A 72,089-nucleotide genomic window follows, 5' to 3' on the forward strand; every position below is an offset into this window, starting at 1 on the left:
CCCTAAAACATGAAGATACTGATTCGAAACGCTTTTAATCGATTTGGGCCAAAGAAATCCCTCATGTTATCTACCTAGTTCCATTGCATTCTCCTACTGCATTCGATTGCATAGCAGTCATTCCACACCGTGTGGTTAGTACAGCTAGTTTCATAACTGAACCATTTTTCTCTGAAGAGCAGTCGACAGCTGGACCACTGTGATTGCAGCTCGCTTAGAGTCAATGTAGAGTCGCTTAGAGTCTTCGTAACGTTGTAAAGACGTCGTAAAAGTTATCACGATTACTTTGCAGGCTCTCGGACTAGTTTGCATCGTCGTTACAACGTTGCCGTGCTACTTGGGTTAATCCACGACATGCCATGATCAGAATACAAAACCACACGCACGAGATAGAGGAATGGTGTCGCAAATAAAGAACTTCCATTAATGCCACAAAATCCAAATTATTACTGATAGGACGGTATAGGAAGAACAACATTGATGCAGATCTGACCCTCTTTAATGAAACAGTACCCAAAGTCAGAGAGGCTACATACTTGGGAGTTCGTTTCAACGGCTCGCTTACATGGGGTCCTCACATTTCCATGAACATCGGGAAAGCCATAGGAGTCTCTAGGAAGCTCCGAATCTTTCTTGACGCCTCCTCACCACCGGATCTTACTTGCAAGAAGCACATTGACACATCAATAGTAAGACCCATCCTTACCATATGCCTCCCCTGCATAGTGCTGTTTTCCCACCTCCGTATTAAATAAATTGCAGGTTTTCCAAAACAGCTTCTTACGAAAAATCACAGGAGCCCCCTGGTTCGTTCGCTATGAACAGCTACACAGAGACCTTAAATTCCAAAGTCTGGCGTTATTCATCAATAAATTAAATAATAATTTTTTCAACAAAGCCGTCACCAACGCGGAGGTAAATTATTCAGACAATTTTAAGTACGAGCTCCTAGAAATTGACATCAATTTAGGGCCCTATGCAACCCACATTTATCGGAATCCCCCATAAATATTCCTTCCAGCTAATTTCGAAGTTTCAAAGTATGACATTTCCTTTTACACTGGCCTGGGCCACATCTATACAATCTTCCTGCAGTTCCTTGTCGGGATATAATTCCTGCTGAAACAGGCATATCAAAAGTATCAAAGTAAAGTTTATTCAAAACGTGTTTTCGCTAGCCAGCGCACGTTACGTTGTTGTTTCGCTGTTACGCTAGTAAGCCTTTTGGTCATATCGGAATTATCATCACGCCTGTTAGGTTTTTGTGAGTCCACTTGTTAGGCGTAACTTAAGAGCTATCTAGCACTACTTATTTTAGTTTTGACTTGAATTATATTCCACGTTCTTTAGTTTCACCACAAGTTTGACGGTGCCTTTGTTACGCAGGAAGACCGTGCCCTTCTGTTAACTATTTTGAATTAATAAAGGGTTATTTTCACCCTTCTTCTGCGTTGGGAGTTATTCACGCCTGTACCAGAATTCGTCAGGTTCATTATAGGATCTCATTTATTTTATGTGGAACAAAAGAGAAAGACTCTACAAACTAACAGTCTTTATTGTCATAAAAACTCTCATTACCCAAATACCTGGTACGCACTTCGAAGATCAGTCGCATTCTTTTCCTTCAAAATTTTACATAATATTAAATAGAGGCTGCCGATGTGCAAGCTGATACAAAATAATATGACTGTTCTTACAATTTTAGACCAGAAATTTCTTCTTCCATTCCTTTGACTTATCTACCGTAAATTATGTTTTTATATGCTCATCTATACAGCATTTTCTGAGCTTACCCTGTACTTTTAAACACATTTATGTTAAAACCATAAAAATGCGCTCACATATCCATTAAATGCAATTTTTTTACTGCGAAACACAAGATTTGTAAACAATAAAATGCTTACACTGAGATCATATGGGCTATTTTTCTAACGTTATTAAAATTAAGGTGAAAATATAGCAAAAGCATTTATGGAAATTCTTAAGGCATTTAAGAAGTCTGCTAATTGAACTAAAAACTAAAACTAAACTCGTTAGGATAACAAACAGCCCTTAGAGCCATTGCCAGCAATGCCCTGATATCCACTTTCTAAACCATGGGCTCCGGGATGCTTGTGCATCTTAGCCTGGACAAGTGGTCAGCTTATCGCAGGATCCCCGGTGTTTAGTCCCCAAGCGAACTTGGTACTCATTTATCGACCCAATCCTGGGGTGAAAGCCTGAGTCAACCTTGCCCAGCCCGGGGATCGAACCCCTGACCTAGTCTGATAATTATGTTAAATAAATCAGGAAATTTTTCATGTATAACAAATAAATAAAAGTAGTTTAGCTTTTATCAAAACAGAACTTATTAACACAGTTACAAAGACATTTAAATGTCATAAAGTTTAGTAGTTTAGCACATTTCAATGCTTTAGTGTAATACTGATGTACTTTGATAATTATGAAGTTATTTGTATTTCTTCATAGATAAACTTTCATTTATTAATTTTGGTACTCAGATAGACAGTGTCCATTCCAAGATTTCGCGTAAATTTCTAATCATAAAAATTTAAGAAAAACTCCATAAACAAAAACAAAAAATCAGCTGTTATACATCCTTCATTCCCTCAAAGGCACGCCGTAATTGTGAAAGTGAGGTATGCCGAATTTTATTTGCCAGGTTAAACTAGTCGATATTTCCGTGATGTCAAGAGTTCCGAAAATTGGGTAGGGTTTGGAAATACGCGTTGGGGACATTTTATGCCATTTCAACGTTTTTCAAAAAGGTGCAGGCGGCTTTATAAGAAGATGGCATTTTTCGTAGTTGACGCCTAAACCAGCGTATTTAATGCGGTCCGAAGCGACCACACTGATTGCACCGTCTCTGTCGTCGGCTGCGATGGCAAAATAAACGTTAGTAGATGGAAATCATAGAATTAATATTGCTACCCATTAAGTTATATTTACATTCAGAATTGCCCTTGGTCGTTTAACATTGTTCACGTCATTTATATCGTAATCATTCAGTTTATGCATTCGTGACAAATACGCCGGATTTCTCGTGAAATTGTCTAGCTAGTTTGTAGAACAGATTCCTGAGTTCTGTTCTTCGTGTAGTTTATCATAAATCAAGTAGCAAGGTGCATTACAAATTTTTCGTAGCACAGTCCATCAAGCAGTGTTTGAGTGTTTTCGGTTGGTATGGCATGCTCAAGCAGGGCAGGCGTAATATAACATGGTTTGCAAGATGATTTTAAAAATTAGTAATTTGTTATCTGTAGGTATAACGCCGTTCCGACTAGTTAGAGGACATAATGCGTGGGCCGCATGTCAGAGTGTTAACGAATATCACTCCGAGATCTTACTCATCCTAGGAAAGGGAATTTCTGTATAACTTTTAGATTCCACTTAATCTTCATTATCCCAGTAAAAAGAATTGTAACTGATTTGTCGACATTTATTTGTATTCTCCATTTTATTAACCAAACCTTAGGTACACGTATGTGATGTACAAAGATCGCTGTGACATCAGCATACATTGCTAGCGTGGTACTTGACGCTTATAGAGAGGCGTTCACATGAATGTTAAACTGTGTGCGTCTAATCTAGTAGGTAAGAACAGGCCTAGATTAACCATAAGCAACATAAGTATGTGTTTAGATCAGCAAGGAAGGGGCCATCATAAAATTATCCTAAGGTATTCAGGAAAAAAGATACCAAAAAATTTCCCATTGCTATTATTACCATGGAATGCATGTTTCAAGTAACCCAAAAGAGAGTGAGAGAAGGAATGAAGAAAACCCTGGTCTAAACATATGCGGCGGCACCAAAATATTTAAGCATTTAGGGCCTCCAAAGGTTTTAATCGAGCCCTGGGTTTAGAATACCGGCTGTAATTGGTCGGCATGTGGAATATGTGTAAAAATTTAGGAAAATGTTTAGGCTTATAGAGCGGCCGAATTCAGCCATAAAATTGCAGATATTATCGTCTTCATTGCACTACATCCACATTAATGGTCATGAATAGATGTGATCTTGCTTTTAAATTACCAGTCTCCAAGATTCGCCCACTGTACGCATGAACCAATCCTCATAGAAGAAATAATGTGCAGGTTAACTACTACGTCAATAAATTACTATCCTCTAGCTTTAAATTTTAACAGCACATTGCAAACATCAACAAATCCTCACAGAAAGAAATAATGTGCAGGTTAACTAGCCTACCAATGAAATGCATCCTTCTAGCTTTAAATTTATTACAGCAAGATCATATAGCAGTTTTCAAGGAAGAAATATTCTGCCGTGATTACAGCAGAAAGCTGATCGTCGAAAGCTACTGAAAACTTTCTAATTCAGACAAGTAGAAATATGGCTTACTGAACAGTCAAAGATCGGACTACGCAGTCCCGGAAGCCAATCGCAACAATACTCGAAACGTCGCAGAAAGATAGACACAGTAGACAGATATCAAGGAGGTTAGAATAGAAGGAGAGAGGGTTCGCAGTTTCCTCTATCGGGGAATGAAACCCTACCTAACAAGCGGCTTACCTGTTTGTTCTTTCAATACATTGCATTACGGCAGTGAAACGTACGTGTTTCTAAGCTGTTCCGTGCATGTATTTTCCAGTAAAAATATGTTAAATTTATAATGAAATGCTTCGCTATTGTAAAATTTTTGTTTTAAAGCAAGATGATATCCATAATTTACTATGTACGGAAAATTATTAAGAAATAGTTCGAAATTTAAATGCATGTGTATAACATTAAAGCCTTTAAAAAAAATGATGTTTCTGCATATTTCAAGGATTTGTATAGGTTTTATTAGCAACCTGTACTTTTCAAATTTTTTCCTTTAAGAAGTGCAATTTCTGATTTATTCACCATGTTATCATAATTTACTAAAGAATCATTTCATATACATAATTTAAGGTATAGAAAAGAATGTTACTTTATTTTAGTATGCTTAAATACTTTAGATTTAAGTTGCAATACACTAAAACAGAAATTCGCACATTTAGCAATAATTATCTAAAAAATAGTAACAGGTTGCATCTTTTTAAATTAAAGTTTTCAATATATCCTTTTCATAACCAACGATCTTATAACAAAAAGGAAATTAATTTTAATAAAATAAAACGGACTTTTGGAAATTTGATGAAATCCATTTATCCGTGTTTCATATTTATGAATCTCAAAGAAATTGCCTTCAATTAAGCTGAATTACAGAAATATTACTACATAAATTTTTGTATACGTCTTTTCATATGTTCATTTATGTTAATATTTTACTTACTTTTATCGCTATACTGCCCATAAATTTTTAAGCCCAATATGCAAACAGTTTTTAACAACAAAACAGTTTATCTTGATCAAATGCACAAATTATATTCATAACAGTTCACGAAACTTAAAAATGAATAATTAATACATAAAGAAAAGTGTTACTTTATTTAACACCTTTACAATTCATAAAAATAGTAATAATTGATTTCTTACTTTTCATGAAAGTTATAAAACGAATTACCTAAAATTTTCAAATTATACAGTTTAAATCCTAGCATATATCACTGTATGTTAAGGAAGGAAGATAACAGCTATAAACAGAAACATCAAAATATATTTAATATATTTTGATTGAGTCCTTTTTTTCACATCAGGGAAGAAAATACCATTACATTGTAATATTTTTCAACATATTTATCAAATTACATAAAAGAAAATAATACTTACGCGTGAAAAATAATCCCAGGAATCTTTTTTGAAAATCGATTTTTGCATCCTTGTGCAACACAAGATAAAATTATTTAGAAAGGAACAAAAAATGTTACAATGACAGATTACTAAGAACATACTAAGATCATATAGTGAATTTGAGTTTCAGAAAGCAGCACCTCCTTTTACTCTGTATCACGTGAAGAACATCAGTAAAACAAAATGACGAAAGTAAAAGTCAGGTGGCCGCCATCAGTCGACGAAAAAGGTGAGTGTCTGGTTGAAGGTCCAAATCAGTGAACTGAAGAATCTAGTAGAAGTAAAAAATGTTAAGGGTGGAGAATGTCAGATGGATATCTGTGCTTTTCTCTGGGAAATGGAGAACATCTATGAGAGTTGATGCAGTTGTTAGGATGAGTGAGAACTGAATAGAAGAAATTTCTAGCAAGTTTTTGTATATAATCTTTAATTGTATCTACTTTGAGATCATGGGGGATATAAGAATTTGGAATGAACCATGGCGCGTTGATGATCTCTCTGAGTGCTTTGTTTTGAAGAACTTGGATGTGTTGAAGGTGAGTTTTGGCACCGTGGCCTCAGACAGAACTAGCATAGAGTAATGCTGGTCGAAGTATAGATTTATATAAGAGGAGTTTATTAGAAACGGACATATGACTTCTTCTGCCAAGAAGTGGGCGCATAGTTGCAAGCGTGATATTGATTTTTTTTCACAGTTTCCCTGAGATGTTTCTGAAACGTCAATTTTTTTATCAAGAATGACTCCTAGATATTTAACTTCGTCAAACCAGTCAATTTCTTCATCATTAAACAGAAGAGGTCTAGGCGGAATGAAATTTGCTTGACCTTTGCGAAAAATTATTGCTTTTGATTTTTCGGTATTAACTGCAATCCTCCAAAGAGTGAGCCAAATTTTTAGATGATTGAGGTAATGTTGAAGAAGGAGCTGGACATCAGAGCAGTAGAAGCTTGGGTCATAATTGCAGTATCATCAGCGAAAAGAGCAATGGTAATTTGTGGGTCCTTAGGAATATCATAAATGTAAATGTTATATAAATATGGAGAAAGTACAGATCCTTGAGGCACTCCAGCGAAATTTTTTCTCGTTTAAGAAATAGAACTGCCAATTTTCACTGCAAAGATTCTGTCTTGGAGCTAGGAAGCAATAAGTCTAATACAATGATCGGGAAGTTTAACTTGATAAGTTTGTATATAAATCCCCGGTACCATACCCTATAGAGCCAGTTTCCTTTAGAAAGTCCTCCACGAAGGCATCCCTCCCTTTAGGCAGATAGCCCTTGTGTGCTTTGCCATAATTGAATAATACCAATACCAATACCATACCCTATCAAAAGCTTTCGCAATATCAAGAAAATTGGCTCCGGTAGGGAACTTACAATTGAAACCGTCAGTAATATAGTTGAGGACACGAAGCAGCTGGTGATTAGTACTGTGAAGATGACGGAAGCCAAACTGTTCGTCTGGAATGTAGGAGCTCTGTGGAATAATTTGATTAAGATGATAAAGAATAACTTTTTCAACTATTTTAGAAAGTTGACTGAGAAGGCTGATTGGGCGATAGTTCTGGGGACACGTTGAATTTTGATGCGGTTTTGGAAAGACGACGATGATGGCATATTTCCATATATTAGGAAAGTAAGAGAATTTGATGATAGACAAGTGATGGCATTGATAGGAAGATGTTTCAACGCTTTGGTAGAAATACCATCAACACTAGGAGCTTTTCTGGGTTTTAAGGAGCTAATATAATCGGCAACCAGCTTAGGCGTGGCAAGGAATGTAAACTTCAAAGGACCTGGGATTTTTAGAAAGGTATTAACAGTATCATTAACTTTGGAGATATGATTGTTGTCGTAGGGGATAGTATTGGGAGTAAACGTTTCTTCTAGTATATCTGCAAAGGTGTTAGCTTTATCTTCGTCTGAATAAATCATTCCGTTGGTACCATGAAGTGGCGGAATTGGCTTGAAGGGTTTCTTAAATTTCTTTGCAGTGTCAAAAAGAGAATTATCTTCAGTTGCGAGAGAGTTGAGGAAGTTTCGCCAGCGTTGCGTCTTGAAGTTAGTAATGTCCTTTGTGATGTCACGTTGAAGAGCGTTCAGTTGCATTTTTAGCCTTGGGTCTCTTGTATTTTGTGAGTTTTTCCTAATACGATTTTTGCATTTGATTTTTTGTCTTATGCTGGCAGGAAGAGGAAGAAAAAGATGGGAACTGATGAATTTATTGTTTGAAAAATTGATAGCATGTTGAATAAAGTTGGTAAATTTCTTGATTTCAGTCTCAATATCGTCTTCATTGGTAATTTTGGGATTTTCAGGAATGGTATCTGAAATGATTTTTGAGAATTTTTTCAAGTCAGTAACGCCAATACTCTTGACCAGTGAAGGTAAATAAGTATTAATGGTGATTTCAAGAAGAATAGGATTATGGTCAGATGAGAGAGCTGGAATAACAGAAATTTGGCAATTATAGTCGAGGTTGTTAGATAGAAAAAAGTCAATAATAGAAGAACTATTATAGCCGTAATGCGTAGGTTCATCAGAGGCATGAATGGTATAATTTATATTTTGAAGCATGCCAAAAATTTCTCGTCCTTTTCTATTGCTAGCTCCTTGATTCCAGCATTGATGCTTAGCGTTAAAATCTCCTCCAATTGAAGCAGGAGAGTTAAAATCCAGTAGCTGTTCAATTTCAGAAATGATTGGACTATTATTAGAAGGTATATAGATATTAGAGATAATGAATTTTTTGTGCTCAATTTGAATTTCAATAGTATTACTTTCAAAAGAGGTTGCATAAGTCACAGCGACATTAGTAACATGGCCACCAGGATTCACGGTTTGAATTGAACCTTCCCTCCTTCTATTCTAACCTCCTTGACAGAAGTTTAAATTCCGCAGAGTTAAATATCAAGCGAACTATGAAATAAAGGCAAATAGAAAGAGGGCAATTTTGTTTGAGAGAAAAATAATTTCTCAGCATTTGATACGAAATCTTTTAAAGCCAGGTAATAGAATGGTTTAAAAGAAAGAAAAAATAAGGCCCCCCCACTATATATAAAAAAACGTATTTATGAGCCTAAAGGAAGCTAGAGAAGATGAAAATGAAGCGTGACGTAACCTAACCCTGAATGTGCCCTAATGTGTAATAAACAATGTGCCGAATAATGGAGAAGTCCGTGTAGCCTATCACCTTATAATGAAGGCCCTAATGTGCTGTTGTAAATGTATTGTATGTTGTTTGAGCTGTAAATACTAACCTAATTCTAAATTAAATGGGATTAAAAATGGGATGCTTCGTTCGAGTAATTCAGCACTTCTGAACATTTTTTTCTTATCAGAGGGGAAAACGAAGCTAAAATGCCTATGATCAGGAGTGTAGACTGTAGAGCTTTGCAATCTTTTTAAGTGGGATTAAGCTAGCTGAGACGGCCGGCAAAGGCAAAGAAAAAAGAAAAAAATCGGGGCTATTCGTAGCAATTTAAAATCTAATTAAGAAGCTAACTTCAGTGCAAACATCGAATACAAGCCAATAATTCCACATTGAAGCACAATAACAAGAAAGGAACACAACATCAGGCAAAAGAAGATTTTCATACATTTTTCAGAACACAGCAAAACACATCCGTTTATAGTATATAAGATTTTTTTGTAACAAAAATAAATAAATAAATAAAAGAAACATCACTCCACGTTCATATACATTCCTAATTATCAAGGAAGAGAAAATTCTCCCTTTACCCGTTGCGTGAACGAAGTTCAGGTTATTTTGGGCGCCTGGGTAAGAAACCCTTATCCCAGTCTAGCAATTGGATCTGTTTCCGATTGTTGTCGATCTTGAAGCTGAAGATTAATTGACGTGATAAGCTTAAGGTAGAATAATTGAAGAATGGCATAAGTTTCTTTCTTTTCTTTTCTTTTTTTTTCTTTTCTTTTCTTTTTCTTTTTTCTTTTTCTTTTTTTTTTTTTTTTAAGAGAGAGAGTCCTGAGATGCAAGTCGATTCTGGATAGTAAGAATAAGCAATATTGGCAATGGGAGCGGTAATGTAGGATGAATACTTCCGGAGAGTGACGAACGGAGAAGCATGCAGACAGCAGTGGCGGCAGGTGGAGGCTGAATGAATTGAAGTCAGGAAAGCATCGAATTTGACCAAGAGAAGAGCGTTGATTGAAGTGCGATAGTCCTGTGTGCTGGGGGGGGGAGGGCTAAGGCTCTTTTCAGTCCATGCAAATTTTGAGGGAAGGCCGAATAGTAGTGAGGGGGAGGGTTAGGAATTGGAGTAAACTTGCTGGACTTCGAAAAATAATTTGAATTTTTAGGCTATCAGCTAAATTTCATTTTAAAGGAAAAAAATGCTTTAACATTAATTTTAGGTGCACAGGGATGGCAAGGTTTAAACGAATATGCATACATAATTCCGTTAAATAAATACAGTAAAATTATTTGTACTTTTTTTTATTATTTATTTATTTATTATTATTATTATTCATGATCAGGTTCGTTGAGCTCTTATATGATAAGAAATAAAATGTACATTTTATCCATTTGAGTTTCTGAAGATCTGAGATTATTGAGGTTTTTCTTAAGCAAATTCGTTAAGTTTGTAAGTTACCCTTTACCCCTGCACCTATAATACTCACTCGGAACGTCACTCTGCTACAAGTCTCTTTGACCCCACTCCACTCTCATCCTTACTTTTTACGAGAGATTGGCAACAAATACAGTATTTTCGCTTTCAGGGTAGTGTTTACTTTCAGTTTAGTGTTTAAGATGATATCATATTTGTAGCTGATAAGAAGTTTGCACCTTTTTGTTTTGTTTCTCTCTTCGCTTATCTCAAACGCGGGAATTTCGTAAGTATTGTTTAATGTACGAATGAAATCCGATTTTTATTTTCTGGCCGGTGACATTCATTATTGAGCCCATGTGACAGCCGCATATGAAAATCAAATTTAAAAATGTATCTTTGTATACTGTTTAACTTTATAATAGCAGATGTCTGCATTGTATTTTAATGAGTATTTCTTACAGAGCTGCATGGAAGGCCAACAGATGTAGTTCAGGAGTGGTATAATTTAATTTCATAACTTGATACAACTTAAAAATATATCTCGTACTCAAAAGCTAAAATTTCTTAAACAAATCTCCGTCGGATTACTATTCTAATAGCAATATGCTTATATTATTTATGACTGAACAAGTAATTCTTTCTACATCAGCAGTTCAATGAATAAGTGAAATGCAGGAAATAAGTTATTAAAAAAATCTATTAATCTTCAGAGAAATGTAAATGCATATCACAAATATAGTATTGGTTTTACGAGGTTTTACATAGTAGAAGAGAAAAATTAAATGAAAAAAAAATTGCTGTATTTTTTTTTTTTTTTAAACTGAATGAAGAACTTTCAAACTAGCTGTGATTACCTATAGACTAAGACTGAGAATAATCAATTCCTTTTCAGCTCTGTTTTAGAAAAGAAAAGAAAGATATCATACTGAAAAAAATTTCTTAAAAATTGAAGTAAATTAATGTTTATTTGAGCATTTGTCAACTGAAATTAACTAGAGAGGTTTTGACAAATTGCAGTTTTTGGCAATCATGCAATTTGACAATCATGCAGTCCATTTGCATAATTCTGTTCATATCATGTTTAAGCTGATCTAAAGATTTTGCATAAGCAATAGATCTTGAGCTTTGACAGTAATTTTGATCATATAAGCAGTCAGTTCATAGATGTTGACATTGTAAATGATGAATATATGCTGTACATCATGTTTACATAAAATAATGTTTCTTTTTAACATTAAAGTATGTTCAAATAGGATTTTAGATAGTCCTTTTAATAATGATTTTCATTGTTTAAACTGATTAATTTGGTATAGAAGCTTAGCTATCAGTGTTGCTTGGTGCATTTGCTAAAAAAAAAAAAAAAAAAAAAAAAAAAAAAAAACCCTCCAGTTCTGTAACTGTACATTTCTCACATGGAAAAAGAGCACTCTAATATCAAGTGTGCAGTTATAAAATTAATCTTATGTGGGATCCTGTTCCCAAAATTACCGTATGAATAACCATGAGTGGAATTGAAAGCTTTTTGTTAAGCCTAAAATCTTGGTGACACAGTGACTATACTCAGCTCCATTTCAGTTTGGATTGAGAATCCAAAGGAGTCTTATAGCCCTCCTCTACAAATTCATAAGAGACTTTCAGCATGGAAGATTTTTTAGTACAATAATGCTTCAAAAACACAGTTTATTTTCATACATCCCTGCCTTCCCACTGATATTGTAGCTTACTTTGCTAACTGCCATACTAATTCAGAAGTCAAACAACAAAAATCAGTGTTATATTTACAAAACGCTGATGAATGTAAATTTTGTAAATATAACGCTCATTTTTGTTGTTTGAATTCTGAATTAGTATTTATTCGGTGTTTTATTGTGTCTTAAGCTTATTTGCCTATTTGGGTTGGCAGTTGCAAATATAAAATTAGATAATACTGCTCAAAAAAGAAAGACCCCCCATGCCTGTCTATCTCAAAATCAACAGCTTTGGTCCAAAGCCAATATTAATCTAAGGTTTATTTTTCCCTAATTTAGCATGTAATATAAAATTGACTAATTCCAGTTAATTATGCTAGTGTTATGTCTAAATTTGAATCTTCAATGATATGTATGTATTAATATTGAGGTCTTCCATTGTTATTCTATTTGTAGGTACTATATTAAATGAATTTATGTAATTTTCATATAACAATTTCATATTACTATAATTTGATTAGGTAAAACGTTTTGGTTGATCTTTAGATTATGGTAACTTGGCAATTTTTTTGCGAAAATTTGGCGACCAACTCTCCTACAGCAACCCTCTATTTTTTTTTTTTCCGCTGCCATTTTGTCTTCACGAAGTAAAGACATGTTTCTTTTCTTTTTATCTACTGAACACTTCTTCCAACAATCTACTAGCCGAATTACACTTATGCTAGAAATTTTATCTATCAAAATTGCTTAATCATGACAAATATTCACTGCAAAATTGGGAAAAAGTGCACAATACCGTACTCCTTATGCGTTTTTCAAAATAACACATACACATAAACCATGTACACATCGACTTATTTTTACTTAAAAAAACGTCCCAGAATTACACAAAAATGGCATTGCGCACACTCTTCACTATATCCATGTACACTGCTTTTTTCTCATAAATTAGAAAAATTTCACGAAAATACATGACAATTTTCTGAATCTTTAAACCCGATAAAAAGAACATATATGAAATTACCTGATCATGAAAAAGTATATACCCTTTCCAAATATGAACATTTCCACATATAAAATAAATAAAATATCCAAAAACTTTTACCTCTAAATCATCTATTATATTATAAACATCACCAACGAATTCATACCGCAAGCATTACAAATACTTAGTGTCAAATATTTAAATTATTTCCATGCATGTTTACTTCAACTAAAACGTATACCAAATTCCTACAAACATAAAATTCACAAAATAACTATCATTTAATTAAAATATCACTAAACCATGTACACGTCGACTTATTTTTACTTAAAAAAAAAATCCCAGAATTGCACAAAAATGGCATTGTGCACACTCTTCACCATATTCATGTATATTGCTTTTTTCTCATAAATTAGAAAAATTTCACGAAAATGCATGACAATTTTCTGAATCTTTAAACCCGTTAAAAAGAACATATATGAAATTACCTAATAACGAAAAAGTATATACCCTTTCCAAATATGAACATTTCCACATATAAAATAAATAAAATATCCAAAAACTTTTACCTCTAAATTATCTATTATATTATAAACGTCACCAACGAATTCATACCGCAAACATTACAAATACTTAGTGTCAAATATTTAAATTATTTCCATGCATGTTTACTTCAACTAAAACGTATACCAAATTCCTACAAACATAAAATTCACAAAATAACTATCATTTAATTAAAATATAATTAAATTCAAAAACACTACTTAAAATATAAATAAGCACATACATTAAATTAATAAAAATTAACTTACAATCCTAATTACTTTAAACTAAATCATTGCTAATAACAATTTTCCCAATAATACCAAATTACTTTACTTCCACCTTGCATTTAGAACAATGCATAAAAATAATATCCTCAAATAATTAAAAATACTAACTTACCTAATCTTCTTCAGAATCTTGCTTACATGGTGGATACACTTTTATTATGTATTCAATAAAATTATTGAACGATTTTTTCTGCGAATTTTTCCTCCACACTTCCTCCGCTAAATAAAAAGCAAAATTCTCTTATTATTAAGATTAAATTATCACAATGCCTCGGAATGGCGCTTTTTATAGCACTCCACGTGCCCTCTATTGTATTGGTATGTGCACCTGTTTCCAGATCTTTAAAATAATATTTATGGTTCACAGCAAGATGTTTAAAACCTTCATCTTCCAAATATTCATATGATTTTTCACTTTAGACAGCGCCATACAATCCCAAAATTATTCAACCCTACTTCACACAACACACAATGAAGCTTAATAAAAAATAATATACAGCCACAGATATTTTTCCAAATTCCCCCCTTTTCCGATTAAAGAACCGTAATTCGTCCATTAATATCACATGACATATCCCATGATCTCTCATTTCCCTCACACAAAATAATGCGTAATCAGAACTGAGTACTGCTCACATTATTACCAAAGTCCCAGGTAGTAACCTTTATCGCCTCCAAAATGTTGCCAAACTACCAGTTACCATATTCTAAAGATCAGCCAACATTTTTTATATATTTTTTCAGTTTTTATAATGAAAAGCTTCATGTCTTAATTATTGATCTCATTTCATTCTATACAGTAGCCAGTTACTATTGAAAAGTGTTTTTGCACCAAAAATTACAGCTACACAAATCCAAAATAACATGTCAAAGAGGTGCACAAACTCGGTATCCTTACACATCGACCTATTTTCATTGACCTAAATTCCTTAACAGCATCCAAAACCTTGTTAAAATTATCTGAACTAGAATCTGTGTATTGGCGCTGCCACATAAAATCACAAAATAAGAGTAAAAAATATCCTCTGTAGTGCGGGTATCCTCCGACGTTCGATCATGCACATTTCCTTCTTGCAAGCAGGACACTTATAATGGCTACTAAGTAAACCTTCAGTTACACACTAGTCAATTAATGCTTTTTCCCTTGCATTCCAAATCATACAGAAGCTTCAAATTAATCTTGCCAGATTCAGCCATTTTACCGTGTAAACCACAAAATAACGTGCTTCTTATCCAAAATCCGACACACAACACAAACTTTTCCCATCATTCAAATTCACCGCAATCACGCAACCAATTACATCATAATAGGGTTTCCATAGCATTCAACTACTCTGGTTACCATAAATGAAACAACAACTTGGCAATAATCCAAGGGGCGCCCTTAAATCTACTCTAACCAATAAGATGTATCTGTACAGTGTGAGACATTTAGTTTTAGAAGAATTACATGCCTCATTATAAAAATGTGCATGTCATATTAGTGCTTCTGTCGTGTAGTAGCCTTGGTTAGAAATAGGAATTGGCATGAAACAGACAGTTACCAATACATATAAGCAATTTATTCATTGTCTACACATTGTAAAAAAGTACACAGGTTATTTAATACACATGTACAGAAGAAATTTAATGTATTTTGTGTTCATTATTTTACGATACAATTTTTAGGCAGTTTATTTAAATAAATATCTTACGGAAATGCAGTCCCGTGTTTATTTTAAACAGGCACCTTCTGGTAGCTGCAGTTCAGCAATTACTGCTAATAATGCGTCAAACACATTATTGCCGATATGATGCCTGAATTCTGATGTGTAGGATTCCGGGTGATGGTGAGCTACAGCCCTGTGTGTTTTTATGCATGAGTTTACAGATCTTGTTCAGATGGCAAATTGAAAGTAGACAGCATATTAAATATTGAGCCATGAAAAACCAAGAAAAATTTTAGTAGCCGAAGCTATATAAACTAAGTATACATGTGAAATGAAAGTTAGGTGAATTGTACAGATTAGTAACTGTAGACATTGAGTGAATTGCCTCTGTATATCAATAACCATCAGTTTTTCACTAGTGTTGAAAGATGCCAATTCTCGTGTCTTGCCATGACTTTTACAGCTTAAAAGTTTCTGTGCATCTCTCCACAACATGGTAATATAACGGGAGGAGAGAGGACTGTGAGCAAAGGGGTATGTACATACTGCCTGAGTAGGTGCTGATGACATCAAACTCGCAGGTAAGAGTGCTTCGTAGGTCACATATAGTGAAGTTTGTGTGAAATAGAAGAGGTATTTGAGCTATGGGAGGCACTATGTGCTCAATTTAAAATTCTGATAGCTGCTTTTTTTACTTATATCTTTAAATAGCAGTAGCTCATTTCAGATCTAATGTTATGCTTCTAGAATCTGCTATACATATTCTAGTAAATTCATGCAAATTCATATTCCGCTGTATCATTTGTCTCAAGAGCTGTGATGATTTCCGGTACTTTGTTCGCAGTTGTCTAGTATTTTGGGACAATAGCTGGTGAAGATTTTTATTGCTTCAGTATAAACATTTCCCGTAAAAGGTATTTGTCAGTATACTTTGGAACCATACCATCTATTGGGTACTTCTGCATCTACAGTGTTAGTATTTGTATCACAATATGAGAATTGCAAGCTAATCAGGCAGTTATTATATTGCAACATTTCTCGTTAGTGGTCAAACATGCGTGTGCTCTTTTTTGGAGTATCAAAACAGTAGTCACTGGTATACAATGTGATGACACTATCAGGAATACCCATTATCATACAGCGGCATTATAGCTTACTGATATATTATATTTGCCAGCCTGTGGCTGCAAGTACCGATGATTTGTGTGCTGCTTTATGTATGATGTTTCTGTTGCTGCAGGTAATTTATAATAATTTTAGTACTAATTTTTTTTATTTTAGTAATTAAAAAATGTATTCACAAATATTTTAATTTGCTTATATGAGCTAAAAGGACATATTTAATATGAATTACCCTCAGAGATTGTCAGTTAGTATATTAAAAAGTATGTAAATATGATAAAAATGGTAATAATGTTGCAACATTTAAAAAATTAACAGGAATTTAACAAGATACATCCCTCACCCAGAGCCCTAATCTCTTTTTGGCTCTGGGAGATTGGAAGAAGGTTTATTTGCAGTTTAGGAAGACTTCCTTTTGATTGATGATGTCATTATTATTATGGGAAGAAGATAGTGAATGTTTTGTGATAAAACTGAGTAAAGCGACTCTCTAAGTCTATAGGAAATGCAATGATCACTTCAGAATTAAATAAAAATTAAAATTTAATTAAAGGTGGAATGAAGGTCCTAAAAATATTGATGTGTGTGAATAGTGAGTAGCAACAACTAGAAAAGAAATAAAATATATTCATCTAGTATGAGCTGTTACCAAGGGTAAAAGTAGGTGTTTGTCAGTTCAGATTTCATGCAAAATTTCTTTCATTGTAACAAGATCACCTGCTTGTAGTATGGTAATGTAAATTGCATATATTTATAAGTACTAATAATCTTTTCATCATGCAAAGGTTTTGATTTTAATTCTCTTCACATTTAAGTTTTTATTAGTACAAACTAATATGTTCTTTATGTCCTGAACAAAACTGATTAGATGGTATGGCTCTATTTATTTTATAATGTGTCCAAACAGAAGTTCACCTGGGCTTCCCTCATTGGTGTAGAAATAAATTTATTATGTAATTTTGGAATGTTGCTCTTTCTGTATAAACAGAAAGAGGTCTGTATATTAGTCATCTTTATGTTTCCTTTATAAATATCAGTTCATATGGAAGTACTAGTATTTTAGGTACTATTCCATTTTGAGGACCGTAAAAAAATTGCAGCGAAAATGTATGCGCAAAAGCGGCAAATCTAGCAAACGCACCTATTTAACAGCGCGCCAAATCTAGTGTATGCGCTGATTTCAGATTGCATAAGTTTATATAGTTCTATATTTCTTAAGATACCATTGAAATACTAGTTTAATTTTTAAATCCTTTTTAATTTTAAACTCTTTTTTGATATCCTGTGGATTTAACAATTTGGGAATTGCCCATGATGAAAAGTCTGCAATAGATTTTTGGGTAAAGTGCAGAATCACCCACTGCTTGACGTGGTTTTAAAAATTGCACATACTCAGTATCCCATGTACACATCGACCTATTTTCACTTAAAAAAAAATCCCAGAATTGCACAAAAATGGCACTGCGCACATCCTTGACTTTATCTACGTACACATCAACCTATTTTCACTTAAAAAGTAAAAGAAAATTGACAAAAATCCAATTGTTTTTGCCCTTGTAAAAAGCGGTAAACAAATATTTTTGCCCTTGTAAAAAGCAGTAAACAAATATGTGGGTGATTCTGCACTTTATCGAGAATTTTTTCGAAGAAAAGGTGTCATTCATTATCGAAAATTATGTTTGAACAATTAACGAGATGAAATTATGCTTTAGCGATAACTCGGTAGCGAAATGGTGATGCATGTATCCATTCGGTTATGTTTAGCAATTTTTATATAAATTATAGTAATGATCTGAAATATTTATTTACTCTTATGCTTCCATTCAGTCATGTTTTGCATTTTTTATATAAATTATAACAAAAAAGTATGATTATGAAATTAACTTTTCATCTAAATTAAAACATCAATCTTAAATTGTTATTTACTATTATACTTCCTTTCTTGCATTAGGGTTGCCGCAATTTTTTTTGGCAGTACTATCATCAACAATAGTTTGGCAATTTTTTACGGCCCTCAAAACCAAATAGTACCGTATTTTATTTATATGTATATATCATAGTAGAATATTTATATAAATTTATCATAATAGAATATTTATATAAATTTATCATAATAGAATATGTATATAAATAATACTTAACATTTCCTAACATAATAATAGATGCTTAACATTTCCTTTCATTTTGCCACATTTTGTGTAAAACACATTTACATTGCAATGCTTTTATGCTGTCGTGCTGTGAATGGAATGTAACCAGTTTTTATTGTTATCTTAATATGAATATGTTTACAGTTTACAAAGTTAAATATTTGTTTACTAAAAATTTTAATTTTTTATAGCTTTTGTCAAGTCGCAGAATTCTACAATGATTTTAAACTTTTTATAGGATAATTGCTTATCATGGTGAACGTATCGGAGCAGTATTTGCGTGTTATCAAGACTGGAATACTTTATTTATCCTTTTTATCATTGGTAATATAATCTTTTTATCTTTTTCCCAAATGTTGTTTTTCTAAAATTGGTTTGTGGGCTTAATGTATCCATAGTTAAAAAAACTGGGAAATATTTACCATTTTTTCTTTTATATTCCCTCCTAACTCTTCTTGTTTCCAACTGTTCTCCTGCCAACCCGATTTACAACATATTTCTCCCACCTTTCTCTTATTCTCAAACTTTCTCATGACTTTTATATAGTTTGGCTTAATATGTCATTATTTAACCCAAAAAAGTGATTTTTGCCATCTAAAAGGTGCTTATTTTTCATCAGATTACATATGATAGAAAACCAAAGTTGTTTCATTAGGGAGACATTATGGCATGTTTCTGCTTTGTATGCAAGACCATATGCCCGAAAACATCATGTTCGAGTTTTCCAATGATTGTCAAGCATCATTAAGGTTCATCTGGCATGTATTAGCCAGTAAGCATAAAGCAAGATTGAGGTTGTTATTTCGTTCATCTTGCCATTGAGTGCTTTGAATTTCATATGCTTTTGAGGAGTAGTTTAAGAAATTACAGTCTTTTGTCATAGTTATATCTGTGAAAAAGGTAATATACTTGTGTACATTTCAAAAATTGTACACAGGTAATTTCTGTTCTACTGTTTCATCAAGGAAGTGTAATGCATTTGTGATGTATACCATTCACCATTGAAATTTTTCAATTTGAATAGATGAAAGGGCCAATTTGCTTAAACATGCACATGCAAAAAACACAAGGACAACATGAGTTGTATTGAAACAAATCAAAAACTAAATTCTTCTGTGGAAACAAAGAACAAAAAAGTTATTAATGCAGAATGCATATACTATGCCTTTTTATTTGAGCATGACCTGCCACTGAATGCATTGGATCATGCTACAGCTTTATTTAGGAAAAATGTTTCCTGATAGCAAAATCACTAAGAAATACTCAAGTACAGGGACCAAAATGGCTGCAGTTGTTACAGAAATGGGTATGAAAAATATATCTTCAGTTATTGATTGCATTAAAACAACTTTGTTCTGCCTGTCTACAGATGAAAGAAATAATACCAATGCAAAACTATTTTGTTGTTGTTTCTTTTTTTTAATTCATAGTCTTTAGAAATTAAATATTGTTTACTTTCTACTTTAGAAGAAGATTCAATACTTTAGATTTCCCTACTTTAGAAGAAAATTCAATAGCTTTAATTATAGCACAGCTAATTATTAAAATTTAAAAAAAATACAATACCTCTGGATTGCATTTAGTGCCGACAATGCACCAGTAATGGTAGGCTTGAAGACTGGTTTTGCAGGCATCTTGAAAAAAAAGAAAAAAAAAAAAAAAAAGAAAAAAAAAAGAATATTCAAATTTGCAAATTATGATGTGCACCTGAGGGGCATCTTCTTTACCAATAAGTGTTGGGTAATGGCCTTCTGCGACGGGCTCGCCCATGCGACTGGCAGGTAGCAATTGACGACCAGTGCTGCCTGGAGACGTTTCCAGGTGGTGTGCTGCTCCTCTGGAGGGGTAATAGTGGAGGTTGAACCTCCACAAAGTGCCCAAAGGGGGAGTGGACTCGTAATGTGATTGAGTTCACGAGGCGGGGCAGCCAAAATTATCTTACCAATAAGTGTGGATGAATGCATTGTTGATATTTATTATTATCTTGAAAAGAGTTCTGAAAGGAAGAAAAAATTAAACAATTCCAACAGCTGCATAATACTGATATAAGAAAAATTTTGAAAAATGTATGTACATCTTGATTATCTTTAGAGATGTTTATCTAGAATCCTTGGCCAATGGAACCCACTTCTTACATTTTTTAAGGAAGAAGTAAATGCTTTTAGAATTAAGATAAAAAGGCTCTACTGAAAGTTTTAAAATACTTAAAGTAAATTAAAATGTAGTTGTTATTTCTTATGTTAAAATTAATGGTAGAAAAATAAATTTCTACACCTGGGATTAGCAGTTCTCAAAATAATACTACAAAATATAAATGCAAAGCTGATACAAAATTCTTTGAAAATAAAAAAATTGCTTGACAAGTGAAACATTTCCCAATTACTGTTTGTTCTTGTGAAGAACAAATATATGTGTTTTGGTTTTCAGACCTAAACAAAGCTTTTTCTTTTTCTTTTTTTTTCTTTTTTCTTTTTTTTTTTTTTCTCTCATGCTCCATTTCATCACCATTTGATATTCTTAACAGAATTCTATAAAATTCATGAATTCCATTAATTCATGTTTTACAATCAATGATTAGTGGTCTATTGAAAGACATTATAGCGAAGTTTTTAAAATCAACCTTTGTTTTGTCATCTAATTTTATATGCCATATGATATATGGTAAAATAGAAAATCAGAAGAAAGATATAGATTTGCTGCAACTAACAAAGTAAGCCAAAGAGAGGGAGCCAGGAAGCCAAATGTAAGTTTTAATTCCTTGTTAGAAGCTACGTAGCGTATTCGGAAACTAAGTACCGTTTCATTTTAGTGCCGTCGCAGCGCTGTGGTAGGCGTCCCGCGCATGCGCACTAGTCTTTCTTGTTCACTGACTTTCAATTGCCGCCATTTTAGTTGCTCTATGTTGTGTTTTCAGTTTGCTGTGCACATTCAAAATGTTTAAGACAATTAGTTCTCCCGCTGACTGTGAGATTCGTGCCGTGATTAAATTTTTGAATGCGAGGAATGTTAAACCGGTCGAAATTTATCGTCAAGTGACAGAAGTTTGCGGTGAGTACGCGATAAGTGATGGAATGGTGAGAAAGTGAGTAAGAATGTTTAATGCAGGTCGAACAAATGTGCACGCCGAGGCTCGGAGTGGTCGGCCTTCTGTTGTCACCGATGATTTGGTAAGGAAAGTTGATGAAGCAATTCATCATAGAACAGACGCTTCACAATGACAACTCTTTCAGAGGCATTTCCACAAATTTCACGTACTGTTTTGTTCGAAATTGTGTCTGACCGCTTGAATTATCGCAAACTGTGTTCCCGATGGGTTCCAAAAATGCTCACTGATGTTCACAAAACAAAGCGACTTGGTAGTGCCCTGACATTTCTCACGCGGTACAGTGATGAGGGAGAAAACTTTTAAAACCAAATTGTGACAAGTGATGAAACTTGGGTATCACTTGTTCCTGCACATGAAACGCGAGCTTGGTGGCAAGCGCTTTGGATCTGACGATGACACGAAAAATGCTGTGGAGTCGTGGTTATCGAAACTGGCGGGAAGTTTCTTTGACGATGGTATACAAAAACTGGTAACCCGCTATGACAAGTGTTTGATCATTGGCGGAAACTATGTTGAAAAATAGTTTAAGACATGTATTTTCATGTAGAAATAAAATTGAATTCGAAAAAATTTTTTACTATTTTTTTTTATCAAAACGGTACTTAGTTTCCGAATAAGCCTCGTACTTCTGCTGAGTATATCTGCCAAGTATATGATTACCCAATACATAAATTTCTGACTAAAAATGAAGTGATTTTCTCAGCTAAAGTTGCAGATATTTCTGTTGTAGAAAACATATCTTTTTCTGATACAGTCAAAAGTCGTTAATTCGGACACCCATAATTCGGAATGATCTATAATCCGGACCTCAAAACTAAAAACTTTCTGCGCATGCGCCGCGTTGACACATGCGCATAGGCGTTTACGCGTGCGCGCAAGACCTTTTACGACTGCGCATATGAGTGTGCGCAAGTGCAGAATACGTTTTCGCGTGCGCGTTTTATGTATAATGGACGTATAAGCTAAAATTATCTAATTATCTATTACAGTTAATGTTGATGATTGCGTGGTTCCTTAATTTTCGAATTGGATCCGGCTTATTATTTTTTGCAGACTGTAAGAGCAATTTTATAAAAGTAAGCTTAAACTTTCGATTATATCAAATAGAATTTCCGATATATATTTGTTAATATGTAAAGGATCTAAAGCGAAAGTATGTTTTGAAATCCGAAATCTGTTTATCAATTTCACGCTGCGCGGTGGGGGGATCGCCGCGGCGGGCGCGTAATGAATTGGAAGTTGATCTGTCAACACTATCCTTATCTTCAGCGCAGATGTTTTTATTTTATTTGGCTTATGATTCCTTACCAAATGTAGTATTTCATCCCGGTCTTTGATATGATTTAAAACAAGTTCCTCGTCATTAAAAGTCGCTTTCGATAGCGAAGAAAGTGACAGAGGTTATTGAAAACGAAAAAATTTCGATTGACAAATTAATCGGTGTTCTAGACACAGCAATTATAGGACTTGAACAGCGGAACTTTGTAACTGAACAAGAAATTATGTCTGTTTAATAGAATTAAAGAGAAAGTATTATCATATGAAACGAAGCAAAACTTAAACAACTTACATTGAAAGAAATGTTTAATAAAGTAAACAAATAAATATTAAGCTTTTTCTTTTTGAAAATTTTGATACCCTTTAGATCATAATTGTTCATTTCATAAATTACGGTTTCATATTTTTAATTTTAGGATTTCTGCATGCCATCTTACGAGATTTAAACTGATGATCTATAATCCGGAATCGCCGAAGTCCCGACGAGTCCGGATTAACGACTTTTGACTGTATAAGTTATTTTTTGAAGAGATTTCCAGTTTTACTTATGGCATGTTTCTGCTTTGTTTAGTTCTGAAAGGCGATAATATTTCTATTAAAACGGTAAATTGCAGTTGCAGTTTTGCAATTTACAATTAGAAAACATGGATAAAATTGTAGTCATTAGGTTATATTGTTGATGGAAACTTAAGAAATCTGCAGTGCCCTTATCTAGATTCGAACTCCAGACCTTCTGAATACATGATGAGCATGCTTCCAGTTACACCACGAAGCCATGTGAAAAGGAGGGAGAAAATACATTATAAAGGTATAAAACCAGCAAGGATTGACACCTAATAGAGTTTAATTAGAAAACTGAAAGGTGTTTATGGAATTTTAAAGTACAGGGAACAGTTTAGAATAATGTTGGCCATTCTGATAATTCTCCATAGTAATGCAGAGTGTGAGAAGATTTCAGTATTGCCACTAAAACTAGGACTAAGTTTAGATCCTGTATTAGTAGTGACACATAAGTAAAAATTTTGTTAGAAAAAGCAGGCCTATGTTGCAATTGCTATGAACAAAATTGAGAAGTATCTTTCTTAATGAAAACAAAACATGCCATTTTTCTTTGCATTTGTAAAAATACTTATCAGAGTATTATTTTTCTAGCAAAAGGTATAAATAATAAAAATATTTTTACATGTAAATATTTTTGTACTATTTGCATTTAAGAATTAGTAATTAAACTTTCAGATATTAATTATTTAAAAATACTTTTTCTATATATTTTTATCAGTTAAAAAATCATTGCCATTGAGAAAATTCTCCCGATTTCTTAAAAAAAAGATATCTGATTTTTTAAGTGTTGTAGCTTGGTAAGTATGCTGTCTGATATTGGCTCCATCAGATATTGTTATGTTAATATTATTATGTATTCTTGTTGGAATGTAGGTTTCTTTTAAAGAAATAATATTGTAATATTAACCAGTTTCATAAAGATAAATATATAATATCCATGATTCTATTCTATATAATTATGTAAGATATTGAATTAAATACATGAAAGTTATAAATGCATCATTTATTTTGGACATAAAATTAAATTATTGCAAATATATATATATATATATATATATATATATTTAAGTCAAACATTTTCCTGGTCTTTCATTTTGGTTCAGCAATTAAAATATTCCTGAATTTCATTTTTCGTGGCTGTAAACTGGCAATCATATCAATAACTTTGCCAATTGATATTTCTTTGGTATAATGAATATGCATCCAAAGAACTGCACTCTTCCATCATAGTAGCTCTATTTTAATTTCCTAACAAAGCACTTGCGGAACGTTCACATTCGTGAGATGTTAACGGCAGTGTAGCTGCTATGTGCAAAAGCACATCAATATTTGGGAAAAAGATTTTATTCGAAGCTTTTAAAGCCAAAACTGGTGTGTCTGGGAGCTTTGTCTTGGGAATAGACATAAAATGCCATCGCAAACGTTTCACCTCTTCATTTAGAAGTTCCAGAGATGGTAAATCGTCTTTGTATGTCACCTTCAACTCATTTACATGATCAGTCCAAACTGATGGTAGTATGCAAAACAGAGATGATTATTAAAAATTATTTAAACCTCTTTAATTGTAGTTGATCATTTGGATTTCTTTCTATAACTCTCTAAAAATTTTGAATAAAAAAATATATAAATTCTATAAAGATTTTGAATGCTAGTAAATAGTACAAATTTCAGTTCTCATGATCTTTCAGTTTTTGCATTTAATAATTTTGTAATTTTTGGGGGGTGGGGTGGGGTTAAATGGTGTAAAATATTACTTTCAGTATTTTCTTACTCTGGAGTTTTCTACCAAGAATTTCTCATTTTGCATGTAAAGAAGATAGGTAATTTGACTCTTACAAAAACTGAAGTCTGTTTTATGTTCAAATTTCATCCAATTTAAAATGATTTCTGTCAAATATTGTATTATTCTAAAATACCGTATTTAATCGAAAATAAGACCATCCCCTTTTTTTGCTATATTTTTGTTCTAAAATTTGACAGTCTGATTAATGAGTATTTTGATAATCAAATTTCCAGAATGAGAGAAGAGAGTTTAATTATATGATAATTGTGTAGAATAATTGCACTGTTTAACTATTCAATGTACTGTACAGTTATTTAAATGTATAAACTGTGTAGCTGCCACATCTAGCTGAGTGATTTCAATTTAGACCTGTATCCGCTACACTGGTTTGTAAATGAGTTCTGTCTTACATAAAGGAAATTCATTTTTGAATAATTATGGTACTTGTAATGTGCGAGGAATATTACCAAATTTTGGAAGCGTTAAATGTTTGTGTTTTTTATTATAGGGTTTATGTATAGCTGCTCCTGGACCTACTCTTTTAGATCTACAGCATATTGTCCACACCAAGACAAGTTACATAACCTATATTTATTTAGGGCGATCAGCTGGATATCTTTTTGGTTCATTAATTGGTAAGTAATCTGGTTGTGCTATCTTAAAATTAATCCCAGTTATATTAAGTGTCAGTATATAGAGAATATCTAAAAATTACTAATGCAGTTTCAACATTTAGTTAAAATTTATGGTCAGACACATGCAGTTGTTAAGTAGTATTATGTAGAATTTATTTTCTGTAATTTCTTTTATTAAATTAACAATATGTGAAATATGTTCATGATGAATGATTTGCATAGTATGTAGTTGAGATTCCAAACGTTGGCAGGTATATTGCTGCATAGCCATATCCATTTGTTGAGCAGCAGCTGGGATTTTAGCTTTTAAGTTATCAATGGTTGCAATCCACATATTTTACATGCAAGAGCTTTCTTGGATATCTGCAGAAAGAAATCATATAACCACATAATGTAAAGTCATAAGATTGAGCATGGTAGTGAGTTGCGTCTTCACTCCTCAAATCATTTCCAGACAATCTCATAGCTTTGTCTTCATATCTGACACTAAATGTCTCTAGAAAATTACCACATTCTATTGCTACACTCAGAAAATATTTCATATAGAAATAAATATGTGCAAACTTAAATGATAAAAACCCAACATAAAGTAGTGAATAAAATGTCATTAAAAAATTTTCATGTTGCATCATAACACAAAAACATAAAAGATTTTTAAGGGTTCTAAAGCTTAAAGTGCAATGTTTACTTAGAAGAGTTTTATGTACATTAACCTCTTAGCTGTCACACAATTTTGACAAAATTTATTCAAAACTCATTAAATTTTTTATAGATGTCCAAATCCAGTCCAAATTTTAAATGTGATTTTTTTCCACCTTCCTTTTTATAAATTTGAAAAGCATTGAAAACAGCTTGATCTAAAGGTTAAAGAATATTTTTTTATAATGTTTTTTCCTCACTGTTCTTGGCTACTTGGTAACTAGAAAGCTATTGATGATGATAACTTTTTTACTTCTTTATTGTCCTTCTATTTCAGGTTGAAGATTTTCCCACATCTAAATGATATAACTTTCTCGGATTTCAATTTTCTGTTTTTCAATGCCAAAGGGAAATCGTTTTTGTTTTGTCTAACAGTTTCAACCACATCTGTTTGATAAGTCAAAAAGATACCACATAATTCTGGTGAAGTATAGTAATTTTCTAAGGTGATTCAGAAGCCTTATTTGAATAATGGCATCATCAAAGGCATAACCACTTGTGAAGGTACTGATAGAGATCAAAATTTAGTATAAAATAAAGAACCTTTCCAGGTATATATAATGAATGATCATATATAACCAGTACTAGATTTGCTTAGTATATATCTTTCGATATCAAAGTTTGCTTTTTTCAAGGGTATATATTGGTGCCAGGATAAATGTCATTTGAAGAACATTAAAGTTTCATCTATGTATTATCTCTTTCAGGGGTAATTGTTGTTTGATATACTTCATTCAAATGCTCACATATAGGTCAATTTTTGTGGAGTTTTGTTAGGATGATTTTCTGGGTCGTGAGAATCATTGTTCACAAAGTACAAGTAATTTTTTATTTCATGGTATCATTTATATAACATAGTCTTACAGAGAAAAGGAGTTTCCACTGGTGTTTTCTTAGTCCAGTACATGCTTTCTTCAGGTTTTTTTTTTTTTATTATATCCTGTAAAGTCAAAAGTGCAAGAAGCAAACATGTTTCATTTGACATAACAGGTTTTCATTCTCTGCCCTACAGTTTTCTTTTACCAACAGCATTACTTGATTACTGAGCATAACGATCAGTCTCTTTTACAATTATATAAACTATTTCATCATTTATAAAATGCTCATAATATTGTAAAACGTCGGAACTTCCTTGAAATGAAATATTAACTTTAGGCAATGATTTGATCTGAAAATGAGGAGGACAAATATGTGGGACATCTGGCAAAATTTTGTTCCATTGGCACCCTGGTAAAAGCTGTGTAGGATAGGCACTATTATCAATGTCTTCAAATTCCAATACTTCAGAGGCCCACCAGCGGCCGAGCGGTAAAGTCGCTGAACACTGGTAGTTCGGTCCGAGGTTCGAATCCCGCGAACAGGCTGGCTGCATGGGCGTTTTCGTGGTTTTCCCCATGTGTAACGTGTATACGAGACAGTTTCCCTTAGAAAGTCCTCCACGAAAGGCATCCCTCCTCTTAGGCAGATAGCCCTAGTGTGCTTTGCCATAATTAAATACACCACCACACCACCAATACTTCAGAAACAAAAGCATCTGGAAAAAAGCTGCTTTCTCAATCAATTCCCAATTCTTCAAGATTTAAATCCTCTTGTTCACTTGAAGTACTCTTTTTACAAATATTAAACATGGAAAAACTATGAAACTGAATCCTCTCAAACCATGTTCTAACTGAAAAGTTTCTCTAAATCTGCAAATTCCTGTTGTATAATCAAATTACAAGTACTATACTGCCATATGTGAATCTAATTTGTAAATAAAATTGATACATGCACAATAAAATTTGGAATTCACATGACTTTCTATTGCAAATGTTTTGCCTGTGTGAGATACGGACGCGAAAAAATTTATTAGAACTGGCTGCCCATATGAAAGACGGGCACAATAACTAAAGAGTTAAAGTGCCAGAAAATTTCATACACTATTTATATTTGGTAGATTACCATTTGCATGTGAGTGAAGGACTACAGAGACATGGATAGTACGAGCTACTGGAATATGCTATAGGCACTGCAGATCATTCTTCTTGCAGAGCATTTCAGAATTTGGTAGAATTCCAAGGATGGCAAATTTCCATATTCGGATGAATGCTCTTGTAACTCTAATGTGGTATCCTGGCACTTGCATGGAGGTCATTGTACATTTAGAACATGGTCAGTCCATAAGCATAAATGCTGGTCATGAACAGATATATCTTATTAGAAAGGATGTGCACATACTATTGGCCAGCTACAGATGTTTGTAGCTGTACCAGGCATCTCAGTGAATTCCAGGTAAACCAAACAGCCAGTAAATGTGCTGTTGACAGATGAGATCGATGGCTTCATGGGGTTTGCACCTCACATGAATCCTTTTATCTCTCTGATACAGTTAGTAATGTGACTTAGAAATACAGTAAGAAATGTGAATACAGTTAGAAATGTGTCTTATTTTCAGTCATCAATTGTTGCTATGCCCAAGCTACCTATGTAGCTCTGTGTGGTATAGTCATCAAGGAGATTTAAGTTAACCATTGACTCTTAAAATCTATATCCTACAATATATGTTGTGCAAGCAGTCCAGACACTGATACTTGTTGAGGCTCCACACTGAGTTCTGATATTATTTGCCAGAGTTTTGCATGCATATCATCTGAAACGATTCTTCGCAGCTGTCACAGTCATGTTCAGTCTTTTTATGGCCACATTGGTGTTGTAAATTGGAGGTTTTGCTAAAATTCTTGGACTAATGGTATGCAATAGTCATTTGAAAACTGGAGCTTCATTTCTCCAAAATGTTATGGCACTTCTCATGAGTACCAGCTATGACATTGCATTGAATAGCACTAAAATCATTATTACTTTTCATTTTCATGCCTTAAACATTTTGGATTACTGGCAGGAATGACTATAACTTTTTATACATGTTGACAAATGCAACAGAACATGTGCGTAAGTGACATTGCTATGCATTTTACATAAGCTTTTGTGTACCAGTTTTCTGACACTTCAGCATATGTACTAAAAATAGTAGTTATGAATTAAAAATGTAGAAATAAGTATTTTGCAGTTTTTAGATAAATATAGTAATGAAATGAATAATTGTTGATCAAAATAAACAGTAATATCTTCAATTCTTATGATCATAAGATGGGGATACATTGCTCTGATATATTAAGAATGTCTTGCAGAAGTTTCTAATATGTATATTTGTTAACATGTTTCAGACCATCATTTGTATTTTGAATGCTATTCAAAGTTTTTGCTGTGAAGAAATTTCTTCCCTTTGATTTGGATTAATTTAATCTAACAAATACAGATTCAATATTAGCATTTGCATGTAGCGAACATAGAGTTTTAAATTTCCAATATTCTGGTTTTTTTCAATAAAATGATCAGGTTAAATTTTACAAAATTGCTGAAATATGCAAAACAAAATGTGTTTTAACATAAAAGCAACAATATGAGAAAAGCTCTCCAAAATTGATTTAAACATGTATTTTAGGCTGGTATCGCACATCAATATGTTTTGGAAGAACAGCTGCTTTGAACAGTTTTTCTGCTTTGTCACATGATATACTACAGCCAGTCACCACAGATCACTTTGGGATTAACATGTAAAGGGCAAAAAGGTTCTCCATGGAAATGCACATACTACAATAAATAGCTATTTTCAGCATAGTTGGTGACATATTTAGAAAATAGACAGAGCAAAACATTTAACCATCAGTAACCATTCTCAGAGTGAGGTAAACACAGCCATCAAAAGCAATGTCCATTTCGAAAGAACATTTCATTTTAGGAGCTTCTATTTTTGCAGCTGCTTTCCTCATCAAGAAAAGCAGAAAGTCCAAAAGAAAAACATGGGCAAGACAGTGGCTGTTGAGATATAAAGCACTGGGCTGTTATGAAAATTTAATACATGAATTAGTATTAGAGGTAAGAGCCTTAATTTTTAAAAAAAAATTTTGAAGTCTAAAGATAAACGTATGTATATTCATTTTGTATGCATCCAGTGTTTTACAAAAAAATGTAGACACTTGATAATTCATAGAACTTACTTACTACTTTCCATAATGGTTATAAGAGACTTAATTTTTAGCACAGAATTCATTACAAATGACTGCAGATAGACATTTCAAGAGATTTTTAATTGATGTTAATTTTAATATTTTTAGTCCAAAGGGGCTTTGTCCCTGAAGGACTATTGCTTTCATTTTGTGATTTTGCGACGGAACCCAATAAACAGTGTAGCACTTTTCAAATTGTTGCCACCAAATACTATCGCCCTGTATTATATTTGAAGAAATTAAATAATGAAGAATCTGCATAAATGTATGTATGTTTCTCACATTGTGTTAAAACAGTGGTACCGAGAGCCATCCAATTTTGAATGACATAATCCTACTGTGAATATGGGCATCTGAAAGCCCAAATTTGAAATTTGGAATTTGTTTTATTATCGATTTCATATTTTGTAAAACTTTAACGAATTTTTTATTAAGAAACTTGACGATTTAAAAGCGAGCAATGGCATCACTCTTTGGAGGGGGGAACCTTTTTATCTCCAGTACGTGGAACTGTGGATTGGAAATTCTAAAGATAAGCTTCTTTTAAAATTATAAAATCTGAAATTTTTCAGTTTTTTTGTTTTGTTTTGTGTTTTGTTGTTATTTTGTTTGTTTAAGCTTTAAGAGCATCCTTAGTACTACTCTGAGGTGTAAAATCATTTTGATCTGCAAAAAGTCTCCTTGGCACAGGTAGAAAATTCTGTTAACAAAATGTTTCCAAGCATTTATCTAGAGCAAGAAGTAAGCTTATACATCTAAGGTTATCTAAATAAAGAACACTACCCTCATTTCCTTTGGAAATAAGTATCACCTGGACATGTTTCCAAACACATGAAAAAATATCAGCATCTAGACAAACATTAAAAAGTTTGTGGAAAAGAGAAGGGAACATCAAGTAAAACTATTTAATAATCTCATTATGATACAGAATCAGGATCAGTTGCTGTATTTGATTCCAGCATAGAAGTAATTGTATTAACTTCATCACAGGCAAAAGTAGAATCAAGAAGAGAAAATAAGCAGTACATGCAGCCCAACGATACTCCTTATGCAAAAGATTATTATTTTCCTGTGGATCAGAAGGGAAGGAATTGTAAAGCACAAATTTATTGTATCATCTGGACAGTTTGCTGTGTCTCCTGTAGATAGATGAATACCAGTTATTTCAATTTTTTTCATGAATTGTCTTTTAACACTGTATAAGTAAATTGTTTTCCCACACATTGGGAACATTAGTAGTCGAAAGAAATGTTTTGCAAGTGTTAGATTCAGCATCAGTAAGCGTTTGATTACATGCCTTTGTACAAGGGTGTATCAGTACAGCAGTGACAAATTTCAGGAGAGATAGAGTACAACTAGATGATGGGAAATCACATAGGAATACATGGTTGGAAACACTTTCCTGTCATGGTAGTGACAATACAAAAGTCAAGAAAGAAAGGACACGTATAGGGTGAGAAAATGTGTTTATTATTCAGAACACAACAAAAAGAAAGAACAACATAAAGAGACAACAATCATCATCAAAGAAGGTGTTCGGAATACGACCAGGACAATGGTGCAGGAATTGTGCATCATGCATCTTCTATTTTGTGATGCAGATTTTCCATGCGCCAAAGAAGTGAGGGTTCATCATGGTCCGGGATCGTAATTTAAAACATCTTCTTTAATGATGATTGTTGTTTGTTTTTGTTCTTATTTGTAGGTTTCTCCTGTAATAAACATAATAAAATATGTTTTGTCTCACTGTTTGTGTCCTTTTTGCGTTTTGTGTTGTCACTACCATGCCAGGAAAGCATTGTGCTGGTACACCCTGTATATTCAACATATTTACATTTATACAATTGTCTGAAACAATGTTATGTGAAACAAATGGATGTGTGATATGGGCTTTTTTAAAATCCCATATATTTTGCTTAGTGAGCTTTAACACCATTGTTATATGAAAATAACTCATGAATAAGTTAGTGCTTCCAGCTAAAGGAATTAACCCGTAACTTGGGAGGTGCGATCTCAGATACCGCTACAGGTGTTGTTTCTATCACCCCTATTATATATTTATTCTGATTGAGTGGATTCTCCTGCTAGCTTCTCCTTTTGTGACCTTTATAATTTTTGCCTATTGGCTAACATTTTTGCACCCGCTTCATTGTGAAATTCTAATCCTTTTTCTGAGAGTGGTATGTCAGACCGCACCTCCCTCTCAGTGTTACGATTTCTGTTCCAGGTGGAAACATGGCTCTGAGACTCGATCCGAGAAATATCATATATCCTTCTTATTCATGTTTTACAGAATAGCTGCAAAGAATTCTTGATGAAGTAGGAAGTGAATTTAGCAATGAAGATGAATGCCACGAAGATTTTGCAAATGAAAGTTCACATTCCACGGCATCAGAATTTTCTGAATCTGACAATGAATGCACTGAACCAGAGACTGAAGCCATTTCATCTACAAATATTATTAAGGGAGAAATCAGTTCAAGTGGTCATGTATTGAACCTCAACGAGATGTGAGAACTTCAATCGCATAATACAGTTTATCTTCCAGGATTAAGAGCATATGGAAAATTGGGTGAAAATATGGATCCTAAAAGCATTTGGGAACTCCTTTTCACAAACGAAATATTAGAGAAAAAGAAAGAACTGAAAACTAAAACTTTGTATTTATGCCTAAATTGTAAAATGCCAGTTTGTATATTGCTCACAAGAATTATGTCACGAATGTACACAAGAATATGCTGAGTAAGTTGATATTTTTACAAGAACACACACAATTAACAAGATAGTTAAGGTACTGTCATTTTTTTATGTTTCGTACAATATTTATATTTTTCATCTGAATGTATCTATCATATGTTAAATTAGTGGAAAATAATTATTATTCATAAAAATAATAGTTAATTTGGTTTGTTTGGCATAATTTACATTTGCAAGTGGTTTTTCATAAAAAAGTTCATGTTGCAGAAAAGATGTTTTTTTATGCTGATTGATTTCTTTGTAAAATAAAAAAAAAAAAAAATTCTGGTTGAAGAAAAGTGTTCATAGAATGTATGGGTAAAATAAAATTTTAATATTTTGATTAGTACTTTTTATTTAAATTATAACGAGACGCTGTCTTTGTGAATGCTCGTCCCCGGTTATGTCCCAATATTTGACCTCCCTCTGTTACGGGTTAACGATTAGAGAATGTAAAGAACTGTATAGATGTTATTCACAAATGTAAGGTAATAAATGTAATATGGGCTAAATTTATCTCTTTTCTTTTCATTAAAAAATGCGATGTCTGAAAAATCCCCTTTTGTAAATTAATTGAGGTAAGTTAAGGTTAGTAATTAAGTCGAATAATTGAGGTAAATAAAAATGAGGTAAGTTGCATAATGAGCTGTACAGTGTGTTCTATTCAATTCCATTCCAGAGTGATTGTCTTATGCTGTGTGTGGTTACTGGAAACCATCATACATCAAATGGCTGTTAGTGATGCATTTAATGCTATGATGGCCACCAGAATGATTGCTTAATCTTCACATCTGTAGATATCTACTGCCTACCTGTTATGCAGTCTTCCATACGGGTTCATGTCTGCTAGTATTGTCCTATAGCTGTATCAATCTGACCCATATGCATCATGATATTTCGGTACAACCATTAAGCCTCATAATCTCTGGCAGTGCATTTTGTGTAATCCAATGCTTAGCTTTGTCCTTATTGGCTCCAAGTGCATATTATACATGCAAGTGTCCTGGTATTATGTGAATGTATGGTCTTATATGATATTGATTTTAAGTCTGAAAAATCTATCACTTGAGTCATATTTCCGGCCAAAAGTTATATTAAAAAAATATGGCTACATTTTCTCAGATTTCTTGGTAAGTGGCAGTGTTTGCCAATGAAATTAAAACTCTCATTTTTCTGTAAGCCTTTCTCTGGTACAAGTACGAATACGTAACACAAAGTTTTGATTGTAAAATTTGCCAACTTTTATTGCAGATACAGTAAAAAGTCGTTAATTCGGACACCCATAATCCGGACCTCAAAGCTACAAACTTTCTGCGCATGCGTAGCGTTCACGCATGCGTGTAAGACCTTTACGGCTGCGAATATGCGTGTGCGCATGCACAAAATATGTTTACACATGCACGTTTAATGTATAACGGATGGTATAAGCTAAGCTAAAATTTATCTAATTCAGTTAATGTTGCAGATTGCGTTGTTCCTTAATCTTCGAATTGGATCCGGCTTATTATTTTTTGCAGACTGTTAGAGCAATTTTATAAAAGTAAGCTTGAACTTTCGATTGTGTCAAATAGAATTTTCGATATATATTTATTAATATGTAAAGGATCTACCAAAGCGAAAGTATGTTTTGAAGTCCATTAAACAAAAGTGGAATTGCTGCAAAAAATGACCTAACCATTCCGAAATCTGTTTATCAATTTCACGCTGCTCTGTGGCGGGGGATGGGGGGAACGGCGCGCAATGAATTGGAAGTTGATCTGTCAGCACTATCCGTATCTTCAGGGCAGATATTTTCAACGCCACGGCACGCAATAAATTGGAAGTTGATCTGTCAGCACTATCCTTATCTTCAGGGCAAATGTTATCATTTTATTTGTCTTAATTCCTTACTAAATGTAGTATTTCATCTCTATGTATTCCATCTTTGATATGATTTAAATCAAATTCCTCGTCATTATAATTTGCTTCTGATAGTGAAGAAAGTAACAGAGAGGTTATTGAAAACGAAAAATTTCGATTGACAAGTTAGGCGGTATTCTCGACGCAGCAATTACAGGACTTGAACAGTGGAAGTTTGTAACTGAACAAGAAATTATGTCTGTTTATAGAATTAAAGAGAAAGTATTATCACATAAAACGAAGCAAACAACTTACATTGAAAGAAATGTTTAATAAAGTAAACAAATAAATATTAAGCTTTTTTTTTTTTTTTTTTTTTTGTAAATTTTGATACCCTTTAGATCATAATTGTTCTTTATTTCATAAATTACGGTTTCATATTTTAAATTTTATAATTTCTGCATGCCATCTTACCAGATTTAAACTGATGATCTATAATCCGGAATTGCTCAAGTCCCGCCGAGTCCGGATTAACGACTTTTGACTGTATTATGTTTTTAAAAGTCCCATAATTCTGTTCACATTCTTATAGTTTAGTTTTGTTTTTTGTATTTTATGAATATCTTTTATACATCAGCTTCATTTCCCATTATTCTCTTTAATTCATTAATCGTTTCCCATTATTCTCTTTGAATAACTCTGTAAAGTTTAAATTTAGATAAGTAAGATATTTTTCTGTTCACATTTTACTATGCCTGAGATGATTTCATGTACAAAGGTGTTGCAAAATGGTACAGAAAACCACCGTCGTTTTTCAGCTTCATGACTCAGTTCCTTATGAATTGATCAGAATTCAAATTGGTTACTGCCAGAAGCACCTTTCTTGTCTTACTAATTTTCAGTCTAGCAGGATGGTCTTGTAAATGCTACAGAACAGTATTTTTGTGGTGAACAGATCTTATTGTATGTAGGAAGTTTACAACTCACTATTTAACAAATCCGGGTTTGCTACAGGAAGTAATGAATGAAAGAGAAGTACTTTATGCATTTCCTGATCTCGTATGGTAGAGTAGTTGTTCCTTAGAGGTAAACTGATAGTAAAATGAACAGTTTATATTCAACACCACTTCCAAAACATTAACTTCTTTGACAAAAATGTTTTTAAGATAAAGAAAAATAAATTAGCTGAATCATTAAATTTTATTTATTAATCATAGATCTAAGAGTTGTAATGTTTATCAGGATAAGCTTAAAATCTATTGGAATATTTTACAAAAGTATTTATCCCATGTTGTATTTAAACAATTGTAAATATGTCTGGCTCTCATTTGCAATGTATTTCTATATTACAAATTATTTTTTTCAGGCGGGATAATAATAGATCAATGGAAAAAGGAAATTCCGGCTTTGCTGATTTTTAACTTAATTACAGCCATTGGTGTATTCTTCATTCCATGGAGTAGACAAGTAGAAGTACTGATCACAATTATGGCAATTAGTGGCTTATCCATGGGAGCCCTTGATACTGGTAAGCTGTTTCATAGTTCACATTTTAATGATAAATAACTATTGCTGTATTTGTTTTCTGAATTGTAAAAGCTGTCTTTAAGCATATGTAATGGTGTGTTTATATGAAGTTTGGAACTTTAGTTGCAACTGTGTATTCATGACATAACTAAGAAACTTTTATCATTCTTCAATATAATCACTAGCATTGTGTACTACCATTGTATTCCTATCAAGACTGTGGTCATAGTATGCTTATACCAGCACCTGTTCTGTTCATTGCTCATATGAAACAATATGTTAAGAATCCCTGGAATAGCATGGAAATGAATATATCAAAGTGATTCTTTCATTTTGATCTTAGAAATCAAATCATATTTTTAGGGACTTAAGTATAAAGAGTGTGGTGAACGGTAAAACATTTCTCAGCTCCACTGATTCAACATATAGTTAACCATAGGTTAAGTAATGTGCAATCTAGTAGTATTCTACAAAATGGTGGAATAGTTCTGTTGAAAGTATACCTGATTTTTTTTTTACATTTTTCTCAGTTTATGTTCCTGAAATGAGCTGTGATATCCCTCAGTAACATTCTTTAGGTTACAAAATGCATTTGGATAATGTTATTATAAATGTGCATGAAAATAAAATAAGCATAACTTTTACACTAATGGGGATGTGATGCTGACACATTGTGTCACCACAAATAGTCACCACTTATTTGATTAATGTTTCTATTGCATGAGAATCAGCATAGCCTTCACACTATTAAGGGGTGTTACAGACTTTTGATTTTTGTGGTGACCTATAGTGTCACAATTCATTTGATTAGTATTTTAATTTTGGTTTATATAATCTGGCTCGTGTATCATTAAATGCAGTGGTACAGTGTAAAAGAGCTTGTCCTTCACTTTCATAGTACTTCCAAGTGAGTTTGAGATGTGTTGTATTGTGGCCATCTCTGTTAAATGGTTTGGAATCAGTCATGATACAGTGTTTCACTTGCTCAAGCATTCCTTTAGACTGTGAAACATAGTCTTATGTGATAATCCTGTGTTTCAGGCTAATTCAAGAACCTACTGGTATCAGAAATATGCCAATTATCTGCCCTTCCATTTCATTATGACTATGATTACCTGATGGACGTCTACCATGCTTTGTTATCCCCTCATTGAAGATTTACTCACTGCCTGCTATTCTGTAGGGTCTCCTCCAGGGGTTGACTTAGGCGAATGCCTGGGAAGTACTGGTTAGGATCTGTACCTAGGCAGTCTCAACCATACAGGTATAAAAACAGACTTCACAGAAGGCTTGAGGGCTCGGCAGGGACTGTACTGGTACTGCCTTGGCTGCCCTTGCTCTGTGGGGTTGCAACATGGTAGATTGTTAAGAAATGCGGGACGGCACTCAATTGCGATAGGCAAGAACTAGGGCGGAAGCAGTTCTGTCATGCAGAGTTGTTCTGTAGGGTAACACGTTTCCTGCTTGCGTCGTGAAGACCTTGATGGTGCTGTAGGGCTGTGTGACCTCAGGTACATTCAATCTTTATTCAGCTCTGCTCTGCCTATTTCAAAAACATATTGGTTACACAACTTTAGACGATCAATTTCACATGACCAGTTCATCTCTATTCTTGTTACACTGCATACGCATAGTGTTCTAAGGAACATAACATTCTATACTCCATTTACTGTAATGTAAGTTAAGTATTGAAGAAATATGTTGTGTAAACAAGAGTCACTAATCCTGTTTCATGCTGTTCATGTTTCCATTATTAAAATTCTAACCCATGTATAATCCAGTTGCTCTCCAAGCTTTAAATATAGCAATGAAGATAGCATTTTATAAAAGTATGCTTGTGTTTAAAGTAAAAATCTCTGCTAATAATATATTTAAGCATAAACATTCTTCATAATTTTGTATTCCATGCTAATTGAATTACATTCACAAAAGCACTGATTTCTAAAAACTCATAGGATAAAATGGAATGAATTTATTTAGGCTATTAAATAGCATGATTGTACATAAATACACACTGAAAAACCTTGTGATACTAATGAATTAAAAATGATTAATTACTAATGAATTAAATATGACATTAAAGATTTAGGGAAAGTGTAAATACCTAAAAAGATAATTGCTTTTTTTTTAGCATGAATATGCCATGGATTTACTGCTCACATATCACAATACGAAATTTCATGTTTTCATTAGGCATTAACACTTTTCCACCAATATATCTTCAAACCATTAGATCTCTAGGAAGAAAATTTACAACAACCTTTCTAGGGGGTGATCCATAAAATGATTATTAAATCCAATTCATTTGTTCTATACCTTCAGTTTCAAGAAATTCATCTACATTTTCTTTATGTGGCCAGTCATCACAATCTGTGAAAAGGAAGTCAGAATGACATCCTCTTCTGTAAAGGCTTATTTTGGGTTGCATGACTTTCTTGATATCTGTGGGCAGACACAGAAGAACTAGAAGAGTGTAATCCATTGATAATTTTTTTAAGTTTTTGCTGCTCTACAGGCTTAGAATTAGATGGTAAACTGAACCGTATTAAGGAAAAGAGACCCAGTTTAGTGATTAGGTAAGGTGCATTTTAGCAAGGTATTTTTGTAGGCTTCAGTTCTTATGTTCTCCGCATCAATTTATATGGGCCTTGTTTTGTTGTGAAGTCCATAGCACATAAACCATAGTCTTGCTGGCATGAATGCCTTCCTTCTTAAGTTATTTATTGATTAATTGTCTTTTATTAAGTCTGCTGTGATAAAAAATTATAGTGGTAGAAGAAAGCTATTAATTCAACTGCATGGTAGCGAAAACCCTATTGCGGATATGATAGATCTTGAGGATCATTTTTCTTTTGTAACCTTTTATCATATTTTTAGCAAGTTTCAGAATATTTAATTGCTTCCAAATTGCAGAGGCTATCAGTCTGAAAATAAGCAAACAGATATTCTAATACTTCCAAAATTTTCTGCTCTCCTTCTAAATAATTTGTCAGTAGTTATCCATCCCAAAGAATCTTAAATATTTCTTTGCCTTAAAAAATTGTTTAAACTATTTTAAGTACTAAGTGTAAGCCTTAAATTGTAGAAATTCATGGGAAAATTTGTTACGTGCTTGTCACAGCTTTGAATGATGATCTGCCATTATTTGCACTGAAATAGATTTATCAGACTTGATAATATTAATAGTAATAGGTTTGTCTTTTGCTCATTTCTTAGTGAAATAAATCCTATTAATTGATTACTTCATGAAGTATCATTTTTAGGTACGTAAAAGTAATTTTTGGCACTATGATATTTTATGATAGTTCTTTTTGCCAGGCTGTTCAAGAGTTTTGAAATTAAATATGTAAAACAATTATGTATATTTTTGTATTAATTAACATGTGGAATAAAATTTTTTACTTTATGGACAAGATTATTTGTTATACTTAGCTGTTCGGATATTTAATCTAATTTAAAATTCTTAACTTTTGATGGGTGACTTGTTTAAAGCAATGCTGATTTGAACATCTAGTTAATTTTTAATCAGCTAATGTTTATATATAATTTACTTCATTTATATATATTGTATTAGCAGTGTTGTTGGGGGCCATGTTTAGACGTAGAAAACGGGAGGTACTGGTATTTTTATTGCATCAGTTAATGAGAATGAAAAATAAGTAGTCTCAGTAGTAGTAAAGAAAATTACTTTTCATGCTTCTATTTATTGATCATCATATATGCAATATGTTTAACATTACCAATAATCATATGTTTAGCCGTTTGTCGTCAACCGTTCTTGAAAAATGTTATTGTATACTTCGTTACTTGTTTGCTTTGAACTACAATGTGACTTTAAATGATATTTTGTTGCTTTTTCTTTGTTACTTATAAACTGAATATGACTTTTCTGGAAGGCAACTGAAATTTGTATCTTCCTACTGTACTAATTTTCACAGCTTCCTTTAATAATTTTAATACATTATGCTCTGGATTTTCTTTTTTGTTTTCTTGTCGAATGGATCTTTTGTACCTTTAGTTTCCTACTAGTGTTTGAATGCTACGTCAGTAGCATTCAAACATATAGCTATGTTTATTATGTTTGTGTAGTTTCCACAAATCTGCTGTGTAAATACCATGCAAACATGTAACAATGTTTATTGTAAGTTATAAACTATATCGCACTAGCCACTCGAAGTCCAACCTACCTTGCAGACCAGAATGTTTTCTAACTCTTTAGTGACACTAATCAGTAGTCATCCTATTATATTAACACCAATAGTGATGTTATTTTGAGCACATTATATCCTACATCCATTAAGTTTATATTGCTACTTTTTAAGGAAAGGATAAAAACCTAATGTTTCTAGTTAAGGAAAATAGGTATATACTTTTTTTTCCATTTAGCTTGAGTATATGTTGCACTCGAATATATCTTCAATATTTTCAAACTAACTGTATAAATAATGTTAAAGCAGCTTATTTATTACATTTTGTTTTATATAAAACCTTTGGGATCTGGAATGTAACATTACCAAAGGTAATTTAAATTTTCCATGACAGAGACTTTGTATTATTAAAATTTGTTACAGCATTTGATATCCAGGTGGATTTAAAATTTCTGTTTCATTTCTTTCACTCTGTTTGGAAGTTTTATTTCCATCGCAGTTCTTGATTTGTTTGAATTTGAAATGCATTGTAATCTGATTATGTTTACAATTTACCAAACATTTGATTTGAGTATTGTATCTTTTGGAGCTATGTTCGATTTTAAGGAAACCAAGCTGCTTTTTTAATAGATTTTTTTCTTTTCTTCCGAATTATTATTATTTTTTTACCTTGTATTAATCTGCAAAAGAATGTGTTTAGTCCTGTCACCGAATATAATTTTTTTCTTCAGTCAAGCAGCTAAGAAATTCTGCTTATTTTTATGTGTTGTCATTCTGTTATTATCATGAATATTAATGAAATAGTTCCAATCCATTTAAAATAACCAATGGTTCTCTACATTCTATTTCTGTGCATATAAGCTCAAAAAGTTCACATACTTCAAATTCTACCTAAGACTTACATATTCAATTAAAATCCAAGCTTACATTTCTCAGTATCTGTTTTAGAAAAGCCGAAGAAAGCAATTCCCATAATATTCTGATGTCATTCCAAGAGATTCTAAATTTTGTATCTGAACACTACATTCATCATAGAGCTTTCTAAGCACTGTAATATTCAAATATTTCCTCCAGCTGTATTTCTAACAACTTGCTGATGTGCAAATTAATCTCAGTATGTTTGGGGTCCTTTCAGTAATTCAATGCATGCTTCACAGATTTCTCTAGTTAATGAAAATCCATTAACAGTATTTAATGTGACACTGCCTAAAAGAAATTTCAAGTTTATACATTTCTCAACATCACTGAAGCATTGATTTTTATGGCTTCCATTTTCATACTGAGTCCCTAGTTCCAACTAAAGAAAGTCATTATAATATTACTATTAATATTTACTTTAGGCAATTTAACAGCATTTGAATATTATAGCAGATTACTTTTGGTTCGATAATTAACAAAGCAAAATTACATTAATGGCTATAGTGAAGAATTAACTTTTCTTTCCATTCAATAATTTTATTATTATAGTCTTCTTAAGATTCCATATTGGTTTCAATTTCATCGATATAAAGCATACTTTTGATTTTGAAATTTAACAATTATAAGCTTTTGATTTTATCTGTTAACTGATCCTGTAGCTGTTATAAATGTTTCACTTTTTCATCTACTGATGTATCAATTGTTTTTAAATTTTTAGTTATATATTATATATATATGTGTGTGTGTGTGTGTGTGTGTGTGTGTGTGTGTGTGCGTGCATGCTTGTCAATAAAACAGTAATATTTTTTTTTGTTTGTTTTTAAGTTTTCAGTTTCTTTAAGATTTATAGATTTGCATAAAATATATTGCATTCAAAATAAAATTATGGGAAGTGGACATTAAATTAACCAAATTTTAAATAATTCTTTTGTTTTATATATTCCTTTTTCTTTAAATATAATTTCAAAAATCATGAAAAGTTAATGAACAGTTAGCTGTTTTCCTGACATTTCAAATACCACGAAAAGTTTATGACAATTAGCTGTTGTTTTTCCAGACGTAAGATTACCTAAAATCCAGAATATATTTGCATTGCTGTTGCATTTGCTTTTATCATTAAGATATCAAATTAATTACATTCTAAAATCTTCAGATATGGTCTGAGGCCTTGAGAAGTTAACCATTAATTTTTTTAAATATAGTTGATTCATTCTGAGTTGAACACCTGAAATATTTTGACTTGAATAGTTATAATAGGCTTACTAGTTTAGAATTTATACTTGGGATATTAAAGAGGTGAAATGTTTAAGTCTTATATTTAAAATGAACTTTTCAAAATGGCAAAGCTAATGGTAGTTTGAAAATTTGCTACATATCATCAAAAATTAATATCATGTAGAGATTTTTGTGTTGAGTTAATGAAGAAAGCTAAATTATTCAAGATTTAACTATACATTTATTTCACTAGATCACTTGTGTGCAAAACTTGCAGAAAATATTTCCCTCAACCTTATTTATCCATTTTATTTTTTATATTTTCTGGCAAAATAAAACTTATTACATGCAATGGGAAATCAAAAATAGTTTACAACAAAAACTTTTTTTGCCAGGATATGAAATCTGCTTGCAAGGAACAATGAACACTACTGTGTTTAACAAATCTGAATTCTTTCATTGGTTTTTCTCCGATACTGAAAATTGGGCCATAAGTATGACTGAATTTGTTCTTCCAAGTTTTTTAGAAAATTTATGAACTGATTTTTCCATGACTTCTCTAAAAGCATTGCCTTAATAGTTTCTCTATCTTTGGTGCATTTTTAATTAGAATCTGTTTTCTTCAAGAATTTGGATACATTCTGTACAATAGCTCTCTGGTAACTTTCTAAACATTGAATTACAGAAGTAATGAAAATATGCTAGTTTTCTTTCTTCGGAATTTTTTATTTTGCAAATGCAGCAAAATGTTTGCCAGTAAACTTTGTGTTTTTCTTAAGTCTGAGGTTCTAAAACATTTAAAATTTTACAACTAATTTTGTCCTTAAACAATTGCTGGAACTAAATCTGATCTAATTTTTTAATTCATTGAACAGAAATTCCAGTGTCTTCATTTGCTAATTAGCATCTTGCCATCATAAAGCTTCAGGGTGAGATGTATTTAATTTTTGCATGCTTTGTTATTATGACAAGCACTAATATCATTTGAAACTGAAACTTTAAGTTCTTTTAATTATACATCTTTTAATTATGGCCTCTAAATTGTTCTTCTTCGTCTGGTAGTGAGCAGTCTGGGTTAAACCTTTTCTGTTTTCTTATTTTAGATTATTCTGAGAGTTGGAAAATTGATTTTCGTAACTATCTAGTTCAAGAAAATCTTAACACTAGAATTACGGAAGGGTTCATTTTGACACCTAGCGAACTTTTATCTCTGACAACTTTTCTTTTTTTTCCACAAATATCTTAATCTTTTCTTGACTTTTCCTAAATAATCGTCATTTACGAAATAGTAAAGATTTCAAGAAAATCGTAATTTTATTTGTATTTTATTTTTATTTTAATCGTATTTTATTTTTATTTCTAACAAATGATTATACCTAGAAATATGACGGGTGTCATTTTGACCCCTTTGAGAGAAAAGAAATGTGAATACATTCCATTGTATTATCTGAACACTGTTGCTTCTGTAAGCTATTTTTATTTGCACCTGCTAAACAAAATATAAACAAAGGAAAAGAATATGGTTGTTCTGCGTAGTTTCACATCTGCCAGTCACATGATTTGAAATATGTGCCATAGTTTTCTTTGTGGAAAGAAAACAGAGAAAAGAGATTATTATGAGCTGAACGTTTGTAGATTTTTTGTAGATATTTTGTTTATTATTCATAACAAGTTTTAGTGGAAAATTTTAGTCTGTTTACATGAATTTATTATAGTCACGTACTAATGGCGCATAGAAAAGGACTAACGCATGAAGAAATCGTGAAACTAATGCAAGAACTATCTGATGCCAATTCCAGTTCTGAAATCGAAAATAATTCTACGGATAAAGATAGAGATGAAACATCTTGTGATTTTGAACTTATTATAGAGAGTAATCAGACAATATCATCATCTAGCTCAAGTGAAAGTATAAATGGATTTGTTTCTACGAGTTCAAATTCTGCAATACTTAAGAATGCCAAAGCGAGAACTAGTAAACACTCACAAGGGAATATGAAATTCAATGTAATTCAGACTAACACTTGTAAAGAAATTGCTAGAGATGGAACTGTATGGAAAGTAGAAAATACTTCAAATCCTTCTGGTCGGCGACCCTTGCAAAATATCTTGCGAGAAAATGCAGGACCGACATCCTATGCTAAGTGTAACATTTGTTCTGGTAAAGCTCTTAGTACGTGGAAGTTAATAATAAATGAAAAAAAATTACGCATCATAAAAGAGTGTACTGATGCTGAAGCCAAGGGTAAACTTCATAATGACTCTTTCACTATTTTATTAGCAGAACTGGAAGCATTTATAGCATTCTGGAAGCATTTATAGCATACATTATTATTTAATATTGTACGTAAGGGAGGCATTAGCTGCCAAGGGCTTACCAATTCTTCGTTTGAAGTCCAAGACTTGGGGACCAAAGTTTTTTCATGAAACTCTGAGTAGAGATCTGAGTAGGTTTCTGGAAATTATGAAATTTCTTCATTTTGATAATACACTAACAAGGTCTTCTTGCAGTGTGATAAATTTGCACTAATATCCGAGGTATGGAATACTTTTATAGAAAACTGTAAGCTTTGCTTCAAACCAAATGAAAACATTACAATTGATGAACAGTTATTCCCTACAAAAACAAGATGCCGTTTTTTGCAGTATATGCCTAACAAGCCTGATAAATTCGGAATAAAATTTTGACTAGCAGTAGACGTTAGGACAAAATACTTATTAAACAGATTTCCATATTTAGGAAAAGATGAAATGAGACCAAGCGATCAAAGTTTAGGAGAGAAAGTAGTAAATCGTATAGTTGATCCTTACAAAAATGCTGGCCGAAATATAACTACAGACAGCTTCTTTACATCAGTAAAACTTGCAAAATCCCTAAAATCAAAAGGATCGAGTCATGTTGGAACAGTAAATCGTGCAAAAAGAGAAATTCCCTCTAGTTTAAAAAATGTAAGAAACGAACTTTTTCTTCAATTGTGATGAAACGCGACTAATAACACTTACATCATATCAAGGTAAAAGGAACAAAAACGTAATTTTGTTAAGTACACTCCATTCATCAGTTGAATTTGAATGTAATGAAAGGAAGGTTCCAGATGAAATACAGTTTTACAATTCTACAAAATTCGGGGTAGATGTTTTGGATCAAATGGCAAGAAAGTACTCTGTGAAAGCATCATCACGCCATTGGCCAGTGCATGTATTCTACAATATTTTGGACTTAGCAGGCATAAATGCATGGATTCTATATAAGGAAGTTACAAAAGAAAAAAATATCAGCAAAAGGGATTTTCTATTGCGTTTGGCAGAACTAAGAGAAGAATATATATCTAGTAAAAACAAATTTGTTCTCTCTTCAAGTGCCTTTGTGTATGGACAAGATTCAATAGAATCAAAAATATTAAAAAAAAAGGGGGGGAAGAAATGTCAAGTAAGGAAATGCAAAGGTAACAAAACTTCTAATATTTGTGACAACTGTAATAAATATGTATGCGGATATTGTACACAAAAAATCAGAAAGATAAGCGTGTGTGCTAATTGCTGCACTGACTAAAATATTATCTGTAAATAAAATATTTCTATATATTTCTATTTCTATGTACTCTTTATAGCAAAAAGTTTGTTTTAACCCTTTGTGACACGCATATTTAAAATATATTTTAATCTTTAAAAAAATGCCTTAGAATAAGTCAGATGGACTTACTTAAGTGCATTTAAGGCTTGAAAAAAATTCTGCGCTTTTATTTTTTACGGGGGAAGGTGGGATACCATTTGTCCCACCATGCAACTAGCACATGTCTTATAGCATATTGGTGTACAGCAGGGAAAAAAAATTATATGTGGAATGAGTAAACAAAATAAAGCGTGCATTCTAAAATATTCATAATAAACACACTAAAATGCATTTTGTACTTATTGTGTATATGCATGACTTGTAAAATTTTGCATATATATATATGTATTTAATATTTTTAAATTTTAGGAACAAAAGAAATTATTTTCTTGAATATTATTTTAAGATTAAAATTTGATACACGTACATATGATACTAAATAAAATATTAAAATTGACACTTGATTCAAAACCATTTATATATGAATAAAATTGAAAAAAAAAAAAGTCATTTTTCATGAAACTTTGAAAAACATGTTGTTTCATTCTTTTGTAAGCATACAGGCACTTAACATGCTTCACACATCCAAAATGTTCATCGTTCTTCTTTCAATGTGCTGCAATATGCACATCTTCTCCTGCTCGTTCTCTTTGGTGTGTGACTTACATTTTTTAGTCTCTTTTCTGGTTGTACGAATGGGTTTTTAGTTTTTATTTGAACTGGGGATTTCAGTTTTCTTTTCAGCTCTTTCTTGCCTGCAAGTGCCATTAGATCTTCTATAACTGAGAGAAGAAAATCTTTAACTCTTTCGCATCGAGAGACGACCAAATCTGTTTTCAACAAACATCGAAAATGCCCATGTTTACGAATTTGTCTTGGAATAATTTTTCTTTCCCCCTGTGGTTTCATCCATTGTGTGCAGTTTCACCTTAGGGCCGGATTGCACCTGCAAACGTCAATAGCTTTCCGTATTTCTCCTTTATTTGCTTCAAAAGAATGATTGACATGTCTTTTAACAACTCGCGAAACCAATGAGCCATACACTAACTTGGAGGAGAAAGAATTAGGTAGAAAATAAACGAGGCGTTGGGGCGGTTTGCCGTTGCCTGAATGAACGGGCGTTATGGGCGACTTCGATGCGAAAGAGTTAATTGTGTTTACATCATGATCGGGTTCGCGAACAAACTTAAATAGAATAAATGCGTTTAAAAAGTTTTAAAAAAATCATGTGCCACCATTTCTTGCTTTTGCGGTGTATTTCATACAGTCCTTTCAGTTGATCAATCAGTCGACACATTCCATGTTCTTATTGTATGAAATAACGCTGTTTGGGCACAGTACTTTTTTTGTCTTTCCATCTCGTTCTTTTCTATTAATTTCTTTCATTTCAGTTGCCTTTTCCAAGCAAGACAGGATAGAAACTGATCTTTTATCCTTCCATTTTATGCAATAAATTGAATCATCGCTAACTGAAAAGTCTATATATTCTCTTGACATAAATTTGTGAGTAGATACTTCTGATTCATATTTACAGTGTCACATGCATAGATGGGTCTGTGTCTTTAAAAAGCGAAACAAATTATAACTACTTCCCTTTCTTCTTCAGCAATAACTTCAACCTCAGTTATTCTGTCCTGGATTTCAATTTCATCTGAATCAGAACTGACATCTGAAGCATTTGAGTCGCAATCGGATGGCAATTCAGCAAAAAGATCCAAAGCTTCCTGAGTTGTTAATTTTTTTCTAGACATTTTAGCACATCAGAGCATACAATGGATGTGAAAGCACGTGCAATCACGAAAAAAGTAGATGCAGAAAAGAAAAGAAAAAATAATCGTGAGTGCTGCCATCTATTGAACGGATATTCAAGTGTGTAGTGGGACAAATTTTAACCCACTTATTTCAACTGCAAAATTAATGTTATAAAATATTGAATCCAATTAAGATTTTTGAAAATAAAATACCTTTGAATATTAAAAAGAATCATACATATCATAAATTGCATACCAAAATTTTTAAAATATTGAAAAATGCGAGATACATGGATATCACTTTTGTGATCCTATTTTGATATTTTTTGCTTATATACTTAAGCCCTGGTATAGTAGTGACATCTACTGAGAAAAACAATAACTAAAATAGATTATTTTTAAAAGATTAGAAAATTTCTAACGGAAATTGCTAACTGAGAAAATAAATATTAATTAGGTGGGTCATATATTGACCCACCATGCCGCAAAGGGTTAAAATACTTTAATATTTGGATTAAAAACCACTTTTTTTTTTTTTGGAAAAATTTGCGTAAATATTTATACATTTTATTTTCTGTGTTTCTGAAATGTAAGCTATCAAAAATGGGGGGAAAATTTACATTTTCCGATGGAAATATTTAAATGCTTCTTCATTATTTGACTACATACCTGCAAAGTCTCTATATTCTTTAAAATAAACTGTAGTTATCATAATTTGCGTTATTTTAATTTCTTTTTCACAAATATATTATATCATATAGAGAAATATGCAGATATCTTATCAAGGGGTCAAAATGACACCCGCCGTAATTCTAGGTATACGAAGACCACCGTAATTCTAGTGTTAAATCAAAACAAGGGAAAATAACCTTTGCTATAGATCATTGCTTTACATCATTACCTGATTTCTCACTTTGATCCTATTTATAGGTTTCAGTATTTTTATTTATACATATAACAGATCAGTAACTATTAGATGTATATCATGTGACTAGCACAGTTGACGAAAACTGGGTGCATTTTTTCATAAGATTAGCTTATTAGTTGTTAAAACTATGATGATTGTTAGATCGAAGTTGAAATTTTTAGCCTCTCAAAAAAGTTTCCATCATTTTCTTAGCATCACAGGAACTTGATCTTGAATTAAATTTTTCTGAAAATTTGTGTTATTTTGCTAGTCTGCATTTAAAGTTCGCTGCTAATAGATGAAAAGGATATGCAAATTGACTTTCCTCTTAATTTTCCGTAATTAACTGATAGTCAGTTGAGTTTAACGTCTTCTATACAAGGTACAGTACACAAGATTTTGCTATATTTACTCGAAAGTAAGACTCACTTTTGTGCTGTTTTCTGATTTTGAAATTTAGTATATTCTTGTAATAGGGTGTTTTAATAGACAAAATTGTACAATGAGATGGAGTTTATTTATCATGCTGTAGAATAATTACATTGTTTAAATACTAAGTAAAATGCACAGGTAATTAGCATTTATAAAAACTGCATATGTACCACTAATTATGATAGACTCATCTAATTAAGTGACTTCGTTTAGGACTGCATCCACTATACTGGTTATTGGTATGCCTAATGTAGCATGTTTCCTAATTTTTCTTTCAGAATCATACTATATTTTAGTTTCTCTTTGATTCTAATCAGAACCATGTTATCATCAAATACTCTACATTTTTGTTTTTTAAATTTATCCTAAAATGTAAAGGGGTACTTACATTTAATAATATTTTTTAAAGCTAATGTTTGATTTTCATCTTATGTATGCCAAATTTTGTAGTAGTAGCTGTTAATTTTTTCTAGAGCATTTCTTTATTTACTGTCCTGTAATCTTAAGATTGTTTTTAAAGATATATATTGATTCATGTATATATTTATAGTGCCTCATAATTGAGATTCAATAGTTTTGTATTATTCTAAATTTATTATTACTAATATGTCATTATTTTATCCTTGTCATTGCAGGAGGAAATGTTTGGTGTCTAAATCTCTGGAAAAATAATAATGGTCCATATATGCAAGCTTTGCATTTTCTATTTGGAGTCGGTGCCTTTATTTCTCCTTTGATTATAGCCCCATTCTTATCTCAGCAGCAAAATGTGTCAACGTTGAATACCACAGACTCAAATGGTTTAAAAGAAAACTCAACTGATCATAATTTGATTCCATCTATTACATATGCTTATGGAATTTTAGGTATTATTTCATTCATTGTAACAATGATGTTCATCTTTTTACTTTTTGTGTCATCTTCTGAAGAACTACAGGAAGACCATAAGAACATCAATAATGGCAAAAGACAAGATCGTTCTTTATCAATCACATTTATTTTCTTTACTATACTTTTGCTTTCTGTATACGCAGGTATTGAAATTGGATATGCACAAATGCTTTCTACATTTGCTGTAAAAAGTCATCTACAGCTTTCAAAAGAAACTGCATCTTATATGACCTCTGTATTTTGGGCTACATTTACTTTTGGTCGTGGATTGGCTATTTTGTTAGCTGTAAAAATTAGGCCTTTCATGTTAATAATTGTTGATTTTGTATTTATGGTGATTTCGTCAAGTCTGCTTCTACCTATTTCACTTGGAAATAAACATGAAATTCTCTTATGGACTGGAACTGCTGTTCTAGGGCTGTCTCTTGCATCATTTTATCCCAGCACTATAAGTTGGGCTGAAAATCATGTTAATATAAGTAATAAAGTTGCTTCTCTATTTGTTATTGCAGCATCATTAGGAGAAACTGTGGTCCCTCTAACAGTGAGTCAGTATGTTGATAAAAAACCTCAAGTACTTTTATATATTGTTATGATCTCTGTTGTGTTATGTGGTGCTTTAATTTTTATTTTGTGGCTGCTTACTTTCTGGTTAGGTAACAAACATGATATTGAAGAAAATTTAGAAATACAATTAAGTGCATCCTCAAATTTAGTAGAAATCCAAGAACAAATTCAAGATAACAATGCTGAACAAGAATCAGAAGTTACTAACTTAAATCATTCTCGAATTTAATTAAAATGTATGAAATGGTTAAAGATGATGATATAGAACAAGAAACAGAAGTTGCTGAACCTTAAGGTGCATTTAAAGTGCATGAAAATATTAAAAGTGTCACGTATAATAAATTTTAAGACAGATGTATCTGTGTTTTAACTGCAATAAAAATGAGGACACATTTTAAGATAGCTATACAACTACGAAATTGGAAATTTAGATTTTTATCAGAAGAGAGGTTTGAAGGGTATTTTTTAATACACTGTATATTCATTCATTCACTTACAGTTTTATAACTATATGTTAATATTTTTCTTTCTTGATGTCTTTTAATTAACATAATTGTATAAATACATCAGTTATATTCGATACCAGTGCATGCCTGTTTCTGAATCTCTGACTGCAATGTTAATAACCATTTGAAATATTTTATTTTAATCTGTTTTCATTGTTTTAAAGCCCACCAGTGGCTGAGCGGTAAAGACACTGAACACTGGTAGTTCGGTCCGAGGTTTGAATCCTGTGAACGGGCTGGCTGCATGGCTGTTTTCGTAGTTTACCCCATGGGTAACATGTATATGAGCCAGTTTCCCTTAAAATGTCCTCCATGAAAGGCATCCCTCCCTTTAGGCAGATAGCCCTTGTGTGCTTTGCCATAACTGAATAATCCAATCCATTGTTTTAAAAATTAAAAATTTCAGGGGGAAAATAGTTTATATGTGGAGATGTTTCTTTTGAATATTTTAATTTGTATGTACATGAAATATCCTATATACTAAGGTTTAAAATACACTTAAACAGTTTTTTATTTTACTATTTATTGTTATCGATTATTTATTATTGTTATCGATTATTTATTATTGTTATCGATTTATTTATTGATTTATTTTAACTGAAATTTCCTGGATTTTTTATTTTAATTTTTCAGTTAGAAGTTAATTTATTGAAACACGTTTATTTATATTGTTCATATACATCAAGCTTTTATTCAGGGAAATGTTAATTATATTGTTCACAGACATGAAGATTTTGTTGAGGAAAATATAAATTAAGCAAATTTAGAGTACATGAAATTAAATAAATTGAAACTTTGTGTAATTAAAATAATTAAGTGTAACATAATTATCATTATTAATAATGCTAATTAAATTTGAATACTTAACACATTAATACATTTTGCATATTAAAATTGCTAATGGTGATTAATTACGAAAAAAAGTTGTTTCTTGGATTTTTCTTTAAAAAAATTTCACATTTTCAAAATGCATGCAATATTTTCATACATCTTAATTCTATACCTTGATTACATAAAGGCTGCAATCCTGGGTAAGTAAAATATTACCAAATTTCAAAAACAGGCCAGACTTCAGTTATAAAATTATTTTATTCTGTCACTCGCAGTTACAAATATACAAGTTTTAAACATAGTGATATTTTTCTTTTTTAATTTCTTCACTTGGCTTAAAATTTATGCTTATGCAAGTCCGTATTCCTAATTTAATGGATATCTTGTTTTATAGCAATGTTTTATAATTTTTAGTAATTTACTGTCAGATGCATTCATATCATTTATGCATGGATAAGTCACGCCTGCATCCATTAGAGCCTTTTACTTAATTTGGTAGATTGTTGTACTTAACTTTATGGAAGTTTAGTTTTGATTATAAATACCTTGCTTGTTATGAAGTCCATTTTAGACATATGATTGATACAAACTTATTTGCATTAAAAATAAAATTTAAACATTATATGAGAAGTAAAACGTATGCTTTTACCATCTACATTTATTTCTTTGATTAAATAGCCATTGAATGATATTTTTATATTTTCTCTATGTATTTACCATCACTGTCCATACATTTTCAGAACTTCTTCCATGTACAGCATGAATGCACATTCCTGGTGGTTTAGTTTCTGACATCTTTAATTCTTTCTCATATGCAAAAATCACATATTGTGAGATCTTGATAAATAAGGTGGATTTTTCAGGTAAATTTTTCTTCCAAATTCATTTTTGTTGGAAAGTTTTAATGAGCTAGGCATGAACCTCAGCACAGGCTTGGAGTCCTGTGCAGCTGAAGGTATGTAGTGAGGATGTGTAGCGATAGTCTGGTATGTAGAATTTCATCATCTTAAAATGTAATACCTGTTTCTCTGTACTGTCACACACTAAACAGAAACAAATTCTTGTCATTGCAGCAGTTTTCTCCTTTAAGCAAATTTTCTGTGTCCTGTATAATGTATTACTCTCATTGCTGATGCATTTTATTTCTTTATATTTTGCATTTCTAAAGTGTCTTGGTATGTACATATTCTAAGACAGTAATTTTTTTATGCTAAAATTATCAGAATTTATTTTGTATCAGCCTTTTCTTAATTTTATTGGCAATTTTTGTTGCCACACTGTAGTCATATAATGTGAATTTCTTTTCTGCATAATTAATTGTAAAATCTCAAAATAGGAATTGGAATGAAGCATGAAACATTTTAAGCATTTCAATGTATGCATCCATGCTTCAAAGCTATCATGCTGTTGTCATTGCCATATCAATCTTTGTAATGTTTTCCTTTTTTTTTCTGATACTGTAAAAATTAGTCATTTACAGACATGAACAAATTATTAGACTTGAAAGGAATGCTTTCAGAATTGATAAATTTAGGTTAAATACAAAACTTTCAACATATGAACAAACATTTAATGCCTAAAATAGTAACATTTTGCTTTTTTAGCAGTGTTTAGACATTATTTACTAATGAGTTATCAATTTTTTAATAACCTTGTCAGGGAAATATATTTGAATAAGCTATTGTGAATCCATTACCTTGTTTTTCTATTTCACTTCAATTTTCTTTCCTTAGTGTAATGGCGAACGGGCTGGCTGCATGGGCGTTTTCGTGGTTTTCCCCATGTGTAACGTGTATACGAGCCAGTTTCCCTTAGAAAGTCCTCCACGAAAGGCATCCCTCCCCTCAGGCAGATAGCCCTATCGTGCTTTACCATAATTAAATACACACACACACCTTAGTGTAATGTTTATTTTTAGTTAGATTAATGTCCAGACTATTTCCTGGCATAAGTAATAACTACATGATTTTGAACTAAAAAATTGGAAACTTTTTACCATCGTGATTCCCATGCGCATAACCAATCATTAACAGATGCCTTACTTGTTAAAGCTGTGTGCATCGGTTGTGACTCGCAGGTTGTGTCATTGTTTGAAGCCATGTGAGTCATCAATATTTCACAGTATACGTATTTAGGATTTATTTCTATGGCCTCAGAAAGTTGCTCCATACTCATGGTTTCCAGCTGCTGGAAACGTTTTTCCATAAATTATGATTTTATTAATGTATTTTGCTGGAGTAACTTCTAAATAATTATCATCTATGCGAAAATAAAAATGAAATTGTAATTAAAGGGGATGGTATCATTTATTGAAAGATTACAAGACAAGTGGTGCATTTTAAGATGTTAAAACATTCATTAAGTTTTTCTCTTCTGGTTATATATGCTGTTTTGCTATTTGTATAATTTTACTCATTTTTGCTATCAAGACAATGAACTCGTGCATTACTTTACGATCATTTAAGTTGTAAAGTATTTATAAAGATAAAAAATGTAAAAGTTTAGAATCATGCAACTGAAAATTAAATGTGCAAATTAATAAAACATCAGTTATTTCAAATGAAAACTAGGTGTCGAACTGATTTTTAGGGTAAATATCATAAGAAAACACTAGAATCGAAAAAATTTTCCGACAAGAGTATTTTACTCAATCTTGCTGTGTCGGTGAACATGTTAAGGCATGGTGCTGTGTTATGTATGACTTCCCCATGGAGAATACCAATCGTATATTTCAGGCAACAGTTATATATGTAAAACATTAATATATTGCTCCTGTCTCATAGTTTTTCTATGGTATAAAACCTTCCTAGAACTTCATTTTCCAACACACCCTAGACCCGCGGTCGGCAACTGGTGGTCCATGGACCACTGGTGGTGCGTGAAACATTTTTGATGGTCTGCAGAAAAATTAGGACATAATTTATGCACTTTTTATGGACATTTTTCACTCAATAATTTTCTTTAAATTTTTTATGGTTTTCAGATGCAAATATAATAGATAATAGAAGCATAATGAGTGACAAAAAGCAAGCGAATATTGTGTCTTTCTTTAGTAAAACTAAAGATAGAATAACTAGTGAAATTAGAATTACTTCATTTACGGATGTGATCAATGAATTAAAGCATCTACATTCCTCGTCACAGTCAGACAGCATTAGAAAGAAAGTTCAAACTGGAGGCGCAAAGAAAAAAAAACCCAAAATAACAAGAAAATAAGATTCAGACTACTTGAAATTTGGATTTATTCCAGAACCTGGTAGTTAGCTGAATCCATGGCCTTTTTGTATTATCTGTTCTCAAAGTTTATCTAATGATGCCATGAAACCTTCAAAACTCGAAAGACACTTGAAATAAAAAAACCCAAATTTAGCTAAGAAACTGCTTGAATATTTTCAAAAAATGTGTGAAAATATGCAAAAATAAATAGGTACCATAAAAATATAGTTTAAGATAAGTCCCTATCAAAGTCTTTCGATCTGATAGCACTTCAAATACAGAAAAACAAAAGGGCATATATGATCGGAGAAGAATTACTCATGCCTTGCATATTGCAAGCCTGTGAAGGGGTTTTGGGGACAAAAAGCTATACAGAAACTGAAGGTAATTCTTAACTGAAAGTTAATAATTCTGCTACCCTGTTAAGCCCTAAATTGAAGACATGACTGGGCATCACTCAGAAGTTGTTGCAAAGATGAAAAATGTTAGTCACCCAGACTACACATTGCATAACACCTAGTGAGCATCCCAGTATACTAATCTTCTTCACACTGAGGTGAGATGGCTTTTGAGGGGCAAAATGCTAACATGACTGTTTGTCCTACACAAAGATATCAAATTATTTTTCAGCAGCAAAATAATCCGGAATTTCAGAAACTCTTATCCAAGCTTACATACCTGGCAGATGGTTTTCCTCTGTTAACCAAACTAAACACATGCAAGGACAACTTAAGCACATGTTTACACTATGAGGAAAATATATGTTTTTCAAAAAATATCACTGTGACAAATGCTGTAGAAGGAAATCTACAAATGCTTATAAATTTAAATGAAAATATGGAAGAGAATGATTTCAATCAGCAAGTGGTATCCATTATTTAACAGCACTTCCAGTCATTGACAGATTGTTTTGGATTTTATTACCTAAAGCAAGAAGATCCTAGGCATGGAAATATGTGAATAATAGGGATTCATTTTCAGCAAACACCGAAGATCGCAAATTAAGCATGAATGAAAAAGAAACCCAGATAGATCTGTGTTGCAAGACAGTTTAAAAACTAAATTCTAGTCATCTTTATAAAAACATCATTTTTGTCTCTCTATAAAAAATTAATATTTATTATTGAGTAGGAAAGCTATGACCATTTTATTAAATAAAATTGAATAATAATTATTCAGATGTAGTAATATATTGCTTGTTATATTTATTTTTCTCCATTCTACAATATTGCATTCTTGAAGAGCATTTTCAGTAAATTTCCTTCGTGCTGTTTGTGTCAGTTTCATTTTCCTGTCACTCTTTCTTTTCTGAGTTTGAGCATAAATCACATTTATGAACAAAGCTTTATGAATAGGGCTGAGAGATTTTTGACTAATGGTGAATTTTTCAGCAGTTTGTTTCTTGATTGTATTTACTATCAGTTTTAAGAGTTTGAAAAAACTATAATTTTGAGAGGTTAAAGATATTTTTTCCCCACATCATTGAAAATATGTGAGGGAGAAAAGATTTAAAAAATTCTGAAAGGATTCAGATTTTAGCATCTCATCAGAAGGTTTTTCTTATGTTTTCTTTGATCAATCTGCTCATAGATTCATTCCTGTTGACTAGTTTCATTATTATTCTAATCTACCTTACAAATGAAAATGATACCTATATGTGCTCATGTATAGTTCAGTTGATGTTATGGCATCCCGTTATGTTGTTGCTGGAAGTCTTTTCTTAGTTCATCATATCACTGTTCAGTTTTCATTATAAGATGATGTATATGAAATTTTTTGTCTTTTAAATGTTATTTTTTAAACATCGCTTTCTTTGCACTGATGGCTTATATAATTCAATAGCAAAATCGCAAAAACTTTTACTACAGTATATGTTTAGAATTCTCGATACTGTTGTTAAGTGTTGCCATACATTTTTTTAAATATTTCCTACATCATTTCTTTAGAAATAATACATAGCAAGAACATTTGATGGTAGCATTTCTTTATATGAAAAGTGAGACAATAAAAAAGAGAGGATAGAAACTAAAATCTTATCTGGTGTTAAAAATTAGGAATAAATAATAAAGGATAGATAAAATTTAAAATTAATAGAGTTATTGACTTTTAAAAGCAAAATGATATGAAATATCAGACATCAAGATACATCATTAAATTTTCCAAGTACTTTTGCATTGGGTGTATCAAATAAAATGAATTTACCAAGTCACATACAGTTTTAACAAGGATTAACTTTAGATACCTTAATATCTAAAACTGTAACGAAATTTTGGTGATAAATTTGATTATAAAATAAATTCTTTCATTGTATTTATTTGAGAGACTACATGTGAGCAGTAAGAAGTCATATGTAGAACTGTTACTGCTTTAATTTCAACTTGGTGGGGAGAAAGGGGGAAACCATTTTAAATTCTTTCCTTTCTAATGCTGAAAGAATATATTGGAACAAATTTGTGTTTATCTTGTTTCAGTTAAATGTTTCAAATGCCAGAGTATTTAAACATAACAAATGTTTTGTATTATTCAAATGTTGTTTTTATTTGTTGATTTTAATTTTTGGGGGATGGTGCATAGTTTAAACATATTTGTATTCTGTTTGAAAGAAAATGTTTAGTTCTTTTTTAAACTTCGTAATTTTGTATTTTATAAACAGTTTTGTTTTAATGAATAAAAATACTTTTTCTTCTGTTGTAGTAAATTTCACTTTCAAATAGTTACACTTTATATTTTGCTTTATTTGAGATGTTTGGGTTTGAATGTATGCTTTTAATACATCGGCATAAATTTTTGTAAAATATAGTTCACATCTTTACCATAAATTGAGTTCTTTAAATTTTTATCATTTCCGAACTATTTGGATACTTCATTTCATTTTTGGCTCAGCTGTAATGTTATACTTGTATTGTGTTTAGTGAGAGCATTCTGAATGTGCTTAACAAAATAATTTCTTTTGATTATTATATACAAAATAATAAGCCCAATGGGGGGGAGGTGCAGTTCAGATTCGTGACATTAGCATAACGATGCAAGCACCTTTATGAAGTTTGCTTAGCATATGCCAAATATCTCTGCCAATACCTTTAAGAAAGTTATTAACTTGAAATTGCTACCTTCATGAAGGTGCAAATGCTGCTATGCAAGTAAGATTTTAGTTTATTGTGATTAATTTTATTAAGCTTAGTATGAAATAAACTATGGTGCTGTTATGGGAAATAAGTTAGTGTGCATAAAAGTTTCAACATCTTTATGGTGAGCATACTGTAATAAAAAAGACCTGTTTGCTGTACCTTAAAGTAAATGATCAAGAATTAATAATTGCAAGTGACAACGTTTTTTTTTCGCTGGCACCCGATTCACCTTATAGATGACAATCTAGCTTCAAAAAGAGAGATTATATTAACCTGCAATTTTTCTTTTTTATTGCTATTCGCCTTTCAATCAACAGCTTTCTAAAACTTTAGCGTTGTAACACAGAATTTAAATTTTGAATTGTAATGACTAAAAATTCACTGTAAACTTGGATTCTATTCTTCTGCAACATCGCATCCATGTATATGCTAAAAGAAACTTTAAAGAGGGTGCAAAGCTTCCTCTTCGTGATATTACATAAACAGTTAAGTCCTGAATCGCGTAGATTTTTTTTAAGAAATTTATCACAACCTGGGGTAAGGAAATAACAAACTATATATTACTTTACAAAAGTAGAAACTTTAAATATTAGGTATACATATTGAATGCTTAGTATCTTAAAAAAAAAAAGAACTGACAATTTGCTAAGAGGTAAATGCTGAGAAGCAAGCACAGACTTGGTTAGTGAAAGTAATGTGAATAAATATAACAAAAATTATACCGTCATGAAACAGAGCAGCTACCTCCTGTTGTATTACAATAACCTTGCATGTTGAATCTGCTTAACCGCTGTATGCCTAACATCTTTTTTAGTGAACAATTTGTTAATGCAGTAAATTGAGCATTACAGTAAAATGCGATTCTCAAGCGATTTTGGACTTTCCATCCTATAAAGCAGGGTTTCTTAAAATTTTTGATGTGGAGACTCCCTAATAAATACGAAAATTTTTTGGGACCCCATGAGCATTGCGCAAATCCGACACACGTGTGACTGAAACTATCAGTTTCTTCACTTTTACTGTAATATACTATTGCAGTTTTAGGTCATTGTCTTTAATTTTTAACGTAAAATGAACGTTTCTATTATAAAAAGATGCGTCAAAACGTTTAATTTTTTTTTTCTTTATCTGTATTGTGTTATCTTTATTTATTTTCAGATATATTATGTAAAAATATTTGGTAATTATAAAATTATTATAATAAGTTAAAGAAATGTCAAAATAGCTTAAGTTTTCGGCGATCCCCTACTGCAAGTCCCGCGAGCATATTTCGTAAGTTCACATTTGTATCGCCATCTAGGCAGTGGCTTCTGGAATGGACCTTTGGGGTTCCGGTAATATTTCAGACATTTCACATTACTTTTGTCTCTATTTAAGCAAGATGGCTGAAAATGTTTTGCCACGCAATTTCTTGTACAAAATAATTAGCGCATTGTGCATTTCTTGTGAAAATTTTTAGTGCGAAGTTAGATCAAATATAAGCATTATTATATATGTAAACAGTAAAAGTCGTACCATTTTTTATTGCAGGCTATATGAAGATGTTCTATAATTATAGCCAATGCACAGTTTTGTTCAAACTGAATTTTCGTAATTTGAATTCCTACGCATTTAGTGTCTTAAATTTGACAATAAAAGTTGTTCGCTCTTAAATATGTTGCCTGCACAAGAAATGCTCTTCAAACAGAATGAATATATATAATTCATTCATATATAACTTTTAATGTTAACAATAGGTATAATCAGATCGTTCACAATATACATTTTGAATTTTACACTTTCAAAATCATAGGAATGTAAGCATTGAGATAATAGAATACTAGATTCATTGTAACATTTCCAGTTATTCTTAGCTCAATTAAAAAATTATGCACTTAAATACTCTTAATTCACAGGTGTTGGTAAATGCATAATATTCGGGGCTAATTGTAGCTTGAGTCATTTTCTCGATATAAAGAGTGATATTATGCCACGAACATTAATCCGAATGTTCCAGTGCGTGATAAGTTTCGCAGAAGTGAAATGTTGACAATTAAGTAAACATATAAAATGTAAGCCCTACCAGGTTTCCTACTAAAATGATAGCAGCATTTACACCTTATACATTTATAACTGCTAAACAAATGCAAAATAAAACGTAAACAACAGCATACGTTCAAATGCACACTTTCAAAGATTCAGCATCTCAAGAGCAATAGAAGTTCACTGATCCATTTTTGAAATCCCTCAATGGCGATACTAATGTGCATTTGTGAATTATGCGTCCCGCGACCCACAGTTTAAGAAACTCTGCTATAAAGTATAATACACTACCTAAGATTGAAAATGGAACACCAAGAAGGAGTAGGCAGAAAGTGAAACTCGGCAAACAAAGAGAGACAGCAACGAACAATAAGTGATCGTTATTTCGAAATAATATGCGTAATACAGAGCGAGAACAGAGTCGGCTCAGTAACTTGTAGGACCACGTTTAGGTACAGAGACTACGGATTGTGGCTCTCCATTCCATGTCAAGCATTTGCCACAGTTTGTCTTCTAAACACGGCTGTCATGACGTGATGACCACGCATGTGCAGTTATAGCCGAACGGCCTGCAACGCCTCTCTCTCTCACGTGATTTGCATTAGAAGAGAAGAGACTGATAGTAACGAAGTAATGAAAGTGACCCGCTGTACGCCAGCGTAATAATGATAAACGTGGTTTCTAATTTTGTGTTAACTATTTGTTTGCGTGTCAATAAAGTATTCGTCTGTTAAACGTCTGTTTTATGCAATGCCTGCATTAAGAAGTAAATATATATCCAGAACTCACACGCCTACACAAAAGAACATATGACAACAGTAATGGCAGCGTCTGCAAATACCGTCCAATCACATCTCAAATGTGTTCGATTGGTGAGATCAGGCGAGAATTCTGGCCAGGAAAGCATCTGTACGCCTTGCAGAGTACGTTGACTGAGGGGAACAGTGTGTTTGGGCGTTATCCTGCTGACAAAGGGCATTGGGCACTCCCTGAAAGTAGGTGAGTGTCACCGGCCGCAGCACATTATCCATGTATCATTGGGAGGTCATAGTGCCCTGAATACGAACTAGAGGTGACGTGGAATCGTACGCACTTGCTCCCCAAATCATGATGCCGCGGTGCGGAGTTCCACAGTTGCTGCTGAATTGGACCTGTCTTCACAGTCGTACGCGGCGACTATCATTGGACAAACAGAAGCGTGACTCATCTAAGAACATGCCCCTGTGCCATTCCATCATCGACATCGCTCGAGCCCGCCGCCATTGCAAACGTTGGCGTCTATGATGTGGAGTCAATGGCAGTCTTAGAGGACGCCATGAGTGCAGGCCACTAGCCATCAATCGACGTGAAATGGTTCTGGTCGATATGGGAAAATCCAGGGGGTCTTGAACATTCTGCAGAATGGAGGTAGAAGTGGCTTGCGGGTGTGCCACCACTTGTCGTGCGGATGCGTCTTACCACGCGTGCTGACGTCACTCTGGCTATACCGGCACCCCTCGAACTTGCCACATTTCCTTGTTCCAACCATCGTCGCCCAGCTGGTGCACTGTTAACGCGTCCAAGTGTGTGTCAGCTGAGATTTGCCTTATGGAGCAACCTGCCCTTTTCAGTCCGATCACCGTGCCCTTCGTAAAATCATCCTGCTGGAACTGCCTCCGTTCACAATGGCCTGGCATTCTCTGCTATTACACGCGTCCTCTGAGACAAGAACAATTTTTCTGTGATAATTTCCGTAGCAGAAATTTGACAATTCCGTAGCACGAAAATTGAACATTCTGCAGGTTTCTTCCCGTATAGCTTCTTCAACGTGCGCTGGAAAGCTGCGCATTTCACATCATTCGCATAACTCGGTGACATTCGTCTACCCTGAAATTTGCATAATTTTCGGGCCGTTCCATCTTCGTGTTATTGCATTTTCCATTGTCAGGTAGTATATTTCAAATCTGAAATAATGCTGTGAGTTTCATTCGAAGTGCCAATAGATATGCTCGAATTGTTTCGAAGAGGCAAAGAAAAGGCATAAGTCAAAATCGTAAAAACAACCTTGTATTCAGCGTAAGTATTTAGCGTAAGTGGAAGACATTCCACTGTTAGAAATAATATCAATGACCTTGTCGTGCTTCCATTTTATCCTTCTGTTAGCTATAAAATTGCACGGATTCTCCAGAAATTCAATTTTCAAGTCGGTTTCTCCCCTATTAATACAATTCACCCTTCGATTCTAAAAGATTGCGTTTCTGTCTTGAATTCTTGTGGAATTTATAGTATATCGTGTCAGTGTGGTTTAAGATATATTGGCCAAACAAAAAGAGCGTTGAAGTTTCGTATTCAGGAACATGAATCTTATGTCAAAAAAGGCGAAATTAACAAGTCTTCAATAGCGTATCATAGTTGGACATTTAACCATAATTTTGACTTTGGGTCTGCAAAAATTATCCAAAAGGCTTCTTCCATAGGTGAATTGGATTTTCTTGAGGCTTTTCATATTCACAAAAATTTAGCAGGTTTAGTTAATGATTTGAAGTCCAATCCAGTCCTTCCTAATGCCTTTAAAATTCTACTATCTTAATTCATTTATTTTTGCCGATAGATGGCGTTACCTCCTCGCGTTTGGTACTACCAGAGGGTATAAAAATCCGTTCAATGGTTGCTTTCCATCATTTGAAGTTCAGATTTTGAGCGTGAAGGTGCATTTGCCCCTCGCTCCCTATTTTTAACTTCGCGAATTTTTCTTGTCCTTTATGCTTGATCAGATAGCCTGGCTCAGTAAAAGTAGGCGGCCAGTGCAACTTTGATTAAAAATCCAGTTATAACCACGTGCAGTGCTGATAAGGGCAACGTGTTTCTGAGACTTCTTCCCCTTTATTTTCTTCTTTCCAGGTATTTCTTTCTCCTGATGAGGAGGGACCTTTAGCTGCCCTCGAAATCGATTGAGTGTTACAATATACTTACGCTAAATACAAGGTTGTTTTAACGATTTTGATTGTCACATTAGCGTGTTTCTCTTCTAGTCTAAAAGTCATAAGGTTACAGTTCTTGGTATGTGTTACAGAATTTCCTAACGCAACAATATTCTCAGAAACATGGGTATGAATGCGGTACTGTTTGCTGTACAAATTTTATGATGGCTAACTTGCAATCATATTGCCGCAGCATTTGTATGTATTGTTAAATATTTACAACTTTAAATAAATTTTACTAAATTCATTGCAATTAAATTTCAGTATAAATTACATTATACACTAAATTCATTGTATGAATTTAATTGCAATGAATTTAGTGAAATTTATTTAAAGTTATAAATGTATAATGCATATCGCATGCAATCATATATTTGTAAGGTCCCTCACTTGAAATTCTAAGTTAATGTTGGAAGTGAGAAACCTAGGAACTGATAAGCGAATAATCGCTAGAGTTCGAAGACAGGAAACAACAAGAGAGAAGGGTAAATAACCCTTTATTATTTCTATAAGATTTAGCCGCCTGGGAGTGAACAAATAAAATCCGCACTTTGGACTTGAACTTAAAAGACTAAGAATTAAACTAAAACTAAGATTAACCAACTAAGTATAGCCAAAGCTATCAAGTTACAATGAGAGTTGGCCCCTTAACCTATTTTACTACGAAGCTTAGTAAGGGCCTGAGTACGTCCGAGCGTATAACAGCTTTGAGAGAGAGAGAGGGCAAAAAAGGCAGACGCGCGTAGTTCAGGAACTCTGTTTCTCTCTGGCTCAGTAAGTAACTTCGTGGTTTAAATACCGCTCCTTCTCATTAAATATTCAGCAAATTCCAAAACTACGTTCTGGCCGGAAGTAGTAAGTTGAAGTTAAGAATTTGACAGGAAAGGAACTTTAACTTAAAATTTAACTGTTAATAAAATTAACATAATCCTTACATAGCTTCCGACCAGACTTTAAATACTCGAAAAATAAGGTCTCAAAACGACCTTGTTTAAGACTTTAAAGTCTGAAAACTTTTACATTAACTAAATGACTTTAAAGTTTCGTTTTTAGGGCCAACTTTACAACAATTCTAAAAGCTAGACTAAAGCTAGGAAAAATAAAAATTTACAATGTGTCCTTTCTGGACATTATATCTTGACATAAATCTTCTTCCTACATACTCTTTATTCAGCTAGACTTATTTCAGGTCTTGATCCTTCCATATCTGGAAGGAAATGTCATTAGTAATGCATTTTTACAAAACTTGACTTTAAATCCTAGCTTTACGCTTTTAATTCATTATTTGGCCCTTATGCACTTTCATTCATCTACAGATTTATTTCACCCATGCTCTCCAGCAAATGTACTGAAATGTACTTAGGGTCTTCTATGTTGTGTTACCGCGAACAAACTACCGCTACACAACACCTAACTTTGTTAAAATTTGACATACTAGACCTGCCAAGACTCCCTACACGAAAACTGTTTCCTACTGTAGTAAGCAAAAGCTTATATTTTACTTTTAAACGTGTTAACTGGAGAGCCTAACATTAAACACATATATATCAATATTCCATTCTTCCGTAACTCCCATACACAGAAATAAAAATTTATTTTCTATGTCCTTTTAATCTTTACGATATTTCAACACAAAGATCAAACATTTCTACATGAACATGAACATTTAAATATTTACACATTACTTTTGAATTCATTTTACATCAACAGTCATAGTTGCTTAATTACACTTTACCAAAATTTACACGAAATCTTAACTTTACGTTAACATATTATAGTATTCCAATAGTCTTCTGACTAAACTTATTCAGAACTTACTTCTCGCAACTTGCGAGTTCTTAACAAAAAGTATTTAACGTTAGTAGCTTCTCGCCAAATTACTAACATAAAAATCTATACTTACGAACATTTACAAAATATCGCTATGTGCGATTAAAATTTTCTAAACAGATTTAGCAACTTATAACAATATGATATAATTTGAACTTCAAAGAAAAATTAGTAAAGAAATTTTCACTTATCTTTTTCTGTACTCCTGCACCCTGTTTTTACAGAATTGATCAAATGTAGAAAACCTGATAACCTCCACTCTTCTTCTCGATGTTCGATGTTCCGCTCCATTCAGTTCCAGTGCTTTCCTTTTCTGCCCTTTATGTAGGAATATGGGACTCTTCCGGGCAGGTTGTGGATTCTGGAATGCCAATTTCCTTTTTGACTCTGGTGGGGCTCTCCGTCCTTCAGGGTCTTTGAATCTTCTCTTGGCCATTCTAACTTGTTGCTCCGGCACGGTTGTGTCTACAGGTCTTTTCTGGCTTTTCGGTCTCCACGCTGGTCCTCCTTGGGTCTGCCTTGTAGTTGTTGATACTGGAAACTGTGGTTTACGTCTACTTTTAATTCGTCGTTGAATTTTCTCCTTTCCTGGAACCTTGTCAGCAGGCCTCCCTCGTGTGGTCGATGGCACTTGAGTTTTTGCAGCATCCTGGGTTCTGACTCGTTGATCTGTCGGTGCTAATTTCCTCCTTTTTTGTGCGCTTGTAGCCTTAGTGGTGTGGGTTTCCCTGGTCGAAGTTTGTTGGCTCTGCTTTCTTTTTTGCGTTGGGTGACTCGAGCTGTACTCCTGAGCTGGCGGGCTTCTCTCCTTACTTCCAGAATCCTGTAATAAATCCTGCAATATTTTAAAGTCAGTGCGGCTGTAATAAGGTTTTAACTGATCGATATTTGCCACAAGTTGTTGGCCATTTTCGGCCTTTAAATAAAACGTGGCTTCTCTTATTCTTTCCACCATGTACGGCCCTTCAAATCTGGGCTCAAACTTCGCCACTCTGTTTTCTGGTGCCGACGATAACGAATATTTCAACTTCAGCACTTTTTGTCCCACTGTATATTCCAATTCCCTTCTATTTCTATCATAATAAATCTTTTGTTTTTGTCTTGCTATATCAGAACTTTTAATAGCTTCGTCAATAATTTTTTGAACGTCTTTTAACTTAAATTCTTCTTGTCGCTGTTGTACAAAGAATAGCTTATCCAACGGCGTTATGATTTTTCTTCCTAAACATAACTCCGCGGGGGTTTTCTGCGTAGTATCGTGCTTTGCGGTTCTCAAGGCAAAACCTAACTCATTGACACAGCTGTCCCAGCGGTCATGAAAGTTTTTCACATATCCTCTGATAATTTTTACAATATTCTTATTTACGCGTTCCGCTATATTCGACTGCGGTCTATATGGACCATTTTTAGATGGCGTATGCCAAGTCCTGTGCACAAATTTTTAAATATACTACTAACAAACTGTTTTCCATTATCTGATATTACTTTTAGTGGAGCCCCGTATTTTAATATATATTTATTTAAGAAAGAATCTGCGACTATTTTAGCTGAAGCTCGTTTAAGAGGGACTATTTCTACCCATTTTGAAAAATGGTCAACGATTGTTAAAAGATATCTGTTTTTATTTATTTTTGTTCTAGGGTAGGGTCCTAGGAAATCTATTCCAACTATTTCGTTTGGAAAAGTGGTCTTTATGTTTTTTAAATACCCGGCCGGGCTGTAATTAACATCGTTTATTAATTGGCACATACGACACGACTTAACATACGCCGTAACAACTTTCTGTAACTGTGGAAAATAAACCACTTCGCGTACCCTCTTTAGTGTTTTTCGTATTCCGAAATGTGCTGCAGAAGGTAGATCGTGTAACTCCGCTAAGATACTTAAACGTAGACTCGCTGGGATTACTAGTCGGTATTCCTGATTTTCATTAGTTACTTTTGTGTAAAATAACAATTTGTCGATTATTTCATAATGCTGTGCCCTATTGCGGATAGCTGTTAAATCTATATGTTCAAATTTTTCAGGGTCTTCCAGGTATGCGTAAATGTCTTTAAACTCTGGGTCCTTTTTTAATTCTTCGATTATCGTTTCACGGGACTCAATAACTCTTGAGGTGAGCATGGCACACTTGATAGTGTTTCCCTCTTCATCAATTTTTATTCGCGAAAGGGCATCGGCGACCGAGTTTTCCTTTCCCGGAGTATGTTTTATAATTAAGTTGAACTCTTGTAATTTTAAAGTCCAACGTATCAAGCGAGGCGATAAATTTTTTCCTGAATACAAGCGACCCACTGCCGCATGATCTGAGTTGACCGTTATCGGTGAACTTCCGAAGTAGACCCGAAACTTCTGGACTGCTAATAACACAGCGAGCGTTTCTCGCTCAGTAGCGGAATAGTTCCTTTGCGTAGCATTCAAGGTTTTCGTAAAGAAAGCTAAAGGTTGCCCATTTTGGGAGAGCACCGCTCCAACTGCATAATCGGATGCATCCGCTGAAATTCTAGACCTTGCTCGCCTTCTGGGAATTTAAGGACTGGGGCATTGATTAGGGCATTCTTTAATTGTTCAAACGCGGTGTTCGCTTCGGCTGTCCAAGAAAATCTACTTTTCTTTTTTTTTTTAGCACTAGAAGAGGCTCAACTATTTTCGCAAAGTCTTTTATAAACATTCTATACTAGAAGCATAAGCCCAAAAATGAAGACAATTTCTTAGCCGTATTTGGGGGAGGATAACTTTTAATTGACTTAATTTTTGAATCATCAGTCTTTATTCCCTTATTCGAGATTTTGTACCCGAGGTATCGTAATTCCTTTTCCGCAAACTTGCATTTTCTTGCATTTATTTTGAAACCGGCCTCCTTAAGTAAGGCAAAAACGTCTTCCAAATGTTTCAAATGTTCTTCTAATGTTTCGCTGGTAACTATGATATCGTCAAGATAAATTATTGTGCTTTTACCTAAAACTGGCTTTAAGACTATGTCCATAGCTTTTTGGAACGTAGCTGGCGCTCCGCTCAAACCAAAGGGCATTCTTAAAAAGGCATAGACGCCTGACTTTGTTATAAACGCGGTCTTCTGGACATCCTCCGGCTTCACGGCTATTTGAAAGTAACCCGACGTGAGGTCTGGGGTTGTCATGAATTTAGTCGAGCGAATGTTTCTGATGATTTCATCAATTATTGGTACGGGATATGTGGGATATTTTGTTATACTGTTTAACTTACGATAATCAACTGCAAACCTATACGCGTCCGGGTGTTCAGGCGGTAGCCCGTTCTTTTTTCTACAAAGGATCACCGGACTTGCGTAAGGTCTCGTGCTTGGTACAATTATTTTATTCTTTAACATAGTTTTTATATGGGTTTCCAAAATTTCTTCTTTTACTTTATCGTATCGGTAAGGTTTTGACCGGACTGGAGGGGCATTCCCAGTGTCTATGGAATGACTAACTACCTGACAAAACCCAGGTTTTTCGTTAAACAAAGAATTAAATTTTCTTACCAATCTTCAATCTTCTTTTTCTCTTCTAACTTCAAATGTTCCAGATTCAATTCCGACATGGAAACTTCACCTTCTTGTACCGGGTGCACCTGAAACGTAGAATTCTGAAAATTAAGATTTGCGCCGGATGCGCGTAAAAAATCGATCCCCAATATCACTGATGTGAGTAAATTTTTCACGACTAAAAATTTAATTTTTAGGACCTCGTTTTTAATCTGAACATGCAGTGCGGTTTTCCCCAAACATACTCACTGGGCGGCAATTACTTTCTGTCCCGTGGCTTTAAACAGTCTGTAACGACGAAAATGTTTTTTGAAAAAATTTTCCGATAGGAATGAACATTGTGCCCCTGTGTCCAGGAGTGCAGTGGTTGGTACATTATTTACCAAAATCTGTATCTCTGGCATAGCAAGATTTTGTACTACGACTGTATTTAGACAAATTTCTGAGGGGTCTTCTGTCCTACTCGGTGACCGTTGCCCCTTCTCGATCACCGGTTTGCGTTTAAAGTCTGGTTACCTGCCGCCTCTTTTCGCTGATTTTTATATCCACCGCCCTTAGATTTATCTGCGCTCTTGCTATTAAACTTTTCACTTTTTCCCGTCTGCCGATATGCCTTGTATTGAACTTGTGGTTTCTTTTGGGGAGTAAATCTTGAGTACTGGCCAAACGGACTTGCACGCGCTTTTCTCTGCGTTTCTTCTACTTTGAAATTTCATTGCAAGCTGGAACAGAATTTCCAACGTTTGCGGATTACGCACTTCGAGAAAATCTTGCGCTGACGGTAGAATTAGTTCGATAATTTCTTTATCGGGCCTTTTACCATATAATAAATTTAAAATATGTACTTTTCTTAAAATGAACTCTGTCAAATCCTCGAAACCGCCTTGGTATTTACTATACAATTCTGATTCAAGCTTCGCACGATCTTTAACCACTGGAAATGCTTTTATTAATGCAGATTTGACATTTTCCCAGTTATATGATTCAGATCCTGGGTCCCCCAACAAGAACTTTCCTATACTCTTCTGCCAGCTAAGGGCTTGACCTTTTAAGGCTGTCGTAGCGATGATCACTTTTTGTAGCTGATTCACAGGGTGTAAAGTAAAATGTAGGTCTAGTTGCTCTAAAAATGTCAGGACTGAGCCCTTGCCATCGAAAGTGGCTGTGGGTTTCATGGCTGCATGCAGCGTTTCCACGAGGAATCCAAACCCTTTTACTGGATTCGTGGATGTTGTAGGGACCTGAAAGGTCGGAGGGGTCAACGTAAACTTCCCGGACTCTAACGACATGGTCCGTTTAGAATTCTTTTCGGGCGCCAATTGTAAGGTCCCTCACTTGAAATTCTATGTTGGAAGTGAGGAACCTAGGAACTGATAAGCGAATAATCGCTAGAGTTCGAAGACAGGAAACAACAAGAGAGAAGGGTAAATAACCCTTTATTATTTCTATAAGATTTAACAAAACTCCGCCTGGGAGTGAACAAATAAAGTCCGCACTTTGGACTTGAAATTAAAAGACTAAGAATTAAACTAAAACTAAGATTAACCAACTAAGTATAGCCAAAGCTATCAAGGTACAATGAGAGTTGGCCCCTTAACCTATTTTACTACGAAGCTTAGCAAGGGCCTGAGTACGGCCGAGCGTATAACAGCTTTGAGAGAGAGAGCGGCCAAAAAGGCAGACGCCAGTAGTTCAGAAACTCTGTTTCTCTCTCTGGCTCAGTAAGTAACTTCGTGGTTTAAATACCGCGCCTTCTCATTAAATATTCAGCAAATTCCAAAACTACGTTCTGGCCGGAAGTAGTAAGTTGAAGTTAAGAATTTGACAGGAAAGGAACTTAAAATTTAACTGTTAATAAAATTAACATAATCCTTACATATTAATCTGTTGATCATGCTAGCGATAAAGCGACGGCAGATTATTAAGAGTGAGACGCCAAAATTAAGTGCGGGGTGTGTTGGCACACCATTCCTCTGTGTAATTCAGGGATCAACTGTATTTGTCATTTATTATCCTTCCTCATTTATTATCATTTATTATCCTTCCTCAGTTTCGTCGAGACCATAATTCAGCAAACTTGTATGAAAATTTCGTTTCTTTTGGATGGAACTGAAACAGACAGCTGCGATCGTTTTTGTTATTTTGCAATTCGTGTTAATTTATTGACATCTTAAGCTAGGATTCATTGTGTTTGCATAATTCCTTATTTAAAAAACAGCATGGTACAATGTACTGCTCCCCCCGCACGTATTCCGTAAATCTTCATAAATTTAATTTCCTCGCGATTTTTTAGTTTCTGTGTTGATTAATTGAGATTAAAACAACCCGGGAGCAAATTGCGATTGATCTTGCTGGAGCTCGAACATCTCTTCAGGGCAAAGTAAAACATTAACTGTTAGGAGCACGAATTACGCATTGCATGCTCAGTAGATGTGAGGCCGCAACAGTTGAACTATGAAAGTGCAACGGACAGAGATGATAAATAAGACTTTTTCAAATTTTATTTTTCCCCTTGGAGCCACTTTTTGATCTGGTAAATTTTTTTCACGAGCTCTTAACTCTATATTTGATGCACACCAGATAAGATAGCTGAACACTTGTAGTTCGACCTATATTCCGATCTTGGTGAACTGGCTAACTGTTTGAGCCTTCTTGAGTTTTCTGTATGCGTTAAACCATTATCACATACGACATTTGTTGCCGGAACAA

At 33.1% G+C, this 72,089-nt stretch overlaps 1 protein-coding gene across 3 annotated transcripts; it reads left to right on the forward strand.

The window, feature by feature from the left end:
* The first annotated feature begins 10,426 nt into the window (after positions 1 to 10,426).
* LOC118184942 (solute carrier family 60 member 2-like) lies at positions 10,427 to 58,621 on the forward strand. 3 transcript variants are annotated; one of them, XM_035354697.2, is made up of 5 exons: positions 10,427 to 10,586; positions 18,922 to 19,054; positions 25,967 to 26,093; positions 36,780 to 36,941; positions 50,560 to 58,621. In XM_035354697.2, exons 2-5 carry the CDS (start codon positions 18,983 to 18,985, stop codon positions 51,609 to 51,611), a joined length of 1,413 nt encoding a protein of 470 aa, XP_035210588.1. In that variant the 5' UTR covers positions 10,427 to 10,586; positions 18,922 to 18,982; the 3' UTR covers positions 51,612 to 58,621. The 3 variants fall into 3 exon arrangements, with proteins under 3 accessions (XP_035210588.1, XP_035210587.1, XP_035210591.1); XM_035354696.2 differs by having other exon boundaries at positions 18,969 to 19,054; XM_035354700.2 differs by lacking the exons at positions 10,427 to 10,586; positions 18,922 to 19,054; positions 25,967 to 26,093 and adding an exon at positions 33,146 to 33,580.
* Positions 58,622 to 72,089: the final 13,468 nt, after the last annotated feature.

This window comes from Stegodyphus dumicola, chromosome X2 (genome assembly GCF_044657685.1).
Source record: "Stegodyphus dumicola isolate Sdum_Otavi_A_Nest chromosome X2, ASM4465768v1".
Taxonomy (NCBI): Eukaryota; Metazoa; Arthropoda; class Arachnida; order Araneae; family Eresidae; genus Stegodyphus; species Stegodyphus dumicola.

Excerpts from the sequence above, each read along its gene's own strand:
- LOC118184942 (XM_035354697.2), top strand. The coding sequence starts at position 18,983 with ATGGTGAACGTATCGGAGCAGTATTTGCGTGTTATCAAGACTGGAATA. Across the intron at positions 19,055-25,966 it reads ATTTATCCTTTTTATCATTG|GGTTTATGTATAGCTGCTCC; the intron begins GTAATATAATCT and ends TTTTTATTATAG. Across the intron at positions 36,942-50,559 it reads CATGGGAGCCCTTGATACTG|GAGGAAATGTTTGGTGTCTA; the intron begins GTAAGCTGTTTC and ends TTGTCATTGCAG.